Source organism: Jaculus jaculus, chromosome 5 (assembly GCF_020740685.1).
Source record: "Jaculus jaculus isolate mJacJac1 chromosome 5, mJacJac1.mat.Y.cur, whole genome shotgun sequence".
Taxonomy (NCBI): Eukaryota; Metazoa; Chordata; class Mammalia; order Rodentia; family Dipodidae; genus Jaculus; species Jaculus jaculus.
The window spans coordinates 123,385,970-123,458,058 of NC_059106.1; the positions used below are offsets into that span (position 1 = coordinate 123,385,970).

At 43.4% G+C, this 72,089-nt stretch overlaps 1 protein-coding gene across 3 annotated transcripts; it reads right to left on the bottom strand.

The window, feature by feature from the left end:
• Positions 1 to 8,395: 8,395 nt before the first annotated feature.
• Positions 8,396 to 33,363, bottom strand: Trib2 (tribbles pseudokinase 2). Of its 3 annotated transcripts, none has more exons than XM_004665679.2 (3): positions 33,279 to 33,363; positions 26,865 to 27,157; positions 8,396 to 10,743 (listed from the first exon to the last, which is right to left on the bottom strand). In XM_004665679.2, the coding sequence occupies exons 2-3, from the start codon at positions 27,017 to 27,019 to the stop codon at positions 10,275 to 10,277; spliced, it is 624 nt and encodes a 207-aa protein (XP_004665736.2). In that variant the 5' UTR covers positions 27,020 to 27,157; positions 33,279 to 33,363; the 3' UTR covers positions 8,396 to 10,274. The 3 variants fall into 3 exon arrangements, with proteins under 3 accessions (XP_004665736.2, XP_004665735.2, XP_045005973.1); XM_004665678.2 differs by lacking the exon at positions 33,279 to 33,363 and adding an exon at positions 31,634 to 33,258; XM_045150038.1 differs by lacking the exon at positions 33,279 to 33,363 and adding an exon at positions 29,616 to 29,634.
• Positions 33,364 to 72,089: the final 38,726 nt, after the last annotated feature.

Consider the following 72,089-nt stretch of genomic DNA (forward strand, 5'->3'; position numbering starts at 1 on the left):
CTTATTGAGAGGCCTAGATTCAAAAGACAGGAGATAAACTTTCAGGATATAGAAGACACCATTGCTTCACCAAAATTTTAACATTTTCTTGTCAAAGTGAGATTGAAATTGTGGCATCTTTCATTTCTCTGTCAAATAAGGAAGTACAATGTCTGCCACACCTCTTTGGAGTCTTCACAGAATAAAAAAAAAGGGCAACTGAATATGTAAATATGAAGATGTGTGCATATGTTATTTTGAATTCATTGTAAATATTCAATGACCTTTTGCCAAATAAGGACAGTGTATACCAATGTTTATAACCCATACAAATCAAATAGATGATGAAAGACCACAAAGATGTGTTATGGTTGAGATTAGTAAAACATTCCTCTCATTATATATGTGAAGATATTTCCAAAAATGATGGATTAAGTGTAGGAGACCTGCTCTGAGGTTGAATGGTAGCCCACCATTGTCTGTCTTAATGAATTAAAAGGGGAAAAGATAGGTCCTGAGAGGTGGCACAGCAGTTAAGGGCCTTGCTTGCAAAACCTAACAACCTGGGTTCAATTTCCCAGTACCCACATAAAGTCAGATGCACAAAGTGGGTGGTGCAGGTACCCGGAGTTTGCAGTGGCTGGAAGCCCTGGTGCACACATTCTCTCTGTCTGTCTCTTCTTTCTGACTTGCTCTGCTTGAAAATAAATAAAAATTTGAAAATAAATAAAAATTTAAAGGGAAAATGTGAGACAGCTATGGCACACAAGTATTCTCTGACTTATACAAGATGGGAGTAAGCAACAAAAGATTTGTTAAAGCCGGGCGTGGTGGCGCACGCCTTTAATCCCAGCACTCGGGAGGCAGAGGTAGGAGGATCACCATGAGTTCAAGGCCACCCTGAAATGACAGAGTTAATTTCAGGTCAGCCTGAACCAGAGTGAGACCCTACCTTGAAAAACCAAAAAAAAGATTTGTTAATATTGCTTATATAATACTTAAAGTTATTGTAATATCACCTGAGAGTAGACTGTTATAAGGATGAATACTCAAATCCAAAAGTGACTATGGAAATAGTAAAACAAACAGTTATAGCTAATAAGCCAACCAAGGGGATAAAATAGAATTATAAAAACTGGTCCACAAACATACCAATATACAATATGTTCATACAGTGAAGTGCTCAACCAAAAATGGCCCACAAATCCAAAGGAATATAGTAAAAAAGAGGAGGAGAACACAACACAGAGATTGGACAAAGAGAATACAAATAAATGTGTGTGATGCAAGATCAACCTAGCAACATTACACTAGGTATTATTAAAAAACAGAGAGCAGATTGGAAGGAAAAGCAAGAGAACAAAAGAAGTATCTTGGGCTGGAGAGATGGTTTAGCAGTTAAGCGCTTGTGTGTGAAGCCTAAGGACCCGAGTTTGAGGCTCAATTCCCCAGGGCCCATGTTAGCCAGATGCACAAGGGGGCACACGTGTCTGGAGTTTGTTTGCAGTGGCTGGAAGCTCTGGCACACTCGTTCTCCCCCCCCCCCCCTCTCTCTTTCTCTCTCTGTCACTCTCAAATAAATAAACAACATTTTTTTTTAAAAAAAGAAGCATCTTGTAAGAAAACCTGTATGAATACAGCACATAAATATGTTATAAAATTAAGGACGAACAAAAGATACATCATGATGACAATTACAATAGTCAGTTAGGAGAGTGGCTCTGCTAATAGCAGCTCATGTAAATTCCAGACCAAAGACTCTTACCCACACTAAGAAGGCCATTTCTTAATTGTAAATGAGCTAATTCCTTAAGAGAGCTTAATTTTAAACAGTTTTGTACCTGACATCAAAGCCATAGCATACAGGAAGCAAAAACTGACAGGGGGCTGGATAGATAGCTTATTAGTTAAGATGCTTGCCTGCAAAACCAAAGAACCCAGGTTTGATTCTCTAGTGCCCTGGCATGTACCCATTCTCTCTCTCTCTCTCTCTCTCCCTCTCTCTCTCTCTCTCTCTCTCTCTCTCTCTTTCTCTCTCCCTCTCCTATATTTCTCTTTAAAAAATAAAATATTTTTAAAAATAAAAGTGATAGGACTGCAAAGAAAAATAAGAAACCAATAACCAGTCAGAAATTTTAATATTTCATCTCTGAGTGACTGACTGAACAAGCCAACTAAAATTAAGCAGCCATATAAGTGATGTTTACTCTCACTTTATTCAACATTGTTCTGGAGGTTATGGCCAATGCAACAGACAGGAAAGAGAGATTCCAGACACCCAGATTGTCAAGAAGTCAAACTGCCAATCTAGAAACAACATACCGAGACTCACAAGGAAACTTCAAAGCCACAAGAGCAAGTCAGTTTAGAGAAACTAAATAAGTCAAGGTATGACATGTAAGTGTCATGGGTATACATGTGCCAAGCTCATCAACTTTTGTTCTCTTGAGTTCCTCAATAAATCTCTTTTTAAGAAGTCATAAAAGGCAGAAAAAAAAGAAAAACAATACAGGTGGAACTGTGGGTTTGTTTAGAGTTTTACAACAACAAAAAACTGGAATATGTCCAGAACTTAGTAGTTCACTGAATGGAATACAGCAGCCTTTGCAATGACTGAAGTTCAAACATACATACAACTCTCTTGAGGGTCTAAAAATGGGACTTCTATCTTATGAACATTATAACATGTGAAAATCCTCATACATATCTAGTAGAGAATAATTAAAAGTAGAGCCACACCAGGTCTTGTGAGAAGGTAATTAGAAAGATTTAGGCCAGAAACAAGAAGTAAGCTAATGAAGAAAAGAACTTGCATAGTACAAATGGGTTAGGTGGTTCTCACCACACTGTAGAAATGACACACATGTGGGACATTGGTGATTTCCTTTCACTGCATAGTGAGAGAGGGTCAGCATTACTTTCTGAAGGTGCTTTTCTCCAAGGCCCATGTGCCTGGGCCTGCTGCTCAATGTCCTCTTTTTGCTGAGCACTGCAAGAGTAAAGTACACTTTTAAAAAAAAATATTTTATTTTTATTTATTTAAGAGAATGATAAATACAAAGGTGGGGAGGGGGAGAGAATGGGCATGCCAGGGCCTCCAGCCACTGAAAACAAACTCTAGATGCATGTGCCCCCTTGTGCATTTGGCTTACATGGGTCCTGGAGATCAAAACTGGGTCTACTGACTTTGCAGGCAAGCATTTTAATCACTAAGCCATCTCTCAAGCCCAAAGCACACGTTTTATGAGGTTTCAGTTTTCGTTGTCTACCTAAGATCCAGAACTATTCCAGAATCCTAAGAGAATCCCAGATGTATTAGTTCCTAGTATACCACAAACTGGGAAGCTTCTAACAACAGAAATTTATCTGCTCACTGTTTTGTAAATTAGAAATTTAAAATCAAAGTGTTGACAGGCCATTCTCTCTCAAGTGCCTCTCAGGGAGTACCCTTCCTTGTAACAATGTGGAAAATACAGCCTTCGCCTCAAAGGGAATAAAAGCTAGTTTATTCTGGAGCCAAGTATGAGTGACTATGTCCTAGGCACAGGGATTTAAAACACTCCAAATTCCATGCTCCAATATGCTAACAATTTCATAACATTTTCATAGGAACAACAAAGAAATTAATCAAATCCCATTGGTGGAAATAACAAATTCAGCAGGTTATAGTAAGGCAGGAAAATCTCTGCCATGAGCCTTAGATGTTATCTGATGACATTCTTAGATTTTTGGGTTGGTAAAAATTAAGAGGTCCATTTGTACATTCCAAAATGACTGACCTATTAGTCACAGGTTGTTGGGTTACACACAAAGATGGGCAAAAAATGGCCACTTAATGAGGCTAAGGTGGACTAAGATAATCCAGCTCTGGACCTGGACTCTATTAGCCAGTCCACAATCACTGAAGTACAGGTCATTCAGCTAGCCTCACAGACAGAGCTTCTTTCCAAGAGCCCTAGTTCACATTTGTATCATCTAGCTTCCTTCCTACAGCTTTGGCTTTGGCTTCATTCTACACTGTGTGTGTCTCTCTGTCTTCCACTTTTCTTCTATGGGCATGGTTCATACTGGTAAGGGTTGGCTCTAATTAATTACTACCTCCTTTTAGCTTCTTTGCACATAAAATGTCTTTTTTCCCTGATGCAGTCACATTTGACTTGCAGATGAATCTTTTTGGTGGGCCCAACACAACCCCATGGTACTAAGAAATACTATGACTTAGTCAAATAAATTAACTTAAAGCTTCTTCACATACCCTGTGTCTACAAGCACAACATGGATAAAGGACTGAGGTGGTTTCTTAGAGCTTCCTGTGGGCCCAATCTGGGCCAGGAGGTGTGCAAGTAAGGTGGGATGGACAGACTTAGCCTGATGACACTTTTGTTAGGAAGCTCTCCCTTGTGGTAACTTTAAGAATTGATTCTGTGAATGAGATTAGTACCCTTAAAAGAAGAGACATGAGGGCTGGAGAGATGGCTTAGTGGTTAAGGCACTTGCTGGCAAAGCCAAAGAACCCAGGTTCAATTCCCTCATTCCCGCTTAAACTCAGATGTAGATGAACAAGTTGGCATATGCATCTGGAGTTCATTTGCACTGGCTAGAGGCCCTGGTATGCCCAGTCTCCTCATCTCTTTCTTTCTTTCTTCCTTCCTTTCTTCCTTCCTTCCTTCCTTCCTTCCTTCCTTCCTTCCTTCCTTCCTTCCTTCCTTCTTCTTCTTCTTTCTTTCTTTCTTTCTTTCTTTCTTTCTTTCTTTCTTTCTTTCTTTCTTCCTCCCCCCTCTCTCTCTCTCTCTCTCTCTCTCTCTCTCATCTTCTTCACGAGGAAGCATCAAGAAGACAGCTATTTCAACATGCCAGGATCTGGGCCATCATCAGTCGCCAAAGCTGCTCCCCGAGCCTGGATATCACAGGCTGCATATGGGAGATCAGGCTTTTTCTTCAAGCTCCTGGGCCATGCTGATTTGTTATAGCCATCCAGATAGAGCACTGTACACTCATCTTTCAGTCCTTAGCAGTATGGGTGAGGAGTTTCTCTTGGGGGAAGGAAGAAGACTCAAGTGTTCAAAGGGTTCTGTCAAAATCTGGTTGAGCTTGGATCAAAGCTTAGGGAAAGATGAAAACTCCATCCTCCCACCAATGACTGTATTCTGCGGAGTCTAGAAGCTATGCAAAGCTTGTTAATGATGGGTATGAGAGGGGAAGAGGAGTCTTGACAATGCCCATGTCTTCTCAGCCTTTAGGTTGCTATGATATACTGTCAGCATGGAACCACATTGGAGATTGAGATCCTGTGGGTCAAATCAATGATTTTGCCTTATTGTAGCTGGATGGCCTCCTTCCACTCATTTAATCCAAAACTTCATTTTATTCACTTGTAAAACTTGCTGTCTCCCTCTAAAAGCTGAATGCATGCAATCTATGCCAGCTGCTCTCATCTCTTAGGTGGACACTGCTTCAGGGTTGGTTTTCTCCAGTGACACCTCGTCTACCTGGATAGCCAGTCTGGACAGCAATGAGGCAGAGCTGACAAGGGCCATTCACAGGCTCAGCATGGGATTTGGATGGCAACTCTCACTGTCCTGATCCTTTGCTTCTTAGACACAGACCGATGACCAGACTTGTATAAATGGAAGCATCTCAAAACCACAGATGATGACTAAGGACACCTTAACACATTTATGAGTCACTGTTGTTCATAATTATTGTAGATTATCATTTGACACCCATTAAAGTTTGGCCACAAAGCTTGCCACCAGAGAAGATGGATGAGCTGTCAGCAAAGAAGCCTGTGACAGAGAGGCTCTTGGATCATTATGATGAAAACTGAGTTGATGGCAAAGTCTTCACAGTTGTGGAGTATCATCTGCTCAAGCGCGGGCAGCTCCAGCTCAAACCACATCCGTGACTCTGGACTTCCATGGGTCTGTCCCTATCTGGATCTTGGCTGTTTTATCACAAAATACTAGAGCTTCACTTGACTAATGGTTTTCAAACATGCCATGGCCTCTTCAGCTACAGCAAAGCATCTTGGACTGCACTATATAATGAAAATGTATTCCTCACAGTTCTAGAGGATGGGAAGTCTAAAATCAAGGTGCCAACAGATTCACGTGGTTGTGAGGTTCCATCACTGCTTCAAGAGAACATCTTGCTAGGCCCTCACAAGCTGAAAGGACACAGCAATCCCATCAGCCTTTTAAAGGGCACTAATCTCATTCGTGAGGGTGGAACGCTTATGTCTCTACCATTTCTCCAAAGGTCCCACGTTTAAATACTGTCACAATGGATATTGGCTCCAACATACGAATCTCAGAGGATCACAGATGTTCAGATCATAATACATATAGTAGAATCTTCTATTCTCGTCCATGAGACTTTATATTGATCCAGGGGTTGCGTTGGTTGCAGCTGGGGGACGACCTCAGGGCAGCCCCTCACCTCTCCTTGATGACTCTTAACACATTGTAATCCCAGCACCACTAACTATTCAAAAGAACTCTATTATCCCTTTTGCCAATAATAGTTCCTGTTTCAGTTTGGCCTAGCACTAAGCTTTCAACATACCTCAACTCAGCCAATTCTCAAGACACCCTTGGTCCTCACCAAACTTGAGTGATTCATTGGGTCACAATATGAAAGCAGGGATTCAGACATCACACTGTCCCAGGGCCAGATTAGCAGGCAGGGAGTGAGTCATCTATCCCCAAGGGAATTAAGCTTTCCACTGGCCATGTCTTCAGATACCATGAGAAGTGGGGATAGGAGAAGAAGCTTGGTAAGTCTAAATTCCCACCCAGTTGGAGGCTTATTTTATAGATGCTTAGGTGTATACGCCAAGGACGTCTGTCCCCTTGCAGCCACACATGAGAAGCTTAGATAGAACATAATTCAAACAGGCATTCATTAGGCAGTAGACCCCTATCTGCTTAATCACAGGCAGCAGGAGAGCAACAAAATTGAGTCAGCCTATATGTGGCTTAGCAAATGACACTGGTAGGCTTCCCTACTAATGATGTGCATCTTAGAAACTTGGAGCTGGAAGGAACTGAGCAGCTTAGAGTCCTCATGGCATAAATTACACACTCATGAGCAGTCATTGACTGAGCCCTTCCTGGGTGTGAGATACGGGGTCATGAGCCAGTGGCTGGCCAGGTAGTGTGGAGAGAGGGGAGATGTGTCTCAATCCTAAACATTTGGACTTGAAAAACATACCTGGTTTCATTAGCTTCAGTCACATCCTCCTGCATGTCAGTAATGTGTCTTTGGGAGGACAATGAAGAGCTCCAGCCACAGGTTGGTACTCACAGCAATAACTCAGGCAAGTGTCTCAGTATCTGCCTGAAGGGCTTTCCTTTGCGGAGTGATGTATCTCTTACATTGTTAATGAAATTCCTCTTTTCCAAAAGAAGTACCCATCATGGAAGGCCTGTGCCCATGAACCCTGTGTGTCACCCAACACTCCGTGCTGGCTCCCCACCACACTGAAATGAAAAAGGTGCCTGCAGCACATTCTGGATATGCCTCAGCCCTTCTGGGTTGTCGTGTCTGCTGAACAAGAGCCCAGTGGATGCTATCACCTGGAGACTTCATCTAGCCCCGCTATCCCATGCATCGCGGACAGAGGACCCCTGGGTGGACATCTGCTGATAGGTGTTGGGTGTCCTTGGGCATTTCAAATTGCATTTGTAGCAGATGCTGCTTTCCCCAGACAATCCACGTGGAAGCCGGGACTGCCTGTCTGTTGTGGTTTGGATGTAAAATGTCCTCTTGTGGCTCATGTGCTGAACACTTGGCCCCTAACTAGTGATGTTTGAGGTAGTTGTGGAACCTTTAGAAGCAATGCTGGAGTTAGTGGGTCAGTAGGAGAAGGCCTTGAAGTTCTGTGACCCAGCCCTACTTCCTGTTTTCTGCTCCTTAACTGGACACAGTGTGATCAGCTGCTTCTGCTCTGAACTGGCATGCCTTCCCCACCAGGATGAAATCCCCCTCAAAGCTACATTCTATGAATGCAATGTTTAGCTCTGTTCCCGGCCATGATGAAACTTCCCTTTGAAACTAAAGAAGTTTTCCTTCCATAAGTTGTTTCTGGTCATTTGTTTTCAATAGAAATAAAGTGTCATAAACCTGGAGCAAAAACCTGTGGGTTGTACTTCGGACCAGGCCATAGCTTTCTGCTAATTGTTAAGTGCAGCATGCGTCTTCCTTCCTAAATTTGCCAGGGTGGATAATTTAGTGAGCTGACATAGTTAAATTGGCCCAAATACCTCCAAATATGATGAAGGCAGTTTTGATGAATTGGGATCCCGATTTGCCACCCTGAATGGTGGCAGATCTAGAGGAGCATGTGTCTTTCAGCTTGGTGTGTGCTGGCCATAAACCCACTGACAAGAAAATCATCATTTCCCAGACCTCAGGATTTTAGTTAAATACGCACAATTTTATTGATTGAAGAGATTAGGACGAAAACATTAAACCGGATACAGGACAAAGCACCAGAGGCCATTGATCCCCACCATGCATGTCGCCAATCTTTCCTCCCACCAAGTACTTAAAAAATTAGGGAGAGGGAAGAAAAAGGGTCCTTCTTGCCACAGCACCATCTTCAGAATGTAAAACCCTCTTTCTATATCTTCTGTTATCAAAAGAGAATCAAGGGCAAGTCCGTGGCAGCCTTGTCTTCTAATTATGACTGGGAAGCCACCCTCCTGGGGACAGGGGCTCCTGCTAAGCAGGCATGAAGCATCCAGAAGTCCACACACACATGCCACGTACTATAATGAAGCACAGATTCAAGTACATTTACATACTAGAGTCCACGTGTGACCTACCCCAAAACAGGACCATTTCACAAAACATATACAGGCAGTAAAATCCAAACTGAGGTACTGGAAACACAAATATTTATGCCAAAAGAGTTCTGTATCATACAGCAATAGAAAAGCCGTAATTAAAAAAAAAAATTGCCACTCGAAATCAAATAAAGCTATCTAGAAAAGCCAAATAAAAGATTATTTCAGGGACAGAAATACTTAAGGAAAAAAATCATAAATGTTAACTACAGCATGTAACACGTCACCCCAAGTCGACCCGTAATTGAAGTACTGGCTTAATACATCACAATGTGACATTTTCCTTAATAAATAGAAGACTTCTTGAAAATACAAAGGTGCGTACTGGGATAGAGAGCTGCTTGTATTTATATCATTCTAGCTTTCAGCTTACTCCCCTTTCCACTCCTTGTGTCCACACTAGAGGGCCTTCCAAGCCAAAAGGATCATCCTTCCTATAGAAAACAAAATAGCTGCCCTGTATTTTATACGGATGGGACAACCTGCTTTGTTTCACTAGTTTCCCATGAAGCAAAGATAAAAGTGTATACTGCGACTGGCTCTGCAAAAGCATCAGAGAACTTCCAGGAGCTTCCCGCCCTCTCGGGCCCTCAGCATCAACTGAGCAGACAGGAATGTCTGCTCTGTGAACCCTCACCCTTTAGAAGAACAAAAATGAAAAAGGAGTTGGATTTTCTCCTTTCCTTTCTTCTTCCCCTGGTCTGATAGCGGGAATGCATCTGGAAATTTCACTTCTAATAGCTTCCTGTCATAAACCAATTGATACAGAACAGAAGAGTCTGTTAAAGAACAGATATTTTTCCCCCCTTCAGGGAGCAAAGCACTAACATGTCATTTCCTAACCAGGATATGAACAGTTTATTTAGAAGAAATAAGGAGAGCGATTAAGGAACAGCAACTGGACTTTTGTTTTCTTTTAGTTTAGCACCCGGGTTCCAGGTCAGTCTGTGTGCACCGAATCATGGTTTTAAGTGACTCCTATTATCTATCACATGGGTGGTTGACTTGTTGGAAAAAAAAAAAAATCCTAGGCCAATTATTCCTTCCCTGAATCATAACAAGAAGTTAAATGCTAACAGTGCAATGCCAAGATACATGTTTGAGGCAGAGTTTCAATTCTATCAATATCTGCAACTAGTTCTGAACAAAATGAAAAGTGGGGTAGGTGGGAGTGCCCAACAGGCAAGGGGCAGGGCTCCCAGGCTATGCTAGGAAAGAGAAGCTTGGGGGAACCCTGTCTGTTCGATCCCTACCCCATCCCACATGTCCTGCCCACATGCTACATGTCCAGTCAGCTCCTGGAAGGTCTTCCTCCTCTGAACCAAGAAATGTATGAGTGCGAATATCTGTCTTGCTGTCCAGCCAGGCCACCTGTGTCCCGGAAGAACTCTTTTCTGGGGCCCTCTCTCGCTCCTGGTACCTGCTGAGTCTCCATGGGCCATGATCTCAGTTAAAGAAAGGGTCCAAGTTCTCTTCCATGTTTACATCTGGCACCAGCTGGTCAGAAACTTCCTTAGCACCATATCCTGAATTTGAGACGCTAAAATCTGTAGAAAACCAAGGATGGTCCAGAATTTCCTGTGAGGTCAAGCGCTCTGAGGGCTCCCTCCGCAGAATGCTTCGGATAAGGCACTTGGCCTTGGGCGACAGAGTCTCTGGAATGTTGAACTGGCCTCGGCGAATCTTGCTGAAGAGGGAACTGGGCTCAATGTCATGGAAAGGGTAACGCCCCACCAACATGGTGTATAGCATTACTCCCAGGCTCCACACGTCCGCTGCCTTGCCTGAGTAGCTGCCACTGGTATTCAAGATCTCTGGGCTGACGTATGCAGGGCAGCCATGCTTGTCAGAGAGAGAGTCATCGTCTCCCCGGAGAATATAGGCATCTTCCAAGCTCTCCAGCTTGACCCGGGTCCTGTTGAAAAAAAAGGAAGGTGTGAAATTCTAAGGGTGGATGGAAATACCTTTACTCATGTGTGTAACAGAACTCTGCTAACTCTGTGCATCCATTCATTCATCTGGCCAGACAAACACAACACAGTCAGCATCCTGCCTTTTAGGCATGAATCCAGGGCTGGGGTCATGCAGCGGAACGAGACTGACACGGTGTCTTTATGGGTGCTTTTGTGTCACTGTGCATGCAGAATATGTGTATAGTGGTATGTTCTGTGTGGTATATGCACATGTGTGCAGTTGCACATGTAATGGGTATGTGTGCTTTGGCCAGAAGACAGCTTAGGATTGTTCTTCTCTGTTGATCAGCAGCTTACTTGCTTGAGATGGGGTCTCTCCTTGCACTCAGTGGTGCCCTTTTCAGTCAGCGAACCCCAGCAATTCTCCATCTCTGCCTACCATGGGTTGGGTATATAGATGTACAAGACCATACCTAGCTTTTCTGTGGGTACTGAAGGAACTTCCCAGGCCTTCAGGCTTAAACAGCAGGAGTTATTAACTGCTGAGCCATCTCCCCAGTTCTAGTAGTGTGATTTCATGAAATTTAAGATCTATTGGACAACTCAATTCCTTAGCAACTAAGCAAACCATCAATCCTATGAGCCATGAGATTTTAATGTTTTCTTAAAGCCTCATTTGCATGGTAGGCATCACAGGATGTGAAGTTAGACCTAACCAAGTAAGAAGCCCACAGCATAGGGCTGGAGAGGTGGCTCAGCAGTTAAGGCACTTGCCTGAGAGGTCTAAGGACCCATGTTCAACTCCCCAGATCCCACATAAGCCAGACACACAAAGGTGAGGCAAGTTCAAGGTTGCACATGACCATGAGGTGACTCAAGTGTCTGGAGTTTGATTGCAGTGACTGAGATCCTGGCATGGCAATTCTCTCTCTAAAAAAACAAAAGAAAGAAAAAGCCCACAACAGCCCAGTGGCTACAAACTCGCAGGTTACACTGTAAAGACCTTCTGCATTACCTTTTTGGTACCACATTACCACCACTACTTTGTGTTGAGTAGATAGGATTTTACCATTCGTTTTACGAAATTAAAATACTGAGGCCTACAGAATTTGAGCAATGTTCCCAAAGCCTTTTAGATAAAAACTAGAGAGGTTGCAATCCCCTATCTTTCCAGGTTGACTGTGCCGTTCTTTCTACTATAACCGTGTTTCTCTTTAGAACACAAGCAAGACTAATTTCCTTGCATCAAGCCCTTCTTTGGGCAGTGACAGGGCTCAGTGGGTAAAGTGTTTGCTGTGCAGAAAGACCTCAGTAAAGTCAGGCATGGTAATATATAATCCCAATGCTGGGGCAGCAAACATAGGAAGATCTCTAGGGCTCATTGGCTAGCTAGGTACAAAAATTTTGATGAGCTCTAGATTCAGCAAGAGAGCTTATCACAAAGAATCAAGTAGAGAGCAACAGAGGAAGCCACTTGACATTGACCTTTGGACTTCACACACATGCACATATACCACATACATGTATACATGCAAAAAAAAATCCATCCTTGTGCCCATAATTTCTGATGACACTATTCCCCTGTCCTGCTTATCACACTCCCGAGGTTTCAGGTCCTTTCCCTAGTACTTATTACCAACAGCACATGTGTAATTTTTATTCTTCATATGAATGTGTACCTGGGCGGGTATGAGTTTGACAGAAATATGATCAGACCTTTCTCAAACTACTCAGCCTCTCCCCACACTTTACCCTCCCTTCAATGACTACTGTAAACATAAAACTTCCCCACATGTGCTGGGAAACAAAGACAATGGCATTACACTGAGGCCCTGATATCTAGTGTCCATGGTTAACATGGGAAGGCTTAAGGGTATGTCTGAGTATGAAATAAAGATATTCAGTATTCAGCAAATAATTTTGGAAGTGAGTTGCTCATCATACTTGATATACTGTGGAAGATGTGCACCAGAATGCAAAGTATTATCCAAGGCTGTACTTGAACTTAAAAGGACCCAAGAGCCATCTATCTAGACCCAGGGCCCTCATGCCTGGCCTAGCCTTCTTACCTCACCCCAGCTGTCTTTTGAGGATACCTGCTAGTTTTCTTTCCTAATTTTTTTTTTTTTTGCATGAAAGATTAAACATACTGCACCCAGGCCTGGTACATGCCTGTGAGCCCAGCACTCAGGAGATGGAGGTAGAGGAAAGAGGATCAAGACCAGCCTTCCTCACACAGCAAGTTCAAGGTCAGCATGGGCTACATCAAACCCTGTCTAAAACAAACATCCCAAAATAAATGAACAAAAATCTATATACTGCCTTCCAATGACTGAAAGTGAAATCCTTTCCTTACCTCCTAGCCACAGCAGAGCACCCTCCTTCTCTGCCCCACAAACAGCTAATCCCACAGCACCTCACCCTGGAGGCCTGCTGAGAAGGTGGTTAGGGCAGGTAGCAATTTAAGTTGAGGCTCAAAAGTATCTCTGAGAACCTGAGCACTCACACCACTGGCCCCTACATCCTAAAGGGTACATACACATCCGAGCCTCAACCCTGCCTGCCTGGACGTGCCACGGAGCTCCGATGAGCAGAACAAGCAAGCACTTGGGCAAAACAACAATGGAGCCACCATGGTTCGCAGTCAGATCCTGTGGCCCAAGGCCATCCTCCAGTTTATATTTCTCTTGGCCTGCCCATCTCAACCTTTCATGTTTATTTGAAGAGCCACCAGCTACATCTCAGAGGAAAGGCAAGACTACATAAAAAGCTTCTGGGAGTTTGCTCTCCTGCAGAAGGTATAGCAAGATGACGCTGAGTGCAGGACCTCAGCTATAGATGGCATAGAAACTAAAACCCAAGAAGTGACTGCTTCCCGACACCCATTTCCATCTAGTAGAAGACATGACTGTGATCTCAGGGGCAGGGCTCCATTGCTCACCTGCCTTGTGGCTAAGTCACTCATCTTTCTGTTTCTGTGTCTTAGAGTGGTCCACTGGAGAAGGCAGTGTTTTTAATTTTTTTTTATTTAATGTGCCAAAATAAACACTAAGTAAAATTGATCATCTTAACCTTTTTTTTTTTGGGGGGGGGCTCTGAGGTAGTGTCTCACTCTGGCCCAGGCTGGCTTGGAATTCACAATGTAGTCTCAGGGTAGCTTTGAGCTCATGGTGATAATAAAGGCATGCGTCACCACACCTGGCATCTTAACCATTTTTAAGTGACAGTTCAGTAACAGGGTATACACTCACATTGTCATGGAACCATCTGGGCAAGGCAGTCTTAATGTCTCTCTGACAGGTCTAACATTTTGAGATTTGGATTCTGTAACATTCAGCAACATGTCTTTTCCTTTTTGATTTCCTTTCCCATTTTCTAGAATAATCCCCCATATACATGTTCTCCTGCCCCTATAACTAATGCTATGCAAGAAAAATAAGAAGAATCCTGCTGTGCTAATCTGGAATTGAGCTGATTATAAATAAACAAATCTTTCCTCCAGCTTCTTTTAATCTTAGGTGGCAGTGACCACCAGCCTCACCAGATGTTCCAAGACACTGGTGAAGAGGGAGGGGGGCTGAGAGTTAGTCTGTGAAATCCAAGGGTGAAGAGGCATCTCAAACTGTAGGCTTAAAGGGGTTCTTTCAAGAGCTTCCTTCTCATTGTCTCACCCGTAATAGTTTTGCCTGGCTTTGGGAACAATTAAGACTCCTCAGCCAGCTTCCCTATCTCAGCAGCAGGGAAACCCTGGGAAGAGCTGCAGCTATGTTAGGAAGGAACAGGAATAATGATAAGCTTTCCCACCTGTGAGTCAAGGGAAACGAACTTAAGTCTTGGAGGCAGAAAGTTCATATTTCAGCAGAGTTCCCCTTTCAAAGCCCTCCAGGGGTGTCTAGGCTCAGGCACACGGAGCCCGGTGTTCTTGCCATGGCTGTCGAGTGCCCGCCCGCCCGGTGCTGTTGGGCTGACCTCCCAGGTGCACTCCCACTCCATCTGCGCCCTAGACACCGCTGTGCCTCACAGGCAGTATTTGGCTCTGACCCTCTTTGCCTGCGCTGTCCCATGTTTGGAGTGCTTTCCCACAGCTGTGCGTAGCTCACCGTGTGCAGGTCTCTCCTCAAATAAGAGCATCACAGACGCTGCTGTGGTTTGAATGTGTACTGTCTCCAACAGGCTCATCTAATCTGCACACTTGGTCCCAACCTGGGGGCACTGTGTGAGGAGGCTGTGGAATCATTAGGCAGTGGAGGTGGGACAGAGACGTAGTCACTGGGGATGGGCCGTGAGGTTTGACGGCTCAGCTCCACATCCCCTTCTCCCTCTCTCTCTCTATTCCTGACTGGGGATGCAAGGTGACCAACTGGCTCCCCACTCCTGCCACCATGATGGACTCTACCACCTGGACGTGTAAGCCAAAACAAAGCCTTCTTTCCTTAAGCTGCTTCTTGTCAGCCACCTGGTCACAGTAGTAAGTAACTGACACAGATGCCTTGCCTGTGCACTCTTCGCAAAGAAGCATTGTAGCCCTGCCAGCCACCACAATCCTCCACACTTGTTCTGACACGGTCTGATGTTCACAGTCCCTATACTATTGTTTGGGTGAGAGTTGCTACTGTGCCTTCCACACCTAGATCCACACCTGGCTTTGAGTGGATTATCGCTACAATAAAATGGTCTTGATGCCCCAGCATGCTGACCAGGAAAAGAAGACTGGCCTTAGCTAGAGATAACCAGAGGTCAAGGGAGGGGGAGAATAAATCAAAATATCCAGGCACCTGGAATGTGATGGGGAGAGGTGTTACAGTCTCAGGGACCAGAGCTGCTACGGCTCAGCAGACGCAGCAAGTGCTGTAGCTGCAGCCAAATGAGCTACGCCCATAACCAGGCCAGCCCAGACAGCAGAGTGTGTGCCGAAGTCGGCTTCAAGTTCAAGTTCCGGCCTTTTGTAAACAACTAATGTCAAACACCTGGCACATGTAGGCGTCTACACTTCAATTCTCTTTAAATATATAATAGAAACTACTAAGGCAGGTAGATGATTCCTTTGTGAAGACCAGGAGTCTGATGGCCAAGGGCAGAGTAGGCTGGTAGAGCAGGCCAACTCTTCTGCAGTAAATGCAGCCAGTGACACACAAGATCACTGAATGACTGAGGTTCCACCCAGGTGGGCAGCCTCCTTGGCCTGGGGATAGTCAGCTTTGGGGAAGAAATCTGTGGCTTCCTTAAAGAACATCTGTACACCAGGCAAGACAGTAGAGAAAAGAAGAGAAGGAAATGCAGCCCTCACAGGCATTCTCTGACCTTGCCCCTCCTGGGGAACATCCTGAGCTTGTTTACATCACTCATAGTAAGTAGGTCTGGATTCTGTCTTTAAACACTGGCCTTCCGGGGAAGCTCACCATGTGGGGGTGGGGAGGCAGGCAGAAGTCAGGCAGGAGGCTGGCTTTCCAGTCCTGGTGCCTGACGTCTTGCTGTGCAACTGTCAGGAGCTATCAAGGGGCTCCGGGGCTGGGCATCTGTCTATGGGAACTGGGCAATGCTGCTGCTGCTTCTCATAGGACTATGTGCACAGGGAGCACATAACTAGGCACCAGGGCAGACGGTAATGACACTGATGGACAGTCTTCTTCCAGTGTCCTCCAAGTAACCTGGGGATGTTGAATGTACCTGGCAAAGTCATTTCCATAAAACTCAACCACACCATCTGTGGACCTGGTATTCAAACAGCCCACGAATCTTTGAGACATTAACAGACACCCAAGGAACATTCACTCTGCTTCAGCTCCCAAACTAGATGCTGGAGATCTTCTTGGTTTTGGTGAGGATTAAATGAAATAATACAAAACAGGATCTCCAGGAGGGCTAAGCATGGCAATCTGCATGCAATATGGTGGCAACTATGTGGACACCACCCTACATCTCTACCCAGCCAGGGCTGCCTATCCACTCACTGACCCTGGGTGTCGGTGGCTGCATTTGCTGCAGAGGGGTGCCCCGAGAGGCACTCTGGAAAGACTAAGGAGCGAGCCTGAATGCAAGCCACAGGCAGGCGGAAGTAGACAGACACAATGCTTTACCTCATTCTTTCCTGGGAATTGCACACTTGTTCTCCGCTTGTCAGAGATGTTCTCCCCTGCTGTGTGCCTAGCTCAGGTCTTCAGAGTGTGCTTGGAGGAAGTGGCAGAACTAGAGATGGACTATAAAGAAGACAGCTCCTGGAAGTAGGCATGGAGGGGTAGGGATGGTGGTGACAAAAACACAAGCTCCCTGTGAGTCAGCACAGAGCAAGGGCAGGCTGAGTTCGGCCGGGGAGCTAGATCCCCAATGGGCCTTCTGTAAGCTGACCCTCATGGGAACAGCCTCCTCTGCCTCAGTGATGGGCAGCCCAGTGCCAGCTGAGGAAGTTATGGCCAGCAAGACACAATTCCTCTCCTAGAATCCGTGCAATAGCACAGGTTGTCCTGAAAGCCTGACTCCCACACAGCCTTGGGAGTTCCCACAGCCACCGACTCTCCCTAGCTACTGTGAACCCACATTCTTCCAGCTGTTTCCTTTCTGCAAAAGTAAGAACAAATAACTACAGGTGATGGAAAGGGCTCTTCTAGCTTCCCAATTCCTGACTGTCCAGTTGGAGAGATGGCTCAGCGGTTTAGACATTTGCCTGCAATGCCTAATGACAGGAGTTCAATTCCCTAGGACCCACATAAAACCAGATGCATTGAATTCCTGACTGTAGCTGTCAGGATTTTAACACTTCCCACGTGGCATCCTGATAGTCAGGATTCAACAATATTAAGAGCAGCAAGCAGCTATGCATTAAGAAAGTGCAAGATGCTTGGAATTTTACAGCCTGCCTTTTATGCCTCAAAACAAAAATTAAAGACAAAAATAAAAATTATATTCAAACTTTTTAACAAATAAGGAAACTGGGATACAGAGAATTACTTCAAGGTACAGGCTGAGCTATGAATTAGTGTTAAGAGGAATCTAATACTGTCAGTTCCAAATATATACTGGCACAAAGATCCCGAAATTACTTACTGCCAGAGATTTTCAAAGGGAGGCCCTGTGTACATACAGACACATGGAGCAAGCTTTATTCAGTACCAGGACACTTATGAAACTAGCACATACATCCACAAATTCATGATGCAGACAGGCTGGCTGGACCTGCCCACTTACTGAATGAAGAAAGTGAAGTCTAGAATGCAGTGGCTTTGCCAAGTGAGAGCAGAGCTAGGATGATTCAAGTCCAGGTTTTCATCCTCCAATTGTAAGTGTTCTGTCCACAACAGCAAGAATGATCTCAGCAGCAAGCCATCATGCTGTGCTCTGAAGCCCTTAAGAGTCACTGTGAGCTCTGGACAGGAAGACACAAGGACAGGGTGGGCCAGGGTAGGGCTGAGCTGGGAGTTCAGCCAAAGTGGGCCTGGCAGGGACAGGAAATCCAGTGGTCAGAGGTCAATGACAGCCATCAAAGTCACAGAAGGTTGTCAGGCCAGGGTCCAGGCAGGCTAAGGGTCCAGAGGAAAGGTCAGCTGCAGGCCAAGTTGGGCTCTACTAGGTAGATTTGTGGCCAGATCAGCTGTGCAGACAAAAGGACCACTAAGGCAAGTAACAGAGAGCCAGGGAAGAGCCATCCTACAGCAGGGTAGCCTCTTGCACATGGCTTTTCCCAACAGCCACCTGTGGCAGCCTCCTGAGTTCCAAGTCCAGTATGCTCTGCATTCCGCTCACCTCCTTCCTGGAGCCACACAAGGGAGCAGGGTGGCAGCAGATCGCTCCTTTGGGGAAATCCTCCAAGATGGACTGCCAGGTAACTCCACAGAAGGATGCCAGCGGTGTGGCCAATCTACATGACAGCACACCTTCTAGCACAACTCAGCCTGGGAGGTGGGGTTCACGCACTCATTCGATGCACAATACCACTACACAGGTATCGGCATCTGAGACGGACCTGTTAGGAACTAGCTGGGATGGGATGAGAAAGCTATCTGAGTAACAGACCCAAATGTTTTTCCAAGACACCTCTCAGTCAACATGACCACTGGACCCACAGAGAAGCCATTCCACCTTGAGGGCCTTCCCCTTGCGTGGTGCAGCCTGAGACTTCAGGGCTTCCTGACTCCTGTCATCATGGAAACCAATGGGCAACCCAAACCAGAAGACAGTGCAGTGGTCATTGGAACCCTCATCAATACTCCATTCACCACTTAGTCTCTGCACTTACAAGTGGCTTCTAAAGGACCCCTCCTGCCCCAGATAAATCAATTCACCTCTCAGCAAAGCTTCTCCAAGCTCAGTGCTGGAAGGAACACCATGAAATATCAGTGCCCCACTGCTCAGACTGGTTCCTGGTCTGGAAAGTTCTTCTCTAGGTCCCAGGAATAAGGTGGTAGCAGGGCTGAGGAAATGCCATGAGTCTATGTGTTCAATATGCTCCCTGGGCCAGATGGGACACTCCATCTGGCAGGTGGTCCAAAAACAAGGTTTCCTACATATGGCTTAGACACATACTAACTAGGCCTAAGAGCCAGATAGCCTGGTCCTGCTCTTGGGTGTATCATTATTACGTTTTGGGGGACTCAGGTTAAGGACCTAGACCTGCTGATAGATTTCTTCATCTGTAAAGACAAAAGGAAGAGTGGATTCTCCACCCATCCACCACCACTTTTAAGTTGTACCCTTAAACTAAGGCACAGGCTCCTGGTCTTACCCTCCACAGTCTGCCCTTCACATACCCTAACCCAGTCCCAGCAGTCTAAAAAAAACCATCAGCAGTTCTTCCTGGCTTTCAGATCAAGTTCAAGATCAGAATCTATCCTCTAAGGCTCTAACCTCAGCCTCCTTGTGGCACTTCCTTCCCTGCAGGATGCTCCTTCTAGCATCTGGGCATGGCTCACTTTCAGGATAGTCCCCTTATACACCACAGATGCAGACCAGGCCCTTCCCAGGTGCCCACCACCATGATGATCCATCTCTACCGTTGGCACAATGAAACAACTATCCTAGTATCTCTGCCACCGGCAAGAACTTTGGTATCTTGATTCTCACACCAACACCTAGTGCTGCCAACATGACACAGCAGGTACTATAAATGTTCACAAGATGCTGTGACTCAAGTGTCCAAGGTCCACCGCCAGCAGCCCTACCATTCTGCTTTGGAGTCAAGGACAGCGTCAAGAAATACTTAAAAGCAATGTTTGGAGTCCAGAGAAATTTCCAAAGGGCTGGACTCTTCTATCAGCTAGAGAAACTGAAAGGAAATGTACAGTGTTTCCATTCATTCACCGCCTTCCACCTCCAATACAATATAGCCAGAATTTTTCTTAAAACATTTATGCTGCTGGGGCATGAAGGACTATGGATATATCTACTTCATCAATTGTCATGCATTATGTACTTAAAATGGTAAGTACTGGGTAGGACATGGGGGAAAGATAATGAATCCCATTTTAGAGCCTTGTGAACTAAACAAAACCTAGCTCATAGAAGAGAACAGCACAGGACTACCCATGGGATTGGTTAACTGGTGGTTACGTCCATAAACACCATGGATATTCAGAAAACCAAGCTTCAGGTAGACTTTGACTGCTCAGTCCTCTCAGTGCACACAGTTCTCCCAACCAAAAAATAAAAAATTAAAGGATTTGAGCTCATTTTATTTTTTTTTAATTTCTTTTTATTTCAAAGAGAGAGGGAAAGAGGCAGATAGATAGCCAGATAGAAACAGAGAACAAGAGAGAGAAAATGAGCATGTCAGGGCTTTCAGCAGTTGCAAACGAACTCCAGACACATGTGCCAACATGTGCATCTGGAAAGCTAAGACATCTCTCCAAGCCTGGGCTCATTTTATATGATGCACAACCTTGAGGTGTTTACGTAAAGCCAGCACTGTACCTGAGATCCTAGGCTAGGTGGTGCACACTCATAATCCCAGGCGGGAAGATTGCTGCAAATTCAAGTCAGCTTGGTGTACATAATGAATGAATTCTAGGCCAGGCTACATAGCAACACCTTGTCACAAAAAGAAGAAGATAAAAAAAAATAAAAATAAAAACAGAAAAGAAGGAAAGGAGAGGAAAGGAGAAGAGGAGAGGAAAGGAGAAGAGAGAAGAGGAGATGAGAGAAAGGCAGAGGAGAGATCATGTGACTAAAAGATTTAGCACTGCATCAGCTTCCTCGGTTGCTAGTTTGCCTGGGGCCCCAGAATCACTCATCAGCCAATTGTTTAAACACAACAGTAAAAGCCCAGCCAGAAATACTGCTGAAGAGTATCACAAGGCAGTCTCCTTCCAGGTACAGAGCCTCAGGTAAAACAGCTGGCTGTCCTGGTGATCAGCAAAACCCTTCCTAAAAAAAACTGAAAGCAAGGAAGATCTTAAATAAATGTTACTGAGGCATAAATCATTAAATCAAAATGGCAGCAATGGGTTAATTTCTCTTTTAATGTGCAACTTTGAAAATAGCTCTTTGAAAAGGTGTCTCCATGGGGATTTATAAGTTTTCTGGGCTTCCATTCTAGGCAACGACCTACATTCAGATGATTTCTATTTATCCCTGCCTCTCTAATCCTGTCATTAGAATCCAATCTGAGCTGCTCCTACCCAAAAAAGGAGATTCTAATTTATTCAACAAAGAGCAGTGCTCACCATGTTCCAGGAACAATGAATGAGAACTAGCTTCAGTCCCCAGAAAGCTTGAGACCCAGCAGGGATAGAAGGCAGCAATAGCCTGGAGATGTACACATGGGCCATTAGCCCACAAGTACAGAGTAGGAGATGAACTGCCCCACAGGCAGGGGACTGCTATAAGAGAAGGGCACTTATCCACCCCAGGGAGCCTTGTATGGCAGGGTGAAGTGAAGACAACCTTGCCTAAGGGTTGCCAGGGATGAAAGGACATACACTTAAGTCTACCTAAATATGGGGATTTCCCAAGAATTCTGTCTCTTCAATGCAAAAAAGAAAGGTATTTCCCTAAAATAGTACCTATAACTTGAAGAAAAATGAATACAGCTATTAATGAAAGAAAAGCTGAGCCTGGTCTCCAGGGCTCTAATGCATGCCCTGAATCCTTTGTTAGATACAGAAACCTCAGAGGAGGTGGGGACAGTCTGAAGCTCTAAAGAAAGCCAAGACTGATACCAAAGCCTCAGAAGGAGGGTCTTGACCTGCCCTGGTAGGGAGAAGCCCCCGCCAGTAGGGGAAGCACAGGACTCACATACCCTCCCAAGTCTCTACAGAAGGTCCCAGCTCCCAGCCTGCAGAAGCGGACACTGAACTGATCAGCTTCCACACAGCAGAGGAAATGAAACCAGCCACTTCAAGAGATAAGGATCTTTTAACCAAAGCAGCACGATGTAAAGAGGCATTTGTCTTGGTTCACATGGTGCATTTCTGTGCAAGGAAATGTCAACACTGATCTGAGACTGAGGGTGGAGCCTAGGGGTGGCAAGAAGCCTTGTCTCAGGAGAAAAATCCAGCTGGACAAAACAAAACAAGGGTCACTGTCACCATTTCCATTAGGAGGAGAAGGATGCAATGACATAAAGGGCTGAAGACAGTCATGGAAGAACCAAGGTCAGCAAGAGTTACTGTTGCTTACAGAGGCTTATTAGGTGCCAAACACTAGTTGACTGTGTTGGGTCCTTTCATTTTTGTAAGTTAGGTCTTGTGGTTGGGTTCCATTTTATAGATGAGGTGAGGTGGGCACAGAAGTTAGGTGACTTGTCCAGGTTAAATTTCCTAACCATAATGAGAGCAGGCCCTAGAACCCAGACTGGCTTTTTCCCAAACTCAGGCCTTGTATTAAGACCTGGGGCTGGAGAGATGGCTTAGCGGTTAAGCGCTTGCCTGTGAAGCCTAAGGACCCCGGTTCGAGGCTCGGTTCCCCAGGTCCCACGTTAGCCAGATGCACAAGGGGGCGCACGCGTCTGGAGTTCGGTTGCAGTGGCTGGAAGCCCTGGCGCGCCCATTCTCTCTCTCTCCCTCCACCTGTCTTTCTCTCTCTGTCTGTCGCTCTCAAATAAATAAATAAATAAAAATATTTAAAAAAAAAAAAAAAGACCTGAATCACAGGGCTTCTAACAATAGGATGAGCAAGCAAGTCATCCAATAACACAAAGGAGGCTAGAGGGCATTGGAGTGCCCCTGTCAGGATGAGGGCAAAATTTTCTGCCTTTTACCAGATTAAAGAGGTTTTCCTTCCAGGTTAGCCCCACCTCTCACATGGCCCACTGCAAACTCTGCTGCAGGAACTGCAGGTGCAAAGGGTGTTCCTTGGGGCAAGCTCAGTTGAAGTTGGGGATCCACTTCCTATACACGCTGCTCAAGCTGGTGGTGAGATGAACAAAGAAACACCAAGAGCTCTGGAAAAGGCGCTCTGGCCTGAGTCTGCACAAGACATTGTTCACACCCCATGGCTGGTTCAGAACAGATAGTTTAAGCCAGATAAAGACCTATTTTTCCTTGCAGACATCTGGTCAACCTAGTGATCTTTTGAAGACTCAGGTTTTACTCCAGATGCTCTTGACCTGAGAGTCATACCTTCAGTACTGACTCAGTGATAATCATTAGACAAAGAGAAAGGAGGATGTGACTGGAATCAATTCCTACAGATGAAGGCTCCACTGTATAGAAAAAGGTGCCAATAAGAGGGACTTCATTCTTCATGAACCTACCTATAAGGATACTGGACTACATTCCCATAAGGACATTTTTCTCAATGGCTTCAGAAACAGCTGTTGGTTATTGAGTGCTTATAAATATATAAATATAAATATATAAATTACTGAAGGCTCCCAATCACCTTCTAGGGAAACTATGATTATGTCTTGCCCTGAGGAAACTGAAGCTCAGAAGCACTCAAAGATTTATTTCGCAAGATCTGAGGTCTAACCAGCAGTAGAGCCAGAACTTGACTCTAGAACCTAAATAAATTAAAGGGAAATCAGAAGCATCTGAATTGCTGACAACTCAACACAAGAGCAGAGGGCACACTGGCCATGAGTCTGAATATGATTTGGGGAGGTCATCTGAGTGTAATGTTGGTGTTGCTACAGTGGGAAATTGAACTTAGGACACTGAAAGTTCCACTAAGAACATGTTCATGGGTGGCTATCAGTACAGTATGAGACCGTTTGCAATATAAAGCCTATGCACTTGAGTTAGCTGATAGGCAGGTATTTTTCTCCACCAGGTGGGGCTGGGACAATTCTACTGAACAATGTTTCATTTTCTTTATCAGTCTCAAGATCCAGGAAGAGAAGGTTGAGCCAAGTATGGGAGCCAAGGCCTGTAATCCCAGTGCACAAAAGGCTAAGGCAGGAGGACCCTGAGTTCCAAAGCAACCCAGCAAGATTGTCTCAAGAAAATGGAGGGAGAAAGAGAGAGAGACACTACTATGTAACTATATAAATGAGCAGTCTGATGAAGCAGTATTTCCAAGTTGTTACAATACTTTTTTCATATGTTTTCATATGGTTAGAAAACACAGTTTACATTTTCAAAATTTTTAAGTTTAACCCATTGTTTCCCAAACTTTACAAGTAAGGAAAAAAAGATGTGATTCTTTCACTGCATGTACCATAATTCGCATGGGAGGTGAGAGACTCAATGAAATCCAACGACTCCTGGTCTCACACTGTTTTCCACAAGAGCTGCTAGCTACAAAATACTTGGGCTGGGGATATAGCTAGATAGATAGTGCTTGCCTAGCATGGGTAAAGCCTTGAATTCCTCTGCCACCACAAGTGTACACACACACACACACACACACACACACACACACACACACACCATGATAACTCTCCCCTCTTCATAGAGATTTAAGTAAGTTGAACTATAAATATACAGAGGTCAATAAACGTTGCCTCTTATTTTTGTAAGTGAAAAAGGAAAGATGGTAAAGCAGATCTTTGTTAACACTGTATTGAGGGTTGATACTCATTCACCTTCTAAATCAGAATAATCAAAGCAGAGACTTGGTGTTAAAACTTGAAAACAGTAGTGTCATGACAACAAAGAATGAAGAACAGGAGGTTGGGGGCAGCCCAAGGTCACAACAAAGCTCAGAAACCCTCTGCATGCTGGATTATAAACACCCATGAAATTATTCCATTGAATTAAGTAACAGTAGGCTCTTTTCCTTTGCTAAGCCACAAATACTTGCTAGACATTAGGTTCCCAAATAATTCAAACCATGGAAATTGAAAAAATGAGGAGGCATGCTAGAAAGATGGCTCAGTGGATAAAACACGTGCCACAAAAGCACATGCCATTAAATCCCAGCACCAACGTTAAATAAACGAAGGCTCCATGCCAGGCCTTTGTAGTGCCAATGATGCCTACAGGAGAGACAGAGGCAGAGACAGGTGAATCCACTGGAAACTGGGGATGTGCGTGGGGGTTGGGAGGTGCAGGGAGCAGCTAGCTTGACAAAAGCAGTTGTGAACAACAAAAGACCCTTTCTCAAAGGAGGTAGAAAGCAAGAACCTGCACCCTAAAGCTGCTCTCTGACATCTACTTGTGCTCCACGGCACATTCACACCCACAATGACACTCATGAACATGCACATGCACACACACACACACACACACACACACCATGCACACACACAATACACACACTAGAGTGGGAGAATGGGGAAGCACTTATCACTAGATCTCACTCATTTCTATGATATTATAGTTCTGAAAATAATGCATTGAAAATATAACCATTGTGCTAGTTATTAAAGGAACTGGAAGGTGAAACGGGCTGGTCACAAGATTTGTGTCAGACACACTGACAGTCTGGAAGAAATGGCTGCCAGTAAGTGAATGACGTGTATTTGCACTGGTATCCTATGCTCCTGACACCCTGGTGAGCTTTGTGAGGTACGTCAACTTCACTGTCTTTACCAGCCCTGGAGGAGGATAGAATGCTCAAAGTCCTAAGTATCCAAAATATCCATGACCCTGCTGATGTGGAGAGGCTATTAACCAAATCTTAGAACATGGTGAACAAGGAAAAAAAAAAAAAAAAAACAGGGCTGGAGAGATGGCTTAGTGATTAAGCACTTGCTGGTGAAGCCCAAGGACCCAGGTTCAAGGCTTGAGTCCTCAGGACCATATACAGACGCACAAGGTGATGCATGTATCTGGAGTTGGTTACAGTGGCTGGAAGCCCTGGTGCGCCCATTCTCTCCCTCTCTCTCTTTCTCTCTCTATCACTCTTAAATAAATAAATAAATAAAAACAAAAGCACATAGTAAACAGGTGAGCAACAGCTATACATTGGATGTCTCCATCACTTTAAGAAAGCACATTCTAAAAACACACACTGCTCCAGGGAATTTTACAATTAAAGTCAGCTGGAAGAGAAAGCTGTTCTCCAGCAGGGTCAGCCAAACGTAATGTAATGAGTTAATGTCAGAACCATGATGCTCATGGTCCTGTGTGGCTGCCTCCTGTGATAGCCAGACGCTCCCAGTGCACACACAGGCACCTGGGGGGCCAGTTCTTCTGACACTGCCTAGAAGAGACTTCTCTTCCAAGTCTGAAATCCAGTCACTTCTGTAAAAGCTCTCGTAGTCCTTCAAGTTCTAGTTAGACCTGAAGCCTACCCCAGCTCTCACAGGACCCAGAACTTACCTGCTTCATAGGTCCAGGGGCCTAATTCATCTCCATACTCACAGTACTGAGGACATTAGTCCTTCCACCTTACGTGTGCAGGAAAGAGCCATGGAAGGGCGATGGATTTATACACTGCCTCTAGGCAGTGCTGCTCTGATGGACAGAAACTTTAAATCCTGGCCCTTGTTGACTTTGAAAATGCCCTACCGGTTTGAAGCCACATCCAGAGTTCATCACATCAGATCACACACATTCATTCATCAGGCCACAGACTTTCCCAACACCTGTCCTTTGAACATTTCACGACACTTTACAGCAATGGCTCCTTGTTTCTGAGGGCACTTAACACCTGTAGTATTATCCTTTCTCCCCCTCTGAGCATGCTAACCGTTACTTGGACAATAGACAGAAAAACAAGAAAACTGCTCATTGCAGCCTTTCATGCAACCCATGTGGAAGCAGGCTAGTCACTGTACGTGCATCTTCACAGGGTGGAGCCTACTCACCTCTCTTCATCCTTAAAGATGAACTTCCGCAGCTTGAGGTCACGCAGCACCAGCCCCCCATCGTGGCAATGGGCCACAGCAGAGGCGATCTGGTAGAATAGTCTGGCTGCCTCCTCCTCCCTTAGCTTCTTGCAAGTGCGAACAAATGAATGCATATCCCCATAGCTCCGCTCAAAGAACACATAGGCTTTGGTTTCGCCCAGGAGGATTTCGGTGATTTGGTTGATGTTGCTATGGGCAGACAGGCAAAAGCAGGGTGCCAAGGACTCTTGGTAGCAGCTGATCTCAAACACCTAGGAAAGGATTAACAAGACAAGTCAGAGGAACTTCCAAAACCATAGCGTGCTTACACCCCCCCCCATGGATTTGTGTTTTTGAGATGACAAGGTGCATGGAACAGGGCTTGTATCCTGTCTAAACCTCTGAATCATCATGTGTAAAATGCACAAAGGAAACTCAACTCAGTGCTGGGAGGATGCTGGAAGAAAATGAAGATAGTAGGCACATGATAGGTTTCATTATCCTGCCCAAGTAACCTGCCTATAGGAAAACAAAGGCAAGTAAACAGCCAGGGACAAAGACAATATCTCATTTAAAAATACTAAATACTAGACCTTGCTTAATTTAAATTTAGTGAGTTCATTCCACAGATGTGCAAACTGAGGTTCAGAAATTAAACTGAAACTCCGCCCCCAGTGGCTAAGCTAGGAATAGGATGTAGGCTTTTTCAATAGGGAAGCAGGCTAGCTAGCTTCCTTCTTCCCTCCAGATATCTAACTCAATGAACCAGTTATGCAATGATTTTCCATGAATCAGAATTAGCCCGTGAAATGCCATCTCATTGTTGTTTGAAAAATGTATTATCGATACCGTTTGAAACAGACCTAAGAGTAATGCATACTGCACAGGAATTTTGAGGCTGGAAAAGGAAAATCTTCATTCATTTCCAGCCCTGCACTAAATCAGTGCCCTCCCCAGTGTGGAATGTGGTTTCCTTAGCTCCAGGGAGAATGTGGTGTGTGCTGAGCATGGGACTGGCAAAGGGGTGTTTTTCTATAAAGACTGCACACCAGAAAGGCCCTAATCATCTGATCTAAGGAATCAGTTCACAATCACTAACATTCCCAAGTCGTCTTTCCTTACAGAGAACACACATCTTCATTTTATAAAGTGGTGGGGGGAAAGCTTAAAAAAGAAAGCCCCCTGACCATGATGCGGATCACAGCTAAAGTGGATGGGACAGACGAAGCACACAGAAACATCAGCAAATGAACAAACATGCTGGCCTAGACACTGTCATCTTTTCTGGGTCCTGAGCCCACCCAGGAAGCTTTGTCCCCCTTCTCTGCATGAGGACAGAGGACAGCTGAGGACAGAAGATGCCCACTCTCAAAGGCACGCAGGATCCTGGAATCCCTCTGAGGGACTCCCTCTGTACCAATCCAGGTACACAAGCTACAATATTAGTATCCAGGAGTTAAGTCACCGAAAGCATTAAAAAAGAAAAAAAAAATCTGTGAGTCAAACAGGGACAATAAGCACCTCAAGGGGGCTGGTGCTAACTGGGGCTGAGGAAGCAAAGTTAACAGTAACGCTGTGAATGAACCATAATGAGACAGCTCAGGAAAGCAGCACAGCTGCTGCCACTACACCCTAGAATTTAAGAATGAATACTTCAGCCTCTCCAGAGACCACAAATCACACCCTGATACTGTCAAATGATGACCTCAGAATGGTGACCTCAGAAGCCATTCAATTAGGAATCTGAAATGCTCCTGTCAACTTTAGCACCCACACAGCAGGCAACAAGACAGAAAGCCTCAGATATTTCATCGAGGAATAAACACAGTGCAGTGGCTAATGTCAACAGGCTGCGTTATGTAATGAGTGTGATCTGTTCTGAAGTGCCAGGCTGTGGGTTCTGTCGCCAGGGCCTACAGTTATGATTATTTATAATGTACTTCCTGGTTGCAGGAGCCTTTTAAAAAATAAAAATAAAAGTTTCCTTCTGTTCAGCACCATTAGCCTGTTAGCCCACCCCACTGCTGAAAACCGAAAGGGTCAGAGAATTAAAGAAAAATAACAAATATTCGTGACTCCTTCCAATGGTAGTCATACCCTTTGTACAAGTGAGCAAAATTCCAAGATGGTGGCCAGAAAATGAAAAATAAGAGAAGTATTGACGTCTTCCCAAACGGGAAAGAGCCAAACTTTTATTAGTGGCTATAACAGGTATTTATGGGCTCGGGTTAGTACTTAAACCATCACCTTTGAAGGAAAAATCAAGCCACAAGCCTGGATGCCTGCTCCTTTTAAGTGTTTAATTTGGAACCCCAGTTACATAATATGACAGTTCAGATAAGGCAACAAGATTAGGCCACATTAATAATGTTTGCAAAAACAATTAGTGTCCATTTTGCCACACTAGTAATTATGTCATTCTGCACAGTAGCTACAATCATTTTTTTTATGAAAAAGAAAACCCTTTAAATGTCCTTCCTCCCCCTGGCTAGCCAAAGTAGCCTCATGGAGACAATAAGCAAGGTTGCAGGATTTCCTTATACTCCTGAAAGCCCTCTCCTCTCAGAGTACCCTATAAGATTTTCCATATAGTAAACAGTATCTTTACATTAGATTTGTTTTTGCAGACATTTTTCTTGGGTCAACACAAAGCTTCCTAAGACATTAAAAGGAACTTGATTTAATGTGTAGATTTCACTAAAAAGCAAGCTAAGAGCCCACAATGTGTACCTTAGGGCAGCTCACAGAATCAGTCTTTTAGAAGTCCCCTGAAGCTTCCTGAATACAGCTATGCTTGTGGAAGAAGTCACCCACATCATCTCCGGTAAAGACAGGAAAACAGAAGCTGCTGTACTGTAAAGGGATGACCTCTGTCAAACAGAACAGTGATCCTGCACTTAAATCCACTGGCAGCCACACTGTAATTGGTGAAGGGCTGATTCAATCTCCGCAATAACTAAACCAGCAGATTAAGTACAGTTTTGGGCCAAAGAGCAAATCTGCAAATGACACTGTAAGGTCAACCCACAGTGAAATATGTCTTGAAAGGATCTGAACATAAAAAGAAATAAAATAAAAAACAATAAAGGTCAGACTCATCCCTGATTTTAGACAAAGAAGTAACAGCAAGATGCTCCTGCAGTGTCTGGCTGCACAGTGGCTTTACAAAAGTAGCTCCAGTCTTTGAAAAATATTAGCATGCTATAGACTAAGTTGAGCAAAAGGAGGGGAAACACTACAGCTGGGTGACTGTGCATATTTCATCAGAGGTGGCAGCTCTGTGGAACTCATTCATTTCAAAGGATGACTACCCTATTGTACAACCTTTCAGGGTTTCGGCTGAGTTGCCTATTGAATTTTGGTTCACTGGGCATAGTTGCTCTGAGTCTCAAAAACTTGGAAATGATGCAAAATACAAATATTCAGCAAATGCAAATAGCCATATTTAAGGTCTCTGATCTCCCCTAAAGTGGAAACTAAACAATCACAAAGCCAATTGCCAATCACCACAGCCCCACTTTCTATAACGAAGCACTCCGACCCAGTATGAAAGGCTACTTCACAAAGCAGTCTGTGGTTATTGGGGAAAGTGTGATGCAGTATCTGTCACACAGATGTGCACAGTGCCATTTCAAAGGTGGCATGGATGCCCACTGCATCCCCTCCCAAAAAGGCCAACAGTGATAAAATCTAAAACTAGGGGAAATGAATCCTTCATGTATGTCTCGTTCCAGGTACCACTGTGCTCTACTGTAGAAGAAAACTGACTGTATTTTTTTTAAACAACTATTCACCCTCCTCATCCATTGGTCAGTGAGTGCACACAAAGACAGACACACACAAACCTGTCACTGTTCAGGGTCAAAGACAAAAAGGAAACTGAAGTGTCCTCGACATTAGTACAGGGGGCTCCCAAAGCCAGCCTTCAAACAAGCAAAGGTGTGTGTGTGTGTGTGTGTGTGTGTGTGTGTGTGTGTTTGGGGGGGGCTGGGACAGGGGGGTGTGCCGTAGGCAAGGAAGTCTAGAGATGAAGATAAATAAATGAATCCAAGACAAGAAAGAGCCAAAGATTCACTGTTCAAAGGTGTGCTGGGATCAGATCTCCACCCCCACCCTCCTTTCTCCTTTCCAGGCTCCAGGCAGAAGAAAGGTCGGCGTAAACTCCTTCTCCCAGCTGGGGCTGGGAGATCAGCCCGAGGGGACATCTTTTGTGTCTCTTTTAAAGAGTACCTTTGGAACAAAGGTTTCACACCTGCTAAGAACAATGGCTGCGAAAGCCATCCAGTCTTCAGCAGCGTCGGAAAGGAACCTGGGATTCCCTAACCACTTCTGGGAGAGGAGGGGGCTCAACATAGAGAAAAACCCCGGGGCAGCAGCAGTACGCGGCCCCGCGCGCGCCGCGCCGCAGCTCCACTAGCCTCGGGAAGGAAGCACGCGTGTCCGCGCCCCCGCGCGGTCCTGCCGTCCTCCCTCCCCTCCCTGGCCGGCTCTCCCCAAAACGCCCCCGCGGCAGCCCGCCCCATTGTCTGAGACGGTCTGAAAACTTCTCAACTAGTCCAACGTGAACAGATACACAAATAAGCCCGCTTCACAAGACCACGGATGATGACCCGGCAAGTCTCCCTCTCCTGGAGGGGAAGGCTTGGCGACCGGCTCCCCCCCAACCCCCATCCTTCCAAAGGACCAGGAATCTTTTCAAAAGACAAAAACAAAACAAAAGCAGACCCACAAACGCCTGGCCCCTTTACCTTGCACACCAGCTCCTCTCCGCTGTGCAAATGCACAGCCCGAAAAACGTGGTCTCCTTCCAGAGGTTCCAACAATAAGTATTTCCCGATGCAAGAAACGCAATGCGACAAGTTCGGAGTCTCAGGCGGGCTCGGGGAGCCGAGGTTCGGGCTGAAACTCTGGCTGGGTTCCGCGGACCTTATAGACGACAACTCTTCGAAATCCTGGGTTTTGTTCCGCGATCTCCCATATCTCGCTATTGTGATAGGGGTAGACCTGTGTATGTTCATGAGTGTGGGGATCACACACAACAAACAAAAAAAAGGGAAAGAAAAGAAAAGAAAGAAAGAAAAGAAAAGAAAGAAACCCCCGCTGGAGAAATGAGTCTCAGGCGAGAGCAGCTGCTGGAGCCTCGGTGTCACAGATTGCAGAAGGGATTGAGAGGGGAGGAGATGGGAGAGGGGACGATGTGGAGAAAGAGTTGGAAGCCCCGGCTTAGATGCCACTGGCCACAACCACGTCGGCTTCGAGCCCGGCTCCCGAGGGTGTTCGGTCGGTCGGCGACTAGGGTCCTTTTGTTACCCCAAAGCAGCCAGCGCCAGGCGGGATCGCCGCACTTGGCCTTGGTGGGTCTCTCTCTCCTCCCAGCGTGGGTCTGTAGGAGCTAGCGTGCCGTTTGGACGCGGGCTGCAGCGCCGGGCTTCCAGAGCGGTCCCCGGGCTGCCTTCGAACCGCAGACGGGGCGCAGAAGCCCTGCGGGAGTTTTGTGCAGGCTTCGGGGAGCGCGCGGCGGAAGCTGGCTCTCCACGCGTTGGAAACCAAACAAAAAGCAAAAGGAAATAAGCACGGGTCCGCCGGCTCGCGACTGCACCGCAGCCAGAATCCGCGCTGCACCCCCTTTTTTGGTGGAAAGGGTGGGGGGCGTGGAAGAGGGGGGTGCCGGAGAGGGCAGTTACCTACGTTTTAACTGTAGATGGCGTCTGAGGCTTTTCCAAAACCACCAAGAGCTCTCCAAAATAAATAAATAAATAAATAAATGAATAAATACAAACAGAAAGAAAAAAAGAAAAGAAAAATAGCAAGGAGCACTGAACTTGGAGCGGTCAGCGGTACCAACAAAAGACTGCGAAAGCTGGGCACAGAGCTGCGGCGCGGGCTCGGCACAGGTACCGGCGACAAAGCCCAGGGCTCAGCCCGCGCCTGCCCGGAGGTCAGCACCGACTCATGCAGGCGTCGCTCGCGCGCGTCCCGGATCTTCCTCCGAATGAAGCAAGAAGAGCGGGCGGGGGGGACCTGGGCGGATCAATGAACTCCGATTTCCCCCCGGCACGAGCTTCCGGGGGCTGGGGAGTGTGGGAGCGGGAGGGGATGTTCCCCTGACCCTGCCAACTCGCGGCGTTCCTCTCCCGCCGGAGCACCAGAGGTTGCAAAGCCCTCGGATTCCCCGTGCCCCAACCCCAAATTGCCCCGCAAGGCAGGTTTTGGAGGAAAAAAAAAATTCGACGGCTTTCCTTCTTTTATTATTATTATTATTGTCTTGCCACCCAGAGGTAGGAAAGGTCTGTGTATTTAAAATTTAAAGGGGATGGCCGACGGCGCCCGAGGCCAATCCCGGCGCTCAGCACGCCCGCATCTCCCGGCGAGGCGGTATTAATAGTTACTTACGTGGCCGGGGATCTCGGGGCGAGCTGCGCTGTGAGTGCGCGCGCGCGCCCCGCTGGCTCGCTCGCGCTCCCTCTCCCCATTCAATGTCACCGACACATTTCCACGGAGCCCCCGCCCCCGCCGCTGGCTCGCCCGAGTCGGCCCCGCCCGCCCGCCCGCCCGCCCGCGCCGGGGCCCCAGTCATTGAGCCCGGCGCCCATCAATCAAGCTCGCAGCGGCCAGTCGGCGAGCGAATCCCAGCGTCCGCGGGCGGCTACCATCGCCGTCGCGGCGCCCGGCCGGGGGCGCCGGAGGTGGCCTCGCCCCTCACTCGCCGGGCGCCGGCGAGGTAAACAAAATGTAGTATCCTTCCGCCGTCCCGGGAGCCACCTTGGCATGCCTGGCCTGGCTACGCACCCCGTGGCGGGCAGTCTGGGCTAGGATGCTGGGCTTCCCAACTATCCCCACCTCCGACCCGGTCGTGTGGTCACTTCAGGTCTACTTAGGACCTTGTTTGTACTTCCTGCGCTTTCCCACAGCCAGCAAGCAATGGCAGCCTCGGAGCATCAGGTCCCCTCTGCCCTTCTTTCCCAAGAGTGCGCTTGCAGCAGAACTACTGCCTGCAGTTTCCAGAATTAGTTTCATTATCTCCAGCGCTTCTCAAGTCCACCTGAATCTTGTGCGTTCTCTTAGTAGTGTTACAGGCTCCTCCTTCCCTCCCCCAATCCTCAGTTTAGGCTTCATGATGTTTTCAACATCTTTAAAAAAGAAAAAAAAAAAAGACCTTTATTTATTTATTTGCAAACAGAGAGAGACAGAGAGAGTGAGAGAGAATGGACAGTGTAGAAGTCCAGACACTTGTGCCACTGTGCATCTGCGTTTACACGGGCACTAGGGAATTGAACCCCCGTTTTTAGCCTTTGCAGGCAAGCTCTTTAACCGCTAACCGCTGAGCCATCTCTCCAGCCCCTCTGGTTAATGGGGATTTTTTCCCCTCCAGGGGACTTTTCACTTGGAGGCCCAGGGGCATGCCCTTTTACACCCACACTTCCAGAGAGCTCTGATGGCTTCCAACCAGAGCCCTGGGACTCATCAGCCCCATTCCAGCATATGGACCATGCACACTTCGAATACAGGGGTCAAGTGAAGCCTACACTTTCACCTCTGCCATATTCTTAACTTCCTGAGAACGTTCCACACCACTGGTTTAGACAAGTGGTGGTTGGTGTGGGGAAACAGCAGCGAGGAGTTGAGGCCAAGGCTGCAAGACTTTGGCTCTTGACCTTACCTACTGTAATCCTGGTAAACGAGAAGCAATGCCATTGGGGTGGGGGACAGAGAATAGCAATAATAAGCAAAACAACCCAAGGCCTGGGGACAGGGCTTTCTGGTTGTCCTCTAAGTTATCTGCCAGCAGCATGTCTTCATTGCTGGCAGTACTACTTCTGAGTGAAAAAGAACTATCACTCTAGTAATCAGTTATTGCCAAAGACTGGCCAGGACTGGAGAAAGGGACATGTACAGCCAGGTACCCTAGAGCAAAGAATTTGCAAAGAAACTAAAATGGCCTGGTAACTTTTGACACTTCTCACATTCTCACCCACCTGCCATTCACTCAATCACTGATTTGGGGGATAACTGCTTTAGGATATCATCAGGACCCTCTAGACTGGGTCCTTTAGTCCATCCTTACTCCAGGAAGACATTTAACAAGGTCAAGAAGAGCTTATGGACACCCTTTACTGAGGGCTCTGGAATAAATGTTTCTGATGTCCTCTGTCAGTGACCACCCATGGAATTTTGTCATACATAGGTTTTGGAGGCCTGAGTTTTCCTACACTGGCCTCTGGTTTCAGATGGAAACTGAATCAGGGTATATATAATCTTTCCTCCCTAGTCTGGGTCCCTGTTTTTCATTTGTAAAAGAAGACGCATAACAGCCCAGAACACCTTACATGGTTGCTTGGGAAATTCATTCGCATTTCCAGGAATGCTATGAAAGCTTACTATGAACAGGATTTTGTCTCCACTACCCAAGGGCTCAGGCTAGCCTCACTTGAAAGGCTGGGAAATGACATGACAGTCATAATGTTATGGCATAAGTGTACATATGAAGAGAACAATTTTTCCATGGCTTCTGGGAGTTTTCCCTTATCAATCCAGATGAAATGTTTTTTGAAACCAACTATGTTCTAGACAATGAATATGAAGATGTGACCGTTTAAAATATAATGTTTCTTTGTGAACCTTGAAATTATCCTATGAGTCATAAAAGGATATGAGACTACTGTTACATTTCAGACAGAAGGAACTTGCAAAAGTGAAGGAATAGGATGCTCAGAAATTTCTAGTAATTCACCCATATCGGGCCAAAGTATCCAGACAAAATAGATTGGGGTCAGATGGTGTGGTGGTTTGAATGTAAAATACCTCCTATAGACTCACATGTTTGAACACTTGGTCTCCAGAAAAGTGGTGCTATTTGGGGAAAGTTGTTGAACCTTTACAGTTAGAGCCTTGCTTGAGGAAGTCTATCACAAGTGCATGGCCTTGAGGTATCACAGCCCATCCCTGTTAGCCTCTCCTTCCCCACGCCCTTTCTCTTTTCCCTTTTCCTTCATTCTGATATAAAGATGTGACATCTGCTTCCTGCTCCTGCCTTGCTTTCCCCACTATGACCCCCTGTTATAGGAATGGTTAAATAAATGACTAGGACAAAGGATTATATGGCCATTAAAATATAAAATATAGTTATAAAGAGGTATATTTTAATCAGTCTACTTTGTAGAGAGTCAGTCAAATCCAGCTTCCCCAGGTCAGTAGCTTGAAGTGAATGCTATGTAGAACATTCTCTATCCTGAAAAGCATTTGCTTCCTATTCTTCAAAGCTCAATTTTTGTTTATCCATTCAGCAAATGTATAGTGGATAACTGCTACGTATAAAGCCCTGAACTAAATGCTGTATTTATTGAACAAATCAACACTTTTTGAGGATTCAATTGACTGCTACATCACTTTGACCTTAGGTTCAATACTCTTCTTTTGACAAGGCACGCCTTGGCACAAACATTTGCAACATACTTCAGCTATGGAGAGTACCAGCTCATGTGATATATGATGGCCTATGCAATAATGGAACATTCCACTCCCACTATGATGTTTATGAATGGCATCTCTGAGCAAAATGCAGTAGTCTTAGTCCATTGGGGTTTCTGGAACAAGGCATCAAACTGGGTGGCTCATGAATGAAACAAAACTTTCTTACAAGCCTAGGGACCAAGAAGTCTAACACAAGACTCTGGCCTGCATCTGGTTCATAGGAGCTGTAGGCAAAGCAGGACTGTGAAGCCTATGGGACAAGGGTGCTCCCCTAATGACCCTACTTCCTAGGGCTGTAACACTGGGATTATAGATTCAGTGTATGAATTTCAGAAGAAGACAAAACAGCATTATTCTTGATCATACTTGAAGTAACTGGGAGTAAGTCTTTGGGCTAGAATTCAAGAACTCGCCAACTGCCTCATCTTATTCTTCTCAGCCTACACCACTTTAGGGTCCCCCCTCTGGGTCTGATTTGGGTCACATGCCACTCCAGTTTTTCTTTTTCATTTTTGGTTTTTCAAGGTAGGGTCTTGCTCTAGCCTAAGATGACCTGGAACTCACTATGTAGTCTCAGGGTGGCCTTGAACTCATGACAATCCTTCCACCTCTGCCTCCAGAGTACTGGGATTAAAGGTGTGCACCACATCTGGCGTAGATTTTTTTTTTTTTTGGCCACTCCATTTTTTTGATATGTCCATGTTTCCCTGAAATCCTCTCTAGCATGTTCCATCTACCTTTCACCCCTCTCTCAGTTCAAAGGCATTCTCCCTAGTTCTTTCATATGGCTTTGTGGAGACATTGGGTTTCAAAAGGAATATTAAAAATGAAGGAAAAATGGGTACACTTTGCCAGTGACTAGGAGGCTCATAGCGTGAGTACCTGAATTGAAGTCTAGATGTTGTTGATGTGATCTGCACTTTACTCAGCATCAGAGTCAGTGATGATAGCTGAGGAGACAGGTGCTCCTGCTTCTTCAGGCAAGATTTAACCCTGAATGTGTGGGAAACCAGATCAGGACACTAATTCCCAAGTTCTGTAGCATCTTTAGGAGGTCTCCTGCCTTCAACTGAGGTCTTTATGATTGTCTAGGTTCTGCCATTAGTGTTACTTGAAATGGCACTTGACATCATACCCATGTGTTATCTTCCCTGAACCTCCTGCTATCTTTGGAAAGCATGTCTGTCATCCATTTGTGTTAAGGAAATGGAAGAGGCTTGGAGAAGAGGGTAGGTGTCTCCTTAACTGCAGCCACTAGGGATACATTTGGCCAAGTTCACAGTGACCCTGTGCTTGGAGTGGGGATGTTGAGATGTATTATGATGAGGTCTGTGATTCACCTCTAGGCTTTGGCACATGTTGACTATATTAGCTCCATGTCAGATTACTCCATTACTTTGAAAATCTTCTCAATCTCTAACTTCAGTAGTAATCATAATTTAATTATGCCTTTTGAGGGCTAGACCAGCCACATTTTTCTTTTTGTCTCTTATACAACACTTCGAATTATTACCCCGCTTTAGAGATGAAAGAACCAGGATCCAGCGAGACTAATTTATCCCACAGTAGCCCATTACTCAGTGGGCCTGGAGGTCATGTCTGTCTGTGTGTGGTCCATGCTGGGAGGAAGGGGATAAGGGAATGAGTTTATTCTGAAGCCATATGATTTTTCACTATGTAGCATTGCTTGTCATCAAGCTTTCTGGAATTGAGTAAGCTTTTGTCTCCAAAGGCCCACTTAAAATCCTCCCAGAACGGTGATTTTCCTTCTTATTTTCTCATTGCCTTTTTTTTTTTTTTTTTTTTCCCTTTCAAGACAGTTTATGCTCTGGGAAATAGGTTCTTATTTACAGGTGATTCCTAAATATTAGTATTTTGTGTGAATAGTTGTTTTATCCTGGCTAGTCAAGGGATGTATTTTTCTAACTGGAGAAGTTCAATGTATAAATGTTTAAAAAAAGTGGACATATAGGATTTCTCCACCCAACCCCATGAATACTTTTCTTTTACTATGGAAGTACTATTTTCTGAGTGCTCACTACTGAAATGAGATGCAAGACAATTTTTGAGGTTTTTTTTTTTTCAGAAGAGGATGGGAAATCAACAATGGGAACTTTCTGGCTATTGCACACTGCCCACAATTCTGCGTATTGCTGAATAGGTAATAGAGAAAAGTGAAAACAGAAACAATGATGCAGCTACCCCAGGAAGTGCTACAGTTTACATGTTACCTACAGAGCTAGGTTACTGGAAAAGAATTCTGTTTGCAGGATACCCTGACAAGTCTACTCTACGCTTCCACATCTGTCTCTCAAGACACATGTTGGGGAGGGATGGATCTTCCTGGGCTAGAGCACTTATGTTTTGACAGCCACAGAGTAGCACTTTAGTGGTACCCAAACTCCCTGACTTCTGTCTTGAGTAGAATGGAGATGGTTAGACTTTCCTTACAAAGAGAATTGGTCAAACCATGTGATCCCCTAAGATTTCTTTCAGCTTTTACACTCCAACCTTCAATATGGTAAAAAATGGGCAATGTGAATACTAATGAATCTGAGTTTTATGTCTGTTCAGGCCCCAATTCAGGCAATTAGCTTCTTGGGTTTGAACAGTCCCAATATCTTAAGTTAAGGTTATTATGAATTAAGATATTTAAGAGGCTTGCCAATTTACAAGGTGTTTTTGTCTTTTTGTCTCATTTAATCCTCACAACAGTGTCTTATAGGAATTTTCATTGTTAACTTCAGTAGAAGAAACTGACTCTCAGGGACTGACGTGGTCTGTTTATGGGCACATCCTATGACTGTGTTCATGTAGTTGTCCAGACTGCCATTCCCTCCTCAACCCCTTTTCACGCTTTCATTTTCTCCATTTCTCTTTCTTTCTATTCCCTTATATGTCTAAATATAGTTTTAAACTTAAGACAATTTATGCATTACCATTAGGCCCTTTGCATAGAATTTCATTTGAATAAAGTGTTTAAGAGTTACAAAATGGGAAATCAGGTCTGAACAGAAAGAGCTATTGGTAGAATAGTATTTTCTACGTTGTGAGCCCCAACCCCAGGGGCCTGGGAGTTTAGCAAATAAAACATGGAACCTCAGCTCTATGTGAAGCAATCTACTCAGGAGACTGTAGAAGGAATCAGTAATATATTTGACCCTTGTTTATACCCAAATATGTAACTATGCACCCATGCTTTTGTGTCTAATAAAGTATAAAAATGTAAACAACTGATGTCATAATATTGGATTTTTTTTCCAGCCAGGCAATTAAAGTATATACCTAAGTATAATTGTTATGCTTTAGACACCATGAAATTTTATGTCACTCCATAAAAGACCTTATTAACAAATATGACTTATCAGAGACTTCAGCTCCTGGAAGTAAACAACTTTCTTAATGGTACAGTCACTGGGCTTAATCCATGACGGACTGGGGAAATTACTTCTAGACAAAAGTTTAATGCAAAAGTCAACCAACCTCATTCAAGAAATGTCACTGAGTCATTCCCCTAAAATTTAGCAGTTCTGAAATCCTAGGAAAATTATGCAATATCTTCACGCCTTAATTTGTACTTCTTCAAAATGCATCATAACACTAGAGTTCATGGGGCTGTCATGAAGAACTTTCTCTATTTAGTTACTGACAGAAGTAAGCCTTACCACTAGTGTAAACAGTACTAATAAGTAACACTAGTGTGTCTCCTCTTTCCTCTACCTCTCTCTGTCTCTGTGCTAAATAAAAAAGTCTGAGATATCATAAAATGTTCTGCATTTTCTCCTGCTCCTCTAAGCCTAATGAGAGAGTCAAGATCTTCAACAGGCCAGTATAGGAGGCAGAAAGCACAAGGATGTCTTGGATTCTCAGCCAGAGAATAGGGACCTGGATGAGGTCAGTTTTGGGAATTGCTGAGAGTCATTGTCATAAAACACACTAAAAATGCCCCAGGGAAACACAGGTAAAACTGCCGAAAAATTCCACTGTGGTGGTTTGATTCAGGTGCCCCCATAAATTTAGGTGTTCTGAATGCTAGGTTTCCAGCTGATGGAGATTTGAGAATTAACACCTCCTAGCAGAGCGTAATGGGTGTATTGTTGGGGAGAGTTTATGAGTGTTATAGCCAGCTTCTCCTTACTAGTGTTTGGCTTACTCTCCTGGTCCTGTTGTCCACCTTATGTGGGCCAGGGGATGAGGTCCACCCTCTGCTCATGCCATCGCTTTTCCCTGCCATCATGGAGCTTCCCATCAAGCCTGTAAACCAAAATGAACCTCTTTTCCCCACAAGCCATTCTTGGTTGGGTGATTTCTACCAGCAATGTGAACCTGACTGTAACAGTAAAGTGTTACCAAGGAGTGGGATTGCTGCTAGACACCTGGCTCTGCGGCTTGGGTCTTTTGAAGCTGAATTTCAAGAGGAATGTGGAAGGATTTGAAACATTGGCCTAAGGGACACCTAGTAGTGCTGCAGGTACAGCCTGCTGTTCTGGTCAAAGCTGAAAGACCTGAATGCAGTAAGAACTATGGACTGTGAGGTTTGGCTTATGAGGGTGAGAAAGAGCTTTGCTTGGACAGGGCTACCAGTTTGTGTGAAAAGCTTATTGTTGTGCCCATGTCCTGAGAAGTTGTGCAGGGTTGCTTTGTGTAGAAATGAATTGGTGTGAGCAGAGGGATATGACACAGAAAGAAAAATCTTTGGGTGAACTTCTGCCTGTTCAGCTGCAATTGAGAAATTACAACCTTTGAGATTGGGCAAGCTGACCTACACTGGAACAGCAGATAGAATGTAGACTCTTTTGAAGGGGACTGAGTGCTCAAGGAGTATCCTGTTCTTCAAAATCTGCTTTATCCCCACCCACCCACCCCCTCTGCCAGATTAACAAATTGGCACCCTACCTGGTATTATGGACTATAAGAAATCCGGAAAAGAGAGGGTCATTGAGTTTGCAACACAGTCTTGTGTTTTGGAAATGGCCAGTGTGAAGCAGGTTTGTTGGATGCCTGCATGGAGCCCCCACGGGACCATGGGGATGAACCTTGGATTGCAGTGGAGACCCACTGGAGATGCCAGGACTATGAGATTAAGAGAGGGCTGCTAAGGAAAGCTCCCAGCACCTGATGAAGTTTTCCAGGACTGTGAGTAGCCTAGCTGGAGGGGTGGAATTGGAATTCCAGACACTTGTTGCTGGTTAGAATTATCAGACTTGGAGATTTGTCATTGACTAGAGTTGTTGGACTTGGAGCTACAGAGTTTGATGTTTGCCTATTTAAATCTTGTATTGGTTGATTATTTCTTTGGTATGCCCAATGCCATCTTTTGCAGTGTGAATGTTTATTCTGTGCCATTATGGAGGTTTTATCTGGGGGGTTGGTATTATGGCTCAGTTAAAAGACTTTGGATTATGGCAATGTATGAACATCATTTGAATTAATAAAAATTATGGGGACTTTTAAAATTGGATGAATGCACTGCATTTTATATCATGTATGGTTATCAACTTATGGGGGCCAGGGGCGGAATGTGGTGGCTTGATTCTGGTGTCCCCCATATACTTAGGTGCTCTGAATGCTAGGTTCCCAGCCGATAGAGATTTGGAAATTAATGCCTCCTGGTAGAGTGTAATGAGTATATTGTTGGAGGCAGGCTTATGGGTGTTATAGCCAGTGTCTCCTTGCTGGTGTTTGCCATACTCTTCTGTTCCTATTGCCCACCTTATGTGGGCCAGGGGGTGATGTTCACCCTCTGCTCATGCCATCGTTTTTCCCTGCCATCATGAAGCTTCCCCTCAAGCCTGTAAGCCAAAATAAACCCCTTTACCCACAAGCTGCTCATGATTGGGTGATTTCTACCAGCTATGTGAACCTGACTGTGATACCCATTATAGAATCCTTTCAATTAATTAAACTATTTCATACATGTATGGGATGTAATTTGACCATATTCCAGCCCCATTACATTGTCTTTGCCCCTTTTACCCTCCCACTGAACCCCTTTTTCTTTTAATCTCCCTCCTATTTTCATTTGTCTTCTTTTGTTTGCAATATACTGAGTTTCGTTATGGTTGTTTGCATTGGGCATGGATATGGGCATTGTGGAAATAATTATTTCATACCCCAAACTACTACATCCTTTCAAGGGAAAAAAAAAATACTCTGATGCCTTAACAGGCCTCAGTCTCCAGTACTGGAGAACCACTCTGTCTTGCAAAGACTCTATTCTACAAATATCCCAGTAACACCTAGGGGATGGGGAGATTTGGGACTCAGGGATATTCAAAAGAAGCCTGGTCAACCTTTTACTCATGCCCAGGAGTCTTTTGGGTCAGTTAGGGAGGCAGGATCCAAATGTGGGTACTGAAAGACAACAATATGTCTCAGGCACAGAAACTTAGTGTGTGGTCCAAAACTTGGTAATTATGAGCCACAAAATTGTAATGCTGTATTCATAAAATGCCAAAATATCCATGATAAAATACATTCTTATTTTAAACAGAAATCAGGGATCTATTATCCTTTGCTTCTTCTGCACTAGGCTCTAGCTGGCTGGCCTGGCCCTATCACCTGTCTTCTTTATTAAGGGAAGGTAAGAAATAGTGTAAGGAGAAAATACTACTTATTTCTGCATTGGGCTCATGGCAAGTACTTTAAAAACATTAACTCACATTTTTCCTCATCATAATAAATAGTGAATATAGAGATGATGAAGCCCATTTCATTGAGAAGAAAAAAACAAGATCCATTAGGATCCATTGCTTTGGTTGCCTAGTGCAGGGTAGAGAGAGTTCAAATCTAGTTGTGTCTGAATCCATTTCCTGTGACCTTTCCATACTAAAACTGGCTTGATCAAATAACTGAGTGATAGTCACTATGAGCCACAATAACAAAAATACACAGCCTGGCTGATGTAAATAATGGAAATTTATTATCATCCAGGAAGATGAAAATCATCAAGGTATTGGTAGATAGGTAGGTATGATGATAAATTCTGATTGTCAATGAGACTTAGAATCACCTAGGATACATAACTCTGTGTAGGTCTGTAAGGTTGTTTCCCAAAAACAATTACCTGAGGTGGGCAGATTCTTCCTGAATGTGGTGACATCATGCCATGGGCTGGTCCTGGACTGAATGAAAAGGGGAAATCAAGCTGAGCACCAACATTTGTCACTGTCTGTTTCTTGACATTGATGACAATGTGACCAGCTACTCATACTCCTGCGGCTGTGCCTTCCCCATCTTAAACAGTGAAACAAATTTGCCTATTCTTTCTTAAGTTGTTTTTGTCACATTAATGAGAAAAGTAAGTAGTACAAGAGTTTGGTTTCTTTCAGGACCCCCCACCTTGGTTTAAAGATGGCCACCTTCTCTCCTATGGCTGGTTCCCCTGTGCTTGTGCACCCTGGTGTCATGCCCTCTTCTTGCAAAGACACAAGCCCTGTTAGATTCATGATTTAATGCTGCCTCCAAATACAGTCACTTTGGGGTTAAAGCTTCAATATATGACCTTCTGGAAGGACAGTCTCATAATGGAGTACTTTGGGACTCTGTTATGGGAGAGTTGAGGCACATAAGATTTACATAAAGTAATCCTACCAAAAGTTAACTGTGGAAACTATAATTATTAAACACAAGCTAAGTAAAAGTAGGGAATTTACCATTTTATCTGGTAGAATAGTTTTTGACACTATAATATTCCATTATGTAAATATATAATATGTATTACTATATGGGGAAAAGATCAAAGTGGGTAAAGCCAAGATATCAAGCAGGGAGAGCATGTAAACTGGCCTTGAGGGCTAAGCAGAACATCAACAGGCTCAGAGAGAATAAGATTTCTAACTCGTGCTAGTAATCTCAGCACTTTGGAGCCTGAGGCATGCGTACTGTAAGTTCAAGGCCAACTTGAGCTATATAATTAAAGGCTAGGATGAACAACTTAGTGAGATTTTTGTCTAAAAATAAAAGGGAACAAAATAATGTTGTCAAAATAGTTCTGTGGTAGAGTGCTGGCTTAATGTACTATAGGTGCTGGTTTTAGTCCAAAGCACTGATAATCATAAGTATTCCTAACAGAAGCCTGTGTGTGTGCCCATTGTTAGAAATGGAAAGGCACGGATTTCCTTGGATGGAAAACAGCATTTGGTGTTGCCTGATGTGGATGCAGAAACAGGAGGGAGGGGCAACAACATTTTAACCTCAACATAGGAACATGTGGTAGTTAAGCCAAAACAAATAGGACCTGGTTCTTCCAACCAGGATCCTCCTCCCTGGCTCTGGATAAGAGATTCCTATGGGCCAGAAATCACCTGTCCATAATAAGTTCACTAGACTGGTGGCTGAGCTAGAATGGACTTTGTTGTTATATTCTTGTATTCTTGTATCTCTTGTAGATGACACATTACCACCCAAAATTTAGGTCAAGAAAATCTAAATATAGCTTAGTTTATAAAAGAGATGATTTTCCAGGGTAATTCACAAGGATGTATGACCTTGAGATATAGTCCAGGCTTTGGTCTCAGCTGAAGGCTCAAATAGGAAGGATCCACTTACAACTTTTCTCATATAATTGTTTAAGAATCTCATTTCCTCCCTGGAGGGTAGTGGAAGCCACCCTCCATTTCCATCCAGATGCTCTTCTCTACAGGGCTGTCGTCTATGGCAGCTTGCTTCATCAGAGCAAGCATGCACGGACAGCAGCCTGAGAGGAAGGGTCCAAAGTAAGCCACAATTTTATAGCCTAATATTGGAAGTGACATTCATATAACTCTTGGCAGATTGTACTTACTATAACCAAGCTTCTAGTGCCATCCCAGGCCCACAGAACAGGGTTTCATAATGAACCATTTCAGAAGTTACTTACCACAGTGTCATAGTCTGAATGTATGGCTCCATATACTCAGATGTATCTGATTAAGAAGCTTATAACTTGAGTCTCCAGCAGCCCATCTGAAGAAGATGTCACTGGGGAGAGAATCTTTGAGTCCAGTATGAAGGTGTGTAGAGAACAGTTTGGAGCTCTGGTTGTTTATTTTATTTTATTTTTTTGTTGTTGTTTTCTGTCTGTTTGATGGTATCTCTCTGTTTGGATCTATGGAAATGAGCTAGCTTCTTCTACCTTTGATGGTGTTCTGAAATTTGTAAACCTGAAGTAAACCCTACCCTCCTATAAGCTGCTTTTGGTTGGGTATTTTTCCAGCAATGTTAAACTGATGGCAAGACATGGTATTATCTACGGTGCCATATCAACATCATGAGGAATGAGATCCTAGGTGCATTCAATGAGAAGATGACAAGAATAAAATCTGTTGACCATCACGAAGAGAGCTAATATCCTTAGAGTCTTGGAAGTCTCTTCTTTCTGGCATTGTGGCTCCATGGCAAGGCAATGGACTATCACAAGCCACTATCTTGATGTAATGACTCATGATACCTGTGCATATCCTTGAACTCTAAGAATGGGCAGACTGCCCTAACCTGGAGTTGAGGATTCTCTTGAGCCCTAGGGCATGACTCTTCCTCTATATCCTCAGTGCTTCAGATGAGAAGTCGTGGACAAAATGATCTATGAGTTTTCTGTATCTACATGCCTGGTGCTCTAAACAGAGCCAACACTTTGTTTTGGAGCAGAATCCCCCACATTGACACAAATCCACAGGTTGTTTTTGTCCTTCAGAGCTCACCAAGGACCCAACTCAGTCTGTGCTTGAGCCACAAGGGCTGCCTCTGCTACCCAGGTGTAAAATGCTTGGAGGATGGTTGGTTATAAGTGATTACTTTTTAAGTTTACTTTCCAGAACTAAAATTATTCCATTGTGTTCTGAAATAAGTTTTTAAATGTTATCTTTGTCAACCCAGTAAGCTGTTAGTTTTGCAGTAAGATTCCCCTGGCAGCTTTCCTGGTAGGTTCAGTGTGAGAAATTGATTTGTATGACAACAAATATAGTAGTAAGCTCTTATCAGTCCTTCCCACTGATCACCTTCTATCTGGCAGGCACTTTGCCAGGTGCTAAGTGTAAGACAGGGGATCTGACAAGATGTTATAGTATCATGGCAGCTGAGGTCTGAGAACTTTTCTTTGCATTGGCTGCCTGTCATCTTCTTTCTTGGATTATGAAGTAACAAAATGTTGTTATGTATGTTGTAGTTTGAATATAAATAGTCCCAGAGCTTCGGGTATTTTATTTTATTTTATTTTTTTAGAGAGTGGGAGAGAGACAAACAGACAAAGAGAGGAGAGAGATAGAGAATTGTTGTACCAGGTACTCAGTCACTGAAATTGAATGCCAGATGCTTGTGCCACCTAGTGGACATGTGCAACCTTGTGTTTTCCTCACTTTTGTGTGTCTGGCTAATGTGGTATCTGGAGAGTAGAACATGGGTCCTTAGACTTCACAGGCAAGCTCCTTAACTGCTAAGCCAGCTCACCAGTCTGCTTCAGGTATTTTAAAAAATATAGTTTATTCACAAGCAGAGAGGGAAATAGAAGAGAGACAGACAGAGAGAATGGGTTTGCCAGGGCCTCCAGCTGCTGCAAACAAACTCCAGATGCATGTGCTGGTTTGTCAACCTGGACTTGAATGAGTACAGCAGAATCAAACCTGGTCATTAGGCTTTGTAGGCAAGTACCTTAACTGCTGAGCCATCTTTTTGACCCAGTTTCAGGTGTTTTGATTAAACTTTCTAAATAATCTTCAGCACAGGGTCCCTGCAGGAAGAGGAAGATGTGTTACTGGGAGTAGATCTTGAGTCTAGCCCTAAGGTATGTGTTCAGAGTCAACTCCTGCTCACTGGTGCTGGCTGTTGTCTCTGCTATCGATGTGTGATGAAGTGAGCCAGCTTCTCCTGCCATAATGAAACTTCCCCTGGAATCTGTAAGCCTGAAATAAGCCCTTTCCCCTCATAAGCTGCTTCTGGTTGGGTGTTTGTCCCATCAATAAGAAGTAACTACAAAATGTGTAAAATGACCCAAAGAAGAGATAAAAATATTCCAGGTTAATGACCACCACACAATTTTACACTCTTTCTCTTAGAAAGAAGGTCTATTCTTCTACCTGCAACTGCATTTACATGGAAACTGGCAAGTAAAACACAGCCAGTTCTAGATCTCACTGTGGAAAACTTCAGCCTTAGTCTTTTGCAATGCAGAGCATAACATGAGTTCAACTGGTCATCTTGCTGGGGATACTGCAGAGAAAGGCTCCCAAATGATTTCAAGAGGTAGGGGTCCTTGCAATCTCAGCCTTCTGCCCAATGAGGCTCTGATCATGTGAATGAAGCTACCTTAAGTTCCTGTGACAGCATTTGAAGCCATCAGGTGACTCTGATTGTGCCATGTACCTCACAATATCATGAGATAAAGAAGTGACATTGTTTGACACCAGTAAATGTTGTGGTGTTGGGGTATCATCACACTCAGCAGAAGATGACCAAAAGAATGTACAGTACCCATTTAATACTCACAGTGAGCCACTTCCTTTAAGAATCCTTACTTACAAGAGTTTTCACAATTTATTTGATGATTTCATACATGCATGCAATGTAGTTTGACCATATTAACTCCTTACTACCCTCTTTTATCATCTCTCCACTCCTAATGGACTCCTTTGCAAACTAGCACTCATTCATATTTTCATGTCCTTTTTAAAAAATTATATTATATTTTTATTTATTTATTTGACAGAGAGAAAGAGGGAGAGAAAGAATAGTTGCACCAGTGCCTCCAGCCATTGCAAATGAACTACAGACACATGCGCCACCTTGTGCATCTGGCTAAAGTTGGTCCTGAGGAATTGAATCTGGGTCCTTTGGCTTTGCTGGCAAACACCTTAACTGCCAAGCCATCCCTCCAGCCCTCATGTCCTTTTTTTATTTATTATTTTGATGACCCACCAGGTTTAATTAATTAAGGTTGCTTGCCAGGGGATAGGGAGTCACACTAGTATGTTGCCCATGGTCAGTAAACAATCTTTCAGCCATGGTTATGGAAAATGATATTGGTCAAATTCAGGTTAATGAATCTCTATTCCTCCTTCTCCTGGCACACCTGGCTAAGGGAATATCTACTTTCCTGCATAGCATCCTCTGATAATGATTTTATAATGAATTCTGATTGTTCTGTCTTCAGTGTAGGAAGGGAACTTTCTCTCAGTGGATCCCTGTGATAAAGGCCTGTGTCTCCTCCTCTCTCCTCTACAAGGCAGTGTTTTTCATAATGTTAGGGCCATATAGAAGCTAAGACAATCAAATCCAGTAAGACAGTGATATCTTTGCCATTAGAATCCATACAGTCATCAGAAGCACCCGGTTTTATGATTCAGGACATCTTCTGTCTGCTTTTGCCCTCCCTCTAATTTGTTACGAGGCTACATTTCTTTTATTTCTCTAGACTCAATAAGAAAACCTGAAAATGTAAGGACTTTTGATTAAATGATACTCAAGTTCCTTCCATCTCTGACACTAAGATTTCTGAAGAAGAGTCTGTTCTGTCTCATTCCTCCATTCTCAAGTACTGTGGTCCAGCCACCAAAGAAAGTTCTTCGGGATGTGGACTCAAGCTTTATTGCCCAGGACTGAAGTCAGTGGTTTCTATTCTGTGGGGACTTGAATGCTAATGGTCATTCAGATAAAGTAAGGTGTTTTTCCCCCTCACAGTTCTAAAATACTCACCTTTGAAGACAGCAGTTTCTCAGGAAGATGGGCACAGTACTTGTCATAGGAGTGAGGAGAGATGAGCTGCTCCCGACATAGCACAAAGTAAGTTAGAACCCTTTTTGATTTTTCTCTACTGTCAACTAATGCTCACAAATTGCTACAAATATGGCCTACTTCCTCTCACTCTGTGTCAAGCATTATATTATCTGATAAAGAGTGTATATGTCCTTGATTTCTCCTTCATGAATCTTGCTGATAATTCATCCTAGGCATAAGCTCCTTTAGAAATTCTTGTAGAAGAGCTAAGAGTTTCTTTCTTGTGTATAGCTCCACCTTATCCACACTATTATTTTATTTAAATTATCTCTGCATCTTTCTGTTTTCAGCTTGTAAGTTCATTGAAAGAGCAGATTGCATTTTACTTGGTTTACTGCTTGAGCTTCCCAAGTCCTAGGATCACAGTAATGAACCACCATTGGTTTTAAATAATGACATTGTAATATGAGGTCTCTAACAGGAATGTGCTTCAGGTACAAAGAACAAACTAGGAATATGCAGGCATGCATATATATATATATATATATATGTATATATACACACATATATATGTACATATACACATACATATATGTATGTGTATATATACACATGAATAAATGTATTATGTGATATGTGTGTATATATATGCATATATACACATACATACATACATGTGTGTGTGTATGTGTGTGTTGTGTGTGAAAGAGAAGGAGAGAGAGCACGCTTGTACTTTGTACATAATGGGCCCAGTGTTTATCTGAGAAGTTTAAAAAGGGTTCCATCATTATCGTTGTTGAACAATAGAGCTGAGTCTCCTAGACGAAAGTGATTTTTTAAAGATCACTTCCAACATACATTCTTTGCTAGATCCTGAGAGCTCAGGGGCTTCTCCTTGGCAAGAGGGAGAGAGCTCAAGTGGAACTTTGTTTTCAGTGTCTGGGAAATGCCCCAGGATTCCCTGCTCCATTGCCTAGGGAGACTATTGCTCAATCTCAGCAGTTATTCTGGAGGAGAAGAAAAATCAGACATTTCAAATGTATCATACATACAATAAAATTGTATTGCACTGAAGATGGCTAATGGAAGAGCACACTTCGTGTGCAGTCTTCTTCCAGTGAGGTCTAGCTCTTGAGTATTGTGGGCGTAGCAGGATGTACAAGTGTAAAAAATATAACATATATATTACTAATACTGCTTCTATATAAAACAATATTTGGCCAAGATGGTTAAGATATGATTCAGCCCTTATTCATCAAGTTGCTAAATATTGTTCAGTGAGTGGAGTCACCATATGGTGGAACTGAGTTTTCTTGGGAGTCTGGGTAAAATATTGTGTTGGATAAAGAAAAGGGAAATGCACTTGACTCTAGTGGAACACATCTGAAAGAAGCTGCAAAACTTATAATTCCATTCAACTCTCATGCAGACTAAAGCACACATAGCAAACGGAGATGGCAATGTCCTGCATGTATCTATGAGGCCGAATTCTCTCAGAGACTAATGTACAGTGGGCAGTACCACACAGCTAGACACATATGCAATCTTTAAAGAAAAATGTGTGTGGGCAAGTACAGTGCCAGCTGGGAAAGTCTAAATGACTGAAACCTATGACTCAGAAATCTTAAATTGCCTAAAAATTAATGATGCTCTGTGGCTATGACTCAGTTCATTCATGTCCTCAGTTTGCAGGCTCAAATGCTTGCAGAAGTAGCTATTCTTTAAAGTTTGGAAGAGCAGACCCCATGGAAGAAATGGGTCCTACACTGGCAGGGGGGGGGGGGGAGGCTCCTGGATGCTCTTATCAGTAACATGGCCTGGAGAGGTGGGTTAACTGGTTTGCACCGTTTCTAGGAGATGAGTTACATTGTGGCACACAAGGCATGTGAACCCTCCCCCCCCCCGCCCCCGCCCCTAGGCCTGACTTTCCATCCTGGAGGAGTGGAAAGGTGACAATGGACTTCTAGATTTTCATCAGTGTTCTTCTGATTAGTCAGAGTCCCAGTACAAAGCAGAATGCTCCACATGGTTCAAATGAAAAGATTCTTTCTTATGGTTGTTATTTTATTTTATTTTGAGAGCGGGTTTCATTCTGTAGCACAAGCTGGTTTCTAACTTGCAGCAATCATACTGCTTTAGTCTCCCAAGTGCTGGGATTCTAAGCGTGAGCCACCATACCTTTCTTCTAATAATGACATGATATGGGGTCACTAATAGGTAAAGAGTGCTCCAGGTAAAGAAAACAAATAAGGAAGTCCTGCACAGTAAGGAGAGCAGGAAGCTATCACCTCCTATCACCATCCTCCCCCTTCCCCCACCCAGTAGCCAAACTGACGGAAAGTGTCACTGGGGCCCACTCAGATCCATAACTCTGGGGAAGTCCTCCTCCCCCATGAGTAGCCATAGTCCTGGGTAGGTTCAGGGTTTCCAAAGTACATAATTAAACAGGAGAGTGAAGAGAGAAAATGCATGGATATTTTCTCACTCCAGTGTGTGGCTCTTGATTGAGCCTAGTGGAAGGCATCCAGGTAATGAGCTCTCATTCACCAGCAACAAGGATTAGTTTCACAAGGTACAGAGAGAAGCAGAAAGGAGAAGGGTGGATAATGGATTTAGAGTGGATAAAATAGAGAAAACCCAGCACATAGCCAGTACAAGTTAGTATGTGTCTGTGTTAGGGGAAAGAGGAAGATACCCTGCTTCTTGTATTAATTACTTTCCTTACTGTTGTGACCAAACACCTGACAAGAAGAGCTTAAGAGCAGAAGGGTTTATTTTGGCTCACAGTTCTAAGGAATACATTGCATCATGATAGGGAAGGCATGACAGCAGAAGCTAGAAACTGGCTGGTCAAATTGTGTACACAGTCAGAAAGCAGAGAGAGTGAACAGGAGGTGGGACTAGGCTATAAACATTCAAGAATTCAATGAATGTGAGGGGACAGTAGTATGGTTGCCAACACATGATGTGTCCACATAAAGTTTCTAAGTAATTAATAATAATAATAATATAAAACTCAAGCCCACTTCCAGTGTCCTACTTCCTTAAATGAGACTTCTCCTCTTAAATGTTTTCCAAACTTCCCAAACAATGCCAATAACTGGGAAATAAGTGTTCAAACATATGAACCCTTGGGGATATTTCATATTCAAACCATATCACCCAAATTTTTTCACTGGAGTAGCTTGAGAATGATTCTCCAGTAGCAAAGGTCTTTAGGACAAAGGGCAAATTTGGCTTAGTTAGTCTATCATAATGGTCATAATGTCAGTTCCATAGAACACTGGGAAATGGGACCTGCTGAGATGGGGAGATGGTCTTGTGGATAAAATGCTTGCCTTGCAGACATGGGACCTGAGTTGAAATCCCAAGTACCCATGAGATAGTCTGCACCTGTAATCCCAAAACAGGTGGAGACAGCAGGATCCCTAAGGTACACTGGCTAGCTAGCCTAGATGAATCAGTGAACTCTGGATTAAATGAGAATGTCTCAAAGAGTAAGGTGAAGGACAATAAAGGAAACACCCAACATTTACTTCTGGTCTCCACACGCATGTGCATGCAGCAGCACACACATACACATGCATACCACACATACATTCAAAATAAGAAAATTTGGAAATAGTTGTTCAGTTGAAGATTGATGAACATTTATAAACATCTAGGACTGTGTAGGGCCAGGTGTAGGGCAGCATGCAGGGGGTTATTCAAGGATTAGCCCTTGAGTAGTTAGGGGACTGTGGGTTCTGAACAAGGAATTTCAGATGAAAGGGCTGCAAATATCTGGTGAATGCTTAGACTTTGAGTTATATTACTCAACTTAAATATGATTTATGCTTTTCACTGCATACTCTGAGAATTTCTTATACTGTGGAAATGACCACTATAATATGAAGGAATGAATTAACAAGCAAGGGAAGGTGCTAAAAGAAACATTTTCTGCTTCATAACACTGTTAAGCAGTTTTACAAGCAAAAATGCTCACAAAAGTGGAACACATAACATATTTAACTACTCCCCAAATCACTTTCTTCTGACAGACAGATGTACTAACCCAGAGATTCTCTTTATAGGTAGACCAAGGATAGATACCCAGTTCAATTGTCTCTGATCTGACTTGAGATAAGTACTTGATCCAGTCAGCCTTTAATTCCTGTTCATGCCTGTTTCAGGATCAGCCTAAGAACTAATGTCAAGTTCTCAGGAAAGACCCTGACATGTAGAGGTAATAATACTCACTTTCTCTGGGTTTTATCTTTCTAGAAGGGGCATTATCTCAGAGTTGATGTAAGCTGTAAGACTAAGGAAGAGAAAAGACACCTTTTACATTACTGAGCATATATTTTGAAAGATACTTATTTTATTATGGACACACCTTTGTGTATGAGAAAAGCACAAGAAATGGCAATATTTACAGAATATACATAAATGATCACTTAGTTCTCATGTTAATGGCTGATGTTCACATGTTAACATGTGGAGGAGCATTATCTTGTGTCCTCAATTTCTAATATTCATCTACCTCATGTGGCAGTAGCCATTCTCCCACACTTCTATAATGATCAAATTTAGTTCCCTCCAAAGAGACTGAAATACCAGGTATTTACTTCTCAGCTTTCCATGCAAATAAACAGGGTACAATGCTGACCAATGGATGGTTGAAAGCATGCTTAGGGAATTTTAGAGTAAGATTTCCATCTTCAGTAAGAGAGGATAACTCATGGGAAATAGCCCACTCCTGTTTTACATGTTTGTTCTGTGGGGATGTAATGTAGATAGCATTGACATCTGGACACCATAAGGGAAAGAAAAGCCAGGAGAACTGGAAGAAGTTTCCCTGAGGCCAGGTGTAAATGGATTATGAAATGACCAATCTCTTATCTCAAGAATCCTTGTGCTTAGAGGTTCACTTAGAGTTAATTTTTTATTTGTGAGGAGAGAGAGAAAGGGGGGGGCGTGCACACTCGCACCAGAGCCTCTTTTTGCTACCAAGGAATTGCAGAGCAGACAAACTCCAGAAAAATTTACTCCTTGGTGCATTTGGCTTTATATGGGTACTACAGAATTGAACTGGCAGGCTTTGCAAGCAAGTGCCTTTAACTACTGAGTTATATTCCGAGCACAAGACAGTTATTCTTTATGTCACATTGCCACACTTAGAGTCATTCTGTTCTCTGCAGCCAGAGGCATTCTAGCCTAAAACTCCCTGTAGGCTTCTTCTGGGAGAATGACTGACTTCCCTGCTTTCTTTTCACTCCAAGAAGCCATAGGAAGCCTGGAGATGAGAACCCACATGCCACCATCTTTGTACGTATTCATCCAAGCTAACAAGTCAATATCCAGTCAGTTCAATGTGTATTTATTAAATATGATTGTCTCCTCCTGGCCTGTCATGCCATGGTCTTTCTGGGGTTCCCACTCTTGTGCTGTGCTTTCTCAGCAGACAGTCACTATGTCCTTTTCTGGCACCTACTATGTTATAGAGATATCTGTAACACTCAATATCTGAGTTGAAAATATTTTTAAAAATTATATCTAAACATGTATTTTTTTGTTATTGGTCTTTAAACAAAATACATATAAAAATCAATAGTGGCATAGAATTTACATTGCATAGGTATTCGATGATTTAATGCATGGGGAGCATGGGCACAGGTTCTATGCAAATACTATAGCATTTGGTATAAGGCACTTGGGCATGTGTGGGTTTTGGTGTCCACCAAATATCCTTGTGCTAGTGCATGATGCAGACCTGCAAAAGTGACTCTAAATACAGAACCTAGTCAGTCTTCTCTCCCTCCTTCCCACTTTCTCTATTTTTCTCCCCTTCTCTCCTTCTTCCAGCTTTTCCTCTTTCTTTGTTCCTGTGTTCAGAGCATATGGAAGTTCTTGGCTATCAGTATGAATTCAAAAGTACTTGTAGATCATGGTTGAATTGGCACCATGGGAAATAGAAAGTAATCACAAAATTGGTAATATATGCTGACATTTCATTAATTGTACATTTCTAGCACATAACTTAGAGAAAGTGCTTAAACATATTTGCTGAATGAAAAAATTTCTACTAAAGGAGCATATATTTTATTTAAAGGGCAAAATTGACCTAAGAACAGTTTTAAATATGAGTCAATGTCTTGTTTAACATTAGGTAATAGCAATGTTTCATAAATATGTATTGAATAAATGATTTATACTTATCACATATGCATAATTTAAAATTTTAAATTTTGTATGTTCTGAAGCATTATTCCATTCTGATTGTTGAATTTTTTTCAAACTGTATACCTGATATTGCTGTCTCATTTTGTGACTAATGTTTTATATATCAGCTTCAATATACATAAATGGGCCATTGTCTAGAATCTTTGTTTTAGTGCACCTTGCAGTGATGCTGTGCTGCTTCAATCTACAGTCTTTATATGCATTTATCTTTCTTTCATAGTTACTAGTAATCACAGACATTTAAAAATCCACTTCAGCTTTGAGCTGAGATGTTATTCTACATAAGCAACTCAAATTTTATTTTAAATTGGAGATAATATGCACATTTGTAGATTGCTTTTTTGAGAGGCAGTATGTCACAGTGAATAACAACAGCACTATTTTCAGTTGGATATCCAGCACTAAATGAACAACTTTCCAACTTTCAGCTTGTGAGCTTGACTTTCTTTTAGGGTGTCTTCAGAATTTAATGAAGTGATGTGAAACTTGAAAAGGGGAAACATGGATCTTTTGTATTTGCATGCTATATAAGGAACAGGCGACTGTAAATTCACTCTGTCCTCCTCACCGGCGACTTAGAAAATCCAGTGAATTGATGGATGTGGACATGTGTCCTAAAGTGCAAAGAACCACAGACACATGGTGACTGGCTATGGAGCTCACAAGCACTGATACTAAGGCCCAGAAGGTCAAGTCCTAAAGATTTCATGAATGAACTGTTACTGAGGTTTTGAATACCAAGTTGCCTGCATTTTAACTATGCTATTCTGGGGGAACATATACATAAAACACCTTTGGGAGATGTGTGTTTTATGACTAGGGCCCAATGACCCCAGCCATGACTCATGGAGGCTATACTACATCAACTTCACCTTCAGCAACCTGGGCTGAGCCATTTTAAAAAGGTATTAACCTCGAAGCATTGACGGCTTTGCCCCCCAAAACATAGAAATGACTAAAAGACTATCTAGTAGGTAGTGCACTCTTTTTTAAATCATGCATAATTCACCATTTATGGAAAACACTTTGTGGTACATTTATTTGCAAGTGACTTGACACTCACCTGGGCAATGAGAAAATAAAGGAATACCTCCCTTATTATGCCAGAAATTTATAAATTTCTCTAAAACAATCCACAATTATTTCACTCTGATATTCTATAGCTGCATTCTGTAACAAAGACACTAATATCTACCTCTGTTTTTCTAGCCATTGTAATATCATGTAAATAGGCATGACACAGACTCATCACTTGTGATATTGTTCTAACATGAATATCAAATTTTCTCTTCAAGAAAGAATATATTTAGGGACTGAAAAGGTTTATAATAAGGAATTAAAGTTATATATTAAGTTAAAATATTTACTTATCAACTCATTTTATAATATTGTGAACTTGTAAGGTAGTTTTAACTAAAAACTACTTTCAAAATTAATTTTTTTCAAAATTTAGAAAAGTTAAAATAATGTGGTTTTAGGTGCATGAAATGGACCTAAAATGGAAACAGATCTTTATATTGATTACCTGACCCATAAAACATAAAATATAATCCAGATCAATAATAAGACTTGGGATATATGCATGCACTATAAACAATTTCCTAACCATTTATGCCCACTCCAATATTTTTTTCTGAAAATATTTTGTTACCAAAATTTTTATTTATTTATTTTCACACAGAGGAGAGAGGGAGAAGGAGAGGGAGAGGGAGAGGGAGAGGGAGAAGGAGAGGGAGAGGGAGAGGGAGAGGGAGAGGGAGAGGGAGAGAGAGAATGGCACACCAGGGCATCAAGGCACTACAGATGACCTTCAGATGCATGCACCATATACATGAGCTTTACATGAGCACTAGGGAATTGAACTTGGATCGTTAGGCTTTATGGACAACCACTTTAACTGCTGAGCCATCTTTTCACCCCCTGAAATATTTTCAATGTAATCTTATTTTCTTTAATACAATTATTTCCAGTCTTTGGAATTTCAGTGTAAAATAATAAATTGGAAATCTGACACATGCAACTAACTTATTTCTGTGGGTCATAGTTTTTAAATCGTAAAAAAACTCTTCCTGAAGTAGTTAATAGAATTAGAACAAATCATTGTATAAGGACATTACTAGTGATGATTTTCTTCCTATTAAAAATGTAAATATTTCAAGTAAAATATTGACTCATTTCCCAATTGTGCTCTGTTAGAAGTACATTTCTTCCTTCAATATTTCACCAGAACAAGTTTATCATTTATACTTTCATTATTATGCATTTCTTTCTTTGCTTTTATAGGAACAATGTTTAATATCTGCTTATTTGCTGGACTGTTTTAATAATTACAGCATTTTAAGAGGCACAAGAGCTACAGAATTTTTACTGCTTATTTCTTTTGTAAAAGATATATTCTATTTGTTGAGTATGTTAATTAAGCATTTCTGTAACCACATTTAAAGCCCTATTTCCAAAAGGAATAACATCATGGCCATGTAGGCTAATCTAGCATGGTCCTGGAAAAGTCAAACACCTCTAAGTACTGCATATAGAAAGAGAATGAAAAAGATAAACATAGCTGTTATACATGTTTATTCATACCAAATAGTAAAATACTCAATGTCAGCTTTGTCAAAAAAATTACAGTTTATTTAATGATATTGATAGTTGTGTATGCATATTTATGTATACATTTTGACAATAGTTTTGATTGGTAAATTATTAGTTTGTTTCAATGTCATTGTTAATCATGTTTCCCTCATAAGCAGTTGTAAGGACAGTTGTTTCATAGATTGATTAATTATATTAATTATTAGTAATACATTATAATAATATATTATTAATTAAATAAATTTTTGATTAATTATATTACATTGAAAAAAATAATTTGATCTTTAATGTTGAATTTTAAAATTTGAAATTCCAGTTCATGTTAATATGCACATGCCTTCACTTGAAATGAAATGGAAACAAAGGCTTATTGTTAAAATTATAACTTTTATTTCAATGCATGACCTTAGCCCTTTTCTTTATAAAACTGTTAACTGGCCCAGAACTGGCCAAATAGATTGACTGGCTAGCTTTATATTTTTTTAATGTGAGTTATAGAGATTGAACTCAGGTCCTTATGCTTTCAAGGCAAGAACTTTATGAACTGAGCCATGTGCCCAGTCCCAACTTTGTGAATTTCTTTTGCTAATAGAATCAGTACATTAAAAATTCTAGGGTCAGGCCTGGAGTGATGACTCATTGGGCAAATATGAGAACCTCAGTTCAGATAAAGAGCACCTATGTCTTCTTTTAAAACCCCTTAAAGCAGTATTTCCTAGACTGTTTTCCAGAATATAGTGTGTATACATATAACCTAACTATTCCCTGTATGTGGTGTCTGAATGTAAAATGACCCCACATACAGCAGTATTCATCTGAATACTGCTCAGGGGTTGTAGAACCTTTCCAAGGTGGAGCCCTGCTGGAGGAAATGTGTAACTATGATCAGGTTTTTTTTTTTTTTAATTTTTATTTATTTATTTGAGAGCGACAGACACAGAGAGAAAGACAGATAGAGGGAGAGAGAGAGAGAATGGGCGCGCCAGGGCTTCCAGCCTCTGCAAACGAACTCCAGACGCGTGCGCCCCCTTGTGCATCTGGCTAACGTGGGACCTGGGGAACCGAGCCTCGAACCAGGGTCCTTAGGCTTCACAGGCAAGCGCTTAACTGCTAAGCCATCTCTCCAGCCCTATGATCAGGTTTTAAACGTTATGTCCTTGCCCTGATTGCTCCTCTTTTTCTCAGCTTTCTCCTTAGCAATATGATGACATGATACCAGCTTCCTGTTCTTGCCACATTTTTATCACTAATATGGCTCTACCTTCTGGAACTATAAGCCAAAATAAGTTCCTTCCTATCCATTTGTTGCAGTCCGGTTCGCATTGCTGGTAGAAATCACCCAACCAAGAGCAGCTTCTGGGAAAAAGAGATTTATTTTGGCTTACAGGCTTGAGGGAACTTCCACGATGGCAAGGGAAAATGATGGCATGAGCAGAGGGTGGACATCACCTAGCCAACATAAGGTGGACCACAGCAACAGGAGCATGTGCCAAACACTGGCAAGAGGAAACTGGCTTTAATACCCATAAGCCAGCCTCCAACAATAAACTTCCCCCAGGAGGCATTAATTCCCAAATCTCTATCAGCTGGGAACCTAGCATTCAGAACACCTAAGTTTATGGGGGACACCACCACATTCTGTCCCTGACCCCCATAAACTGATATACATACATGATATAAAATACAATGCATTCAGTCTGACTTTAAAAGTCCCCATAGTTTTTAATCAATCCCAATGATGTTCATACATCCCCATAGTCCAAGATCTATTAACTGAGCCATAATACCGAAAAATAACCTCAAAAAACCCATAATGGCACAGAATAAATATTCACACTGCAATAGATGGCATTGGGCATAGCAAAGAAACATTCAACCAATACAAGATTTAAAACAACAAGGGCAAACATCAAACTCTGTAGCTTCAAGTCCAGCAACTCTAACCAGTGACAAATCTTCAAGCCGGGTAATTCTAACCAGCAATGAGTTTCTGGCATTCCAATTCCGCCCCTCCAACTAGGCTACTCACAGTCCTGGAAAACTTCATCGGGGCCAGCAGCTCCTTGGCAGCCATCTCATGGTCCCGGCATCTCCACTGGGTCTCCACTGCAATCCACAGTTCATCCTCATGGCCCCACGGGGTCTCTATGCATGCAGGCAACCAGCAAACCCACTTCACACTGCCCATGACCATTTCCAAAACACAAGACCATGTTGCAAACTCAATGACCCTCTTTCCAGCATTTCTTATACTCCACGATACCAGGTAGGGTGCCAATTTGTTAATCCAGGGGGGATTAAAGCAGTTTGAAGAACAAGACACTCCTTGAGCACCCAGACCCCTTCAAAAAAAAAAAGTCTACATTCTTCTTGTTGCCCCAGCGCAGGTCAGCTAGCCCAGTCTCAAAGGTTATAATCTCTCAGTTGCAGCTGAACAGGCAACAGTTCACTCAAAGATTTTTCTTTTTGTGCCATATCCCTCTGCACACACCAGTTCATTTCTATGCAAAGCAACCCTGCACAACTTTTCAGGACATGGGCATAAGAGCAAGCTTCTCACACAAACTGTTAGCTCAGTCTAAGCAAAGCTCTTTCATACCCTCATAAGCCAAACCTCACAGTCCATAGTTCTTACTGACTTCGGGTCTTTCAGCTCTGACCAGAATAGTCCATCAAGCTGTACTTACAGCACTGCAAGGCATCTCTTAGGCCAAGGTTTCAACTCCTTCCACATTCCTCTTGAAAATCAGCTACAAAAGGCTGAAGCCACATAGTCAGGTGTCTAGCAGCAACCCCACTCCTTGGTACCACTTTACTGTTGCAGTCCGTTTCACATTGCTGGTAGAAATCACCCAACCAAGAGCAGTTTCTGGGAAAAAGAGATTTATTTTGGCTTACAGGCTTGAGGGGAACCTCCACGATGGCAAGGGAAAACGATGGCATGAGCAGAGGGTGGACATCACCACCTGGCCAACATAAGGTGGACCACAGCAAAAGGAGCGTGTGCCAAACACTGGCAAGGGGAAACTGGCTTTAATACCCATAAGCCGCCCCCCCCCCCAATAATACACTCCCTCCAGGAGGCATTAATTCCCAAATCTCTATCAGCTGGGAACCTAGCATTCAGAACACCTAAGTTTATGGGGGACACCTGAATCAAACCACCACACCATTGTTCCTTTTGGTCAGGTATTTTGTTCTACTATTGACAAAATAATTGATAAACTTTGTTTCCTAAGCATCTGTCTGACTGATGGTTTAAGTACTTAGTGAAGCTTGAGGCCTCACTATGGCTATGACACATCTCAGGATATATCACATGACTGTAAGCACCAGGTTCAATTGTGTCTTCTTCATTGCCACTCATGAACAGAATTTGCAATGTTTCTGTGCTAGTGTCTAAGAACTATGAAGACTCCTCCATGCTGTCATGGAAATAAAGGTGTTAGCTACAATCTATCTGGAAAAGACAGACAAGTAAAAGAAAGACAGGCAAGCTGTGTTTCGTCATCTTTCATATTTTGTCATATATTATAATGGTGTCTTCCTTGACCTCACCAGGGTCATCTCAACTATATAGATCACAAAAGAGTTTCAAGTGCAAAATAAAGGTCTACTCAATCCAAGTTAGCTCATTTCATTGAATATATATATATAATTAGGGCTGGAGAGATGGCTTAGTGGTTAAAATGCTTACCTACAAAGCCAGAGGACACATAATCAATTCTCTCAGGACCCATGTAAGCTAGATACACAAGGTGGCACATGTGTCTGGTATCCATTTGCAGTGGCTGGAGGTTTTGGTGCACCCATTCTTTCTATCTCTCCCCTCTTTCTCTCTCAAATAAAAATAAAAATATTAAAAATATTATAATATTCTTTAAAGGGAAAAGGAAAGGTGAGATGTGAAACAGAGGAGACAATGAAGCACAAAGTATGAGCTAGGCCTGTGCTTGGTAAACTGACTCATAGGACCACTCTGCAGAAAACACAAATGAGTAAGTGAATGACACAAATTACTTCTTTTTAAACCATCACAAAACTCAGTAACCTAACTCAACAATATTTTTTCTTCATGGCACGATGGGTTAGCTGAATGTCTAATAGCTTCTTAGAGTCACTTGAAGTTAGCTCAGTGTTCCTACCTCATGTCCTTACCTGAGACCTGGTGATTCAGGCTGAGTTTTGCTCAATGCAAAAATCGAAGCAGAAGGAAGCCACTCCAACCCTGTGACTGCTTCTCAGCACATGTTGTATTTTGTTTTATTTCTACTAACTCCACGTTGACAAAGACAAGGCACATAACCAACTCCAGAATCAAAGAAAGAGAAAGCCTCCTTATGGGAGCAGGGAAAATGGGAGCAACATTACTCAACAGCAACCTAAATTCCCACCTGAACAATTTCCTTGGAGCACCAATTAAGAGTTTCAATCTTTTGGGCTGGAGTACTGGGTCAGTGGATAAAGTGGACAAAGTGCTTGCTACATAAGCATTAGTGCCTGAGTCCAGAATACACTTGTAGCTAGACCCTGTGTCTGGCATCTATAATCCCAGCACATCTACTGAGAGATAGTGAAGGCAGAAGAATTTCCTGTGAGTTTTCTGGTCACTTAGCCTTATGAATGCAGCTGTGAATATCAATGACAGACCATTTCTCAAACAAGGTGGAGAGGACCAATATCTGAAGTTTTTTTTGACCTCCATGTATGCCACATACATACACACACACACACACACACACACACACACACACACACACAGTTTGAATCTTCATTTTGAGACTTGTACTGCACACTATTTTGTTATGTTCTTTCTAAAGCACATGCAAGTATGCTTCTCAGTCCATCATCATAGTTTTATAAAGCAGGCAAATTATTTTTAATTTTTAAATAAAGATACTGAAATGTCAACATTTTGCCACAAGCTAATGGATGAAAGAGATGAAATTCCACAGAAGTGAGTGACCTGCACCCCACAAGACTCTCCTCTGACTCTCTTATTAGAATGTTCCATGTATAATTATTCAAAGAAATTGCTTCCCGGCTGTTGCTAGATGTCCTGCTAGCACCTTGGAACACATAATCCTTCTTGTCTGAGCAGAGTATAATTATTGATATAATTTTGAACCCCTGTAATTTCATTTCACTGAAAAGTCACAGCATGAATCTGAAATATCAGGAAGACTTTAGGGCTAAAGAAAACAAAATGTTTGGGAAAAAGCTGCCATCTGTACAGAATACAAGTGGCATCTGTGTGTGCTCATTATAGACCATCATTCAGTTGGTACTCGATTTGTTCCTCAGGTAACTTAATCGACTAATGGGGTTGGAACTACAGTGTTCTGTTTGCTACCAGCTTATGTCTAATTGGTTTTCATATTTATTTTGCTTTGGATCATACATGCAGATAGCGTTTATCTTTCTAGCCATCCAAATAGATACCTTTCTGAAACACATTTTCTTTCTACCAAGAGTAGCATGTTTATTATAATACAGTCAAGTGTTCTCACCATAGCAGGCTATGCAGACCAGTGATGTTAATTTGAAACTCTGCTCAGAAGAATGAGTGGGCTCCTGAGCAGTGATGTGGATAGATCCTGGAATGGACTGCTGAGTGCTGAAGGTATTGGAGGAAGAGGGGCAAACCAGGACAACCTAGATACATCCAGCGAGTTTTGCCATCTGCTCCATACTTTTATATTTACAGATGAAGAAATAAAAGGCAGTGCAATGCCTTCATGACCCCAAGTAAGTTACAGCGAAGACACAACTTGACCACTACTCTTCTGCTGAGGCCATGGTTAGCTGCATGTGTCTACATGGCCAGAATCTAGTCTCAGACATTTGGCTACTAGACTAGAAACTGCTGTGGAGGAGGTATTCTGCAGGTGTGATCAGCAACTACCATTGGCTTACTTAACGTAATCCTGATAATGTGGGCAGTTTTCATCTGAACAGCAGGCCTAAGGTATGAATGTGGCTCCCTCTAGGAAGAGTTATGCCTCAAGATTTTGAAGCAACATCTAGAAATCCTGCCTGTGTTTCTATACTTGGCTATATGTTTTTTTTTTTGTTTTGTTTTAAAAAAAAAAACTAGGTAGAAATAGAAACAAACAGAAAGGCAAAACAAGTAAAGGAGATGAAGGTAAAATGAGTTACCTTTGCATGTGAGGCCACTGAACAGTTGTACAAGGTGAATCACACTTCTGGCCACAAGGGTGTTAATAGTAATTTAACTGGCAGAACAGGGTATCAATGGGAACTGCCTAATTTTCTATACATGAGGACAATTCCCACAGAGGTTGGCTGGAGCAAGAGTGATCTGGTCTTGGTGCTAACCTAGCCAGCAGACAGCACCCTTGGAGTGTGAGCCATCTCCCTGCCAGGCAGAGGCCTGTCTAGGCTGAGATAACTCCACCAGCCTTGGTTTCAGTAGAGCTTGGACAGCCCCTTGTCTGTGTTCTCAATATATGAAGCCCAGAAGCAGAGACTGGCAGATATACCATGTATGTCTGAGGCTGGGAGCAGCAGGAAGAAGGGGCCAGGGAGGTTGTAGGGTGGTGGAGAGCAAAGGTAGACTGGTAGCTACTGGAGGTAGAAGCTGAGCCTGCTAATCTGAAATCAAGTTGCTGATCCACAGGAATTTACTAAGAATTGGAGCCAAAAGGAGAGGAAGCCAAAAGGGGATTGTGTAACCTGGAAAGTAAGCTGGATAGAAGTGGGAGCTCAGCAGGCACACACTGGAGATCTCCTGGAATCATTCCAGAGGCAGAATGTGAGGGACAGGGGTGTTGTTTTAGGCTGTCACCACCTGCATCCATGCTTGGTGTCCCTGAGGAGCTGAAACAGAGTGGACAGTAGACAGGACTGGCTGAGTGCCTGCTCTGGACCATTCCATTAGCCTCCTGGGGCCCAGGCAAGGAGGGCCTGCTCAGGAGCTGCCTCAAAGCCAGCTCTCCTGCGTGGCTCTCCTTGCATCCAAATTGCTTCACCAGAAGTCTTGGCAATGGGTTTAGAGCTCAGAATGAAGACGAAGAACTCCCTCAGCAGCACTGTGACATGAATAAATAGGAAGAGAATGTCCTTTTGCCTTCAGGACATAGTTTATTTGGGAAAGAGGCCGACACTGAGCAGGAAAAATGCCACTATCTGCTCCTTTGTCAGACCATGGCTGTACCTGTTCACCATGCTGACCTTGACCTGTCATGACTTTGGCTGCACTGCCAAGTCATGGTTTCCACCAAGCTGCAGTGAGTGAAATGGTTCCTCTCTGCACCAGGATGGATGAACTTTCCTTCCTTTGTCCCAGTGCAAAGCCTCTCACTCCCCTAGCAGCTGTATTTCCATGGCAGGCCCTGGGAGAGCAGTAACTAATTGAGAACTGAGTCAGGGTTGGCAGGAGCCCTTGGTGGAATGGTCTGACATCTGCATGGTCTTTTTTCCCCCCTTTTTCCTGTATCATTGGCCACTTAAAATTCTTTATAAACTCGAAAGCACTAGTAAATAGCAGTTAGCGTGGTTCACTCCTTCACTGAACAAACATGTGCTGGGCACCTAGTATGTGCAGATGCTTGGCTCCAGGCCGGTGACACACACAGAGTAAGACTTGGTCACAGTTCTCAGGACTGTAGAGGGTTCAGAGCTATGAGAGTCAGCCCTTGAAGTCACAGAGGCGTCATCCAACCGTGGATTGACAACACTGGGGGAAAAAAAAGAATTGCATCTTTAGTAAACATATATGGATTTCATGTAATGTAATAATGATGTAAATATTATCTACATTATATCAGGTGTTACATGTCATCTAAGGGTGCTTTGAAGCCTTCAGGATAATGTGCATAGTTTTTATGCAATACTCTGTTATTTTGTGTAAGAGACTGGATTTTGGTACCAACGGGGGTCCGGGCACCGGTACTCTGTGAATAGTAGGGTTAGTGTGCATCACCATAAAGTGAAATCAAGACTGATGCTGAAAGCCCTGAGGTCCAGCCCTGCTTGGGAGCCAGGTGGTGATGGAGCATTTAAGGAGAGGACCAAGAAGGACATTTATGAAGCAAATATTAAAAACAGGATCCAAGTTCACAGGAAGTCTTCTGGGCTGGAGGAACAGTGGGCATAAAGATCCAAGGAAGGGAGAAGCTGTGGTGGGCAAAGGAACTTCAAATAGGTTATGTATGGTTCATGAAGTGCACAGGATGTTAGGATGACTGCCAGATAAAAAGCACCAGACCATGGTGCATCACAGCATAGGTAAAGGAGAGGTACTCAATTGCTTCCATCAGGGATCTTATTTTTTATTGAGGGTTATTATTATTGTTTCAGAAATAATACTCTGGTTGCACCAAAGAATTCTCTCATTTGAGTGGGGATATGAATAGACGAAAGTTAAAAAATGCAATAAATAAGATGCACTTCAGATGTGATGATGTAGGACCCCAGGGAACAGAGCTCAGGTGATTTCTGACCTAAGGTTGAAAAGACGCAGGTAATGCAGAGTGTGGAGCGAGTACAAGGATGCTGCAGGAGGGCAGCAGAGCAGCGTGTCCAAAGGCTCACGGTTGTGACAGAGGAGCATGCACTGAGGTGGAATGGCGCAGATAGGTTACTAGTTCTCAGTGCATCAACTTCCCACCCACTGGCCCACCTGCTGAGTCTCACATAGTAGTCCTGGTAAGGTGTCCACACCCACCTTGAAGGGGTGGATATTCTAATGCTGTGATAGCATAAACTCCAAAAGGGGACTAAAAGCTCCTTTCAGATCTCTGGGCTTGGGTGGGGTGAGGTAGGTGGAGGGAAATCTTATGCTTTGGAGATGTGGAATGCCTACAGAGGGGTTTTGAGACCAACGCTTACCTGCAGACTGTGCCGAGCTCTCTCATAAGATGACCTGGAATGCTGTGCTTCAGACCTGCCTTTCCCTTCCTGGCTGGCCCAGCGCCACAGGCATTTCGTTTATTTTTTGCTTGTTCACCCTCTCCCAAAGTAACTTTCCACCAATGAATGGCTTGAACGGTACACATTTACCATCTCCATCCATGCTGGAGATTCAAAGTCCAAAGGTAAGTTGTTTTCGGGGATGGCTTATTCTGGGAGTCTTGAGAGAATGTGCGCCTGGCCCACGCCTGTGTCCTGTTTAGTTGGCCACCTTCTGCATTCTGTGGCTTATGACAGCACAACTGTGATTCTGTGGGGTGTGTGTCTATGTCCAGAGTTTCTCCTTGATGGTATGGGGTTAGGGCCGAGTACAATCCAATCATTTAAACTTCACTGCCTCTTTAACAATCCTAAGGTGGGCGGGGAAGATGATTCAGTGGTTAAAAGCACTTGCTTACAAAACCTACTGGCCAGTTTGACTCCTCAGCTACCCACATAAGCCAGAGGCAAAAAGTGCCGCATGTGTCTACCGTTTGTTTGCAGCAGCAAGAAGCTCTGGCATGCCCATACACTCTTTCTCTCTCTCAAAAAAAAAAAATAAATAAAATAAAGACTCCATAGGTTAGGATTTCAATACATGAATAAGTGAAAATAACCCAACTCATAATAAATTGGAATATGAATATTTCTATTATTTTTGTGTACATATGTGTGTGGTCTGCATATATGAGTATATGCAGGAATATATGGATGTGGAAACGTGTATATGAGTGCACATGTGAGCCAGAGGTCACTGTCGGGTGACTTTCTCAATTGCTTTTTACCTTGTTTTTGAGACAGGATCTCCCACTAAATCTGGAGCTCACATATTTGGCTAGTCTAACTAGCCAGCACACCCTGGGCACCCTTCTGTCTCTACCTCTCAAGTGCTGAAATTACTGTCATACATTACCCCACCTGGGTTTCTTACCTGAGCTCTGGAGATCTGAACTCAGGCCCTCATACTTGTGTGGTAAGCACTTTATCAAGTATGCTTTCTCTTCAGTCCTCTTTCTATTGTTATTTGTATCTATTATTGAACACTACCTATTATTGAACACAAGGAGGTTTCAGTCTCTGTAAGGCACTGCCCTCAGGCAGTGGTCCATTGACTTACTTTGCGAAAGTAGAGACCTAGCTGCAGAGTGAGGGATCAGCTGGTCTCCAATTGCTAACAGGAAGCCAGTGACAGCTACTTTTCTAACCCAGGTGGCCCCTGTGTTATCCATTATGGGAGCATAATGGATGGAGCAGGTCTGAATGAGCCCAAAAAGTTCTTTCAGGCTTTTGAGGCCTGTATTTGTCCACAGGGGAAAGAGTGAAAGGCTTCTTTGGCCTTGCCATCCTCAAGAAAATGCAAGTCTGCAACCCTTCCAGAAAGGTATGCATGTATTGAATTAGTAACAGGATCCTGGAGTGCCGGCTGTCTTTCTTTATTCATAGCTTTCTCAGAGCTGGAGGTACAGTACAGCATGGGAGGAGGAGGAGGTAAGGGCAGGACAGGAGATTGTGTAATTCCTGCAGGAAGCAAGCCAAGAAGAGAAGGAAGAATGCAGGCAGCGTCCGCACACAGGCAGCTATAGAGCAGTGAGAGGAATGCTGAAACTTGTCCTGAAATGGTCATGGAGCCCAGGGCTGGAGGAACTGTTGTCTTTTTCAGTTTGGCTGGAAGCATGAGTGAGACTCCATAAATTATCAACTGCTCTTCTTTCCTCAGCTCAGCTCAGCTAGGCCAAAGAACAAGCCTGCCCTGAAAGGCTGTTTAGGCTGAGGAAGGCTTCTTTGAGAAGGTGATGTCTGAATCTTCAGAGTGGGCTGCAAGAAAATAGGTGGACTAGAAATAATATGAGCAAAGGGTTCTGAGTACCACTCTGGGTGACCTACAGGCAGGGGTATTTCTGTTTCAGAGAGTGTACCTCTTCTGCTGGGGTGAAAGGTGTCCTGATTGTCCTCGTGGCAGCCTAGCCCCTTCCCCTAGAGTTTCAGGAGATTGGAACAGAAAATGATCTTTCCAACATTGCCACTGTGTATTGCCACAATAGCCATAGAGTCGCCAAACTTACACTTAGCTGATATGAATCAGAGAAACCAAAGCACTTCAAGGAAAGAATTAATTATTAAGACCATATCATTTAGAGCTTAGCACTTAGGAGACAGCTACAAATTGAACAAACCAGGCATACTCACTGAGCTTTCCTGCCATAACATCTTGCAAAGTCTTAACTGGCCCTGTATTCACAAGAGAGCCACTTCCTGACTATTTAAAGTTTTCCATTACCTCTTTTGAGAACACCTAAAGATCAGTCCAAAACTAGGAAATATACCCCACTGTCACATATAATTCTGAGTCTTACTGCTGAGAAAAGGAGGCTTAATTTGTGAAATCAGCAAAGGGTAGAAGGTTCAAAAAGAGACGTATTCATCTAAGTAACTTCCTGCACTGTATTGTGCTAACAAACATAGCCCAGGATGAGATATGCTTTTCCTTGGAATAAAAGCCTTTTTTTCTTTGTAATGTTAATCCCAATGCGATTTTTAGAAGAAAATTAAATATTGATGACTATTGCATGATAATGCATCTTAAGTCATTGTAAAAACTTTTAAGGAAAGTGAATGGCTCTTTGAAAATGACCTCTCTGCCTGTAAACACTTTAACTTGTATTCAAATGGCATTTTCACTTTTAAATTATACATCTGAAAATGAACCCTTCTATAAGGCAGGTATTTAAAAAAAAAATCTAATCTTGTCTTGTATGTTGTTCAGAGAGCTTTAGAATGAGTGACTTCCTGTGTTTTAAAAGTATGTTTGTGTGTCACTCAAGAAAAGCAAAATTGTTTTAAGTGTTTAAAATAGGTGCGATTTAATCCAAAGAATTAGCCACATTAGCTGTGAAGATTCCATAAACAAAACAGGATAGTATAAAAAAAAAAGGCAGAGCCACAGCTATTCCTAGTGGGGACATCCCACAGCAGGGGTACAGGCTATATTCCCCAAAGGCACGGCCTGGAAAAGTGGGGACAAGGAGAACCACTAGGTGATTTTCTCCCTTGAGGTTCCTTGCCACTCCCTCATCTAAACCAACTGGAACACAAAGTCAACCAAGAAGAGGAGAGACATTCCTGTGACCACTGCCTACCCCTGCACAGTGCAGAATAGAATAGCAGAGAGACCAGGCTAGGTCAAATGGAATAATAGGCCAGGATCTGTGTTGTGTTTTACGACTACTCACTTGGTGAAAGGGAAGGGGTGAGACTATAGTGCCTGTCGCAGTCAGGTTCACATTGCTGGTAGAAATCACCCAACCAAGAACAGCTTGTGGGAAAAAAAGAGGTTTATTTTGGCTTACAAGCTTGAGGGGAAGCTCCACAATGGCAGGGGAAATGATGGCATGAGCAGAGGGTGGGCATCACTCCCTGGCCAACATCAGATGGTCAGCAGGAACAGGAGAGTGTGCTACATACTGGCATGGGGAAATTGGTTATAACATCCATAAGTCTGCCCCAAGCAGTACACCACCTCTAGCAGGAGTTAATCCCCAAATCTCTATCAGCTGGGAACCTAGCATTCAGAACACCTAAATTTCTGTGGGATACCTGAATCAAACCACCACATTCTGCCCCTGGCCCAAGAAACTGATATCCATACATGATATAAAATACAATGCATTCAGTATGACTTTAAGAGTCCCCATAGGTTTTTATCAATTCCAATGATGTTCATATATCCCCATAGTCCAAGATTTTAACTGAGCCGTAATACCAAAAAGTCCCCCCCAAACCCATAATGGCACAGAATAAACCTTCACACTGTTATGCATTGGGCATAACAAAGAAATATTCAAACAATACAAGATTTAAAACAACCAGGGCAAACATCAAACTCTGTAGCTTCAAGTCCAACAATTCTAGCCAGGACAAATCTCCAAGTCCAATAATTCTAACCAGCAACAAGTCTCTGGCATTCCAATTCCGCCCCTCCAGCTAGGCTACTCACAGTCCTTGAAAACTTCATTGGGGCCAGCAGCTTTCTTTAGCAACCATCTCGTGGTCCCAGTATCTCCATTGGATTTCCATTGCAATCCATAGTTCATCCTCATGGCCCCATGGGGGCTCCATGCAGGCAATCAGCAAACCTGCTTCACACTGCCCACGGCCATTTCCAAGACCGTGTTGCAAACTCAATGACCCTCTCTTTCCTGCACTTCTTATACTCCACAATACCAGGTAGGGTGCCACTTTGTTAATCCAGGGGGAAATAAAACAGACTTTGAAGAATGGGACACTGCTTGAGCACTCAGGCCCCTTTAAAAGAGTCTAGATCCTTTCTGTTGCCCCAGTGCAGATCAGCTGGCCCAGTCTCAAACGTTGTAATATCTCAATTGCAGCTCAATGGGCAGCAGTTCACCCAAAGATTTTTTCTGTCTGTGCCATTTCCCTCTGCTCACACCAGTTCATTTCTATGCAAAGTAACCCTGCACAACTTCTTGGGACCCAGGCATAACAGAAAGCTTTCCTCACAAACTATTAGCCCAGTCCAGGTAAAGCTCTTTCTCACCCTCATAAGCCAAACCTCACAGTTCATAGTTCTTACTGCATTCAGGCCTTTCAACTCTGACCAGAATAGTCCATCAAGCTGTACTTACAGCACTGCAAGGCATCTCTTAGGCCAAGGTTTTAAACTTTCCCACATTCCTCTTGAAAATCAGCTCCAAAAGGCCGAAGCCACACAGTCAGGCGTCTAGCAGCAATCCCTCTCCTTGGTACCACTTTACTATTGCAGTCAGGTTTGCATTGCTGGTAGAAATCATCCAACCAAGAGCAGCTTTTGGACAAAAGAGGTTTATTTTGGCTTACAGGCTCGAGGGGAAGCTCCATGATGGCAGGGAAAATGAAGGCATGAGGAGAGGGTGGACATCAGCCCCTGGTCAACATAAGGTGGACCATAGCAACAGGAGAGTGTGCCAAACACTGGCATAGGGAAACTGGCTATAACACCCATAATCCTGCCCCCAACAATATACCCCCTCCAGCAGGTGTTAATACCCAAATCTCCATCAGCTCAGAACCTAGCATTCACAACACCTAAGTTTATGGGGACACCTGAATGGAATCACCACAGTGCCCACTTTGACAGGACTAGTGAAGGGAGCAGCAAAAACAAGTGTGCCAGATGGAAAAACAGGGAACTGAGCCTGTATTGGAGTGCTCATCTTCCCCATCCTCTCTCTCTTCTGTTTTCTCTCTTTTTTTTTCCTTCCTGTTTCTTCTTTCCCACCTTCCCTACATTTTTCATTACATCACATTGGGGCAGGATTTTTT

What these genes read in the sequence shown, in the direction of transcription:
- Trib2 (XM_004665678.2), bottom strand. Translation starts at nt 31,903, where the DNA reads ATGAACATACACAGGTCTACCCCTATCACAATAGCGAGATATGGGAGA. An exon ending in GAGAGGAGCTGGTGTGCAAG is followed by an intron (nt 27,158 to 31,633) that starts GTAAAGGGGCCA and finishes ATCCTTTCCTAG; the next exon opens with GTGTTTGAGATCAGCTGCTA. An exon ending in ATCTTTAAGGATGAAGAGAG is followed by an intron (nt 10,744 to 26,864) that starts GTGAGTAGGCTC and finishes TTTTTTCAACAG; the next exon opens with GACCCGGGTCAAGCTGGAGA.